We start from the raw sequence: 72,089 nt of genomic DNA, 5'->3' as shown, positions 1-72,089 counted from the left end.
TCTATGGCCCCTGGGTCCCTTCTTTATCATATTTGCCTTTGAGATCTATTTTTATTCGCTTTTATTTTCAGATCTATATTTACAAAAACCAAAAAATACCTTGCTGCACTTTATTTTATTTTGCATTTATTCGCGATCTATTTATCCAATCTATCATATTTTTATCCCGTCAACTCGACAATTTTTGGCACCGTTACCCGAAAGTGATTTTCAACCCCTTTAACACGTCAGGTTGCAAGTATTTGTTCTTTGTATGCAAGTACCATTTACGTAGTGTTACATGATTCTCCTACTGGTTCGATAACCTTGTTCTCATCACTGAGGGAAATACCTACCGTCGCTGTTCTGCATCATCACTTCCTCTTTGGGGAAATACTGACGTAGTTCTAGCCGTAATCAGCCATGGCCTGGGGTGTGGCTCTATAATGCTTTGTATAATGTAGCAATTTTTGTCACTGTAGCCATTGTAGGTACTGTAGCTACAATGGTTGGCCCGGGACCTGGCCCAACCCTGGATACGCCACTAGCTGTGACAACAAGCAAAGAGGCGACGAGAACATGCGTGAAGGAAACTTGGGTCTACAAGAAATGATTAGGGGAGGGGGGCTTCTCTAGAGTCTGGATCGCCTTGAATAGGTGAATCTGGTTGAGGGCACGGAGGCTGCAATGAATGCCTCTCCTCCACACTCGATAAATTGTCAATTTTTCCTAGTGACAAGGCAAGTAGGCAATGAGAAAAATCAACTTGTCAAAGGGTATACTAAGTCCTTTTGATCTAGAAAGTAGGCAAACATGACTCAACTAGGCATTCTAAACAAAGACAAGCACATCAATATCACTAGATATATTGTCATACCTTTACCTCTACGAATGTTGGAAATATGCCCTAGAGGCAATAATAAATTAGTTATTATCATATTTCCCGTTCATGATAAATGTTTATTACTCATGCTAGAATTGTATTGGCCGGAACTTAAATACATGTGTGAATACATAAACTACACTGTGTCCCTAGTAAGCCTCTACTAGACTAGCTCGTTGATCAAAGATGGTTAAGGTTCCTAACCATAGACAAGAGTTGCCATTTGATAACGGGATCACATCATTACGAGAATTATGTGATGGACAGACCCAACCGTAAGCATAACATCAGATCGTTTAGTTATTTACTATAGCTTTCTTCATGTCAAGTATCAGTTCCTTAGACCATGAGATCATGCCACTCCCGGACACCATAGGAATACTTTGTGTGTTATCAAATTTCACCTCGTAACTGGGTGATCATAAAGGTACTCTACATGTATCTCTGAAGGTGTCTATTGGGTTGCATGGATCGAGCCTGGGAATTGTCGCTTCTTGTGATGGAGAGATATCGCTGGGTCCTCTCGATAATACAACATCATAAGAAGCTTCATGTGAATAATAAGTTTAGTCATGGGACCTTGTATTATAGAACGAGTAAAGAGACTTACCAGTAACGAGATTGAACTAGGTATGGAGATACCGACGATCGAATCTCGGGCAAGTAACATATCGCCGGACAAAGGGAATTGCATACGGGATTGACTGGATCCTTGACATCGTGGTTCAACCGATAAATATCTTCATTGAATATGTGGGAATCAATATGGGCATCTAGGTCCCGCTATTGGTTATTGACCGGAGAGGAGTCTCGGTCATGTCTACATTATTCTCGAACCCGTAGGGTCGCACGCTTAACGTTCGGTAGCGCTAGGGTAGTATTGAGATATTGAACAGCGGAAAGTCCAAAGGTTCTTTGGAGTCCCCGATGGGATCCGGGATATCACGAGCAGCTCCGGAATAGTCCGAGGTAAAGATTTATATACAGAAAGTTGTTGTCGGGGTTCCAAGAAAAATTCCGTTTTTTCGCTATTGTACCGGGAATTCACCGGAAGGTTCCAGAAGGTTCTGGAGGGGTCCGGAAGTCCTCGAAGGGTTCCACCATGTCCCATATAGTAGCATGGGATGTAGGGGGGCGTCCTGGCCTTACTGGGCAAGGCGCACCAGTCCCTACTTGGCACATGCGCCTAGGGGAAGGGAAACCCTAAGGTGGAGGCCCTCCACTTGGCTTGGAGGGCACTCCTCCTCTCTTGGATGCCTCCCCTCCTTGGAGGAGGTTCTAGGGCTGCGCCCCAGCCCTCCCACATGCCTATGTATAGTGGGGAGGGGTGCATGGGCTGGATACTAAACTTGAGTCTCCTCTCTCTCCCGATAAGCCTCCACCTTGACCCGTCAGCGCTTGGCAAAGCCCTGTCATTGTTCCGCTGTCATTACCACCACCACACCATCATGTTAGTTCGGATCTCATCTGCCTCCTCTCCCTCGCTTGTTGGATAAAGAAGGAGAGTACTCCGCTAAGTCATATGTGTGCTAAACTCGGAGGTGAGTCCGTTCGGCACTAGATCTGATTGGATCGTGATTGCAACGCGACGAGTATGACTACATCAACCGTGTTACGACGCTAATGATTTCGATCTACAAGGCCATATAGACACACTCACCTCTTGTTGATATGCATCTCCTAGATTAGATATTGGGTGATTTGTAGGATTTTTTTTTGATTTTCATGCAAGGTTCCCCATCAGTGGCATCATGAGCTAGGTCTATGCGTAGATGTATATGCATGAGTAAAACACAAAGTTGTTGTGGGCATTTATGTTCAGATTGCTTACTTCCCTTGTCTTATTTTGATTCAGTGATATTGTGGGATGAAGCGGCTCGGACCAACCTTACATGTCCATGCACATGAAACCGGTTCCATTGTTTGACATGCAACTTGTATTGCATAAAAGTGGCTTTGTGGGTATCTGTCTCTCCTACTTTAGTTGAATCTGATTTGATGAGGGCGGTCCTTGTAGAAGATTAAAATGCAACTTGTATATCACCGTTGTGGTTTTGCGTAGAAAAGAATGGTTCTTATAGTTTGCCCTGCACTACAAAAAAAACACATCCGTAACATTTTGGGCCGAACGTAAAAAAATTCTATCATACTTTTGACACTTCTATGACGATACTTGTGACAAAACCCGGTATCATCATAGATGTGGTCGGCTCCTACTTCTATGACAAAAAATCATGACAGAAAATGGGCTTTTCGTCCTGGGCGGGCCGGAGACATAGATGCATGACATTCGTTGGGCCGTCCATGACGGAAAAAACCGTGGTAGAAGCGAGGGCGAGGAAAATATTGGGGAGTTCCCGGTTACGGTGGGTGGTAAGGGGCCGAGCGATGCACGTTTTTCTCATACGGTACGCGTGTGGGTGCGAGGCGTTGGGCTCTAACTCAACCCGAGCGAGGCGTCGCCTAACTAAACCCGAGCGATTGCACTGCAGGATACGCGTTACTGTACCCAAGCGATCGAGCGATTCCTTCGCTACTGCTGCTAACTGAAGCCGATCGATGCTGCCTCTGGATGAATAGTGAGCGTTGCTGGGGGTTTGGATGAATAGTGAGCATTGCTGGGGGGCTTGAATGAACAGTTCCCGGTGGGGGTGGATGAACAGGAGCCCGTGGTTGCCTCTGGATGAACAGGACCCCGATCGATCGAGCCGGTTGGGGCTAGATGAACAGGACCCCGTGCGAGGGCTGGATGAACAGTAGACGGTGGAGGGGTGGATGAACAGTAGCCCATGGAGGGGTGGTTGAACATGAGCCCGTGGAGAGGGTTGGTTGAACAGTAGCCGGTGGAGTAGCGCACAGTGGAGGCTAGATGAACAGGAGCCCGTGGATGAACAGTCGCAAGTGGAGGCTGGAAGAGGTCGACGGTGGATGAACAGTAGCCCGTGGAGGCTGGAGGAGGTCGACGGTGGAGATGAAGAGTATCTCGTGGAGTCCCGTTTTGTGGTACATCACACCCGTCCCGATGAATAGGACCCCCGTTTTGACCGTAGTGCTCCAACACAAGTCTGTTTCCTTCGTTTTGCGGTATGCCACACCCCTCCCGATCAACAGGACCCCGTTTCGACCGTAGGAGGTGCAACACAAGTCTGTTTCCTCCTTTTTGCGGTACGCCAGACCCCTCCCGATGAACAGTATCCCGTTTCGAACATGGCCGGTCGAACACAAGGCCGTTTTCTCTGTTGTGCGGTACGCCAGACCTCGTTTCCATCGACTGTTCCGTCCAAGCCCTCCCGATGAAGACGACGATGCATTTCGTTCCGACCCAGCCGGTTGGCTCCCCATGAACATGACGACGATGTTGTTTCTCTGTTTCGACCCAGCCATGTACATGAGCCCTGGCCGTACGTATGCGCAAGTAGGCGTTCGAGACCCCGCCCATATGTACGTACGTGGTCGTATTTACTTTCTTGCACCCTAGCTGTTGTACGTATGTGTACATGCTATGAGCGCGCCTCTAATACGACATGTGCGCGCCTCTACATCGACCAGTATGTACGTACACGTTTGCGACCAGAATGACAACACTACGTACGCTTCGACCAGGTGGGTCCCGGCTGTCAGGCACTTCCTTGCGTGCGAAGATGTAGCTGGTAGGTCCCAGCAGTCAGGGGGGCGAATCGTTTTTTTTGCCCGGACGCACTTCCTTGCATGCGAAGATGTAGCTGGTGGGTCCCAGCAGTCAGGGGGCGAATCATTTTTTGCCCGGACGCACTTCCTTGCGTGCGAAGATGTAGCTGGTGGGTCCCAGCAGTCAGAGGGGTGAATCGTTTTTTTCCCGGACGCACTTCCTTGCGTGCGAAGATGTAGCTGGTGGGTCCCAGCTGTTAGTGGGGAAACATTTTTTTTGCGAAGTACGGTGGCCCATCCGGTGGGTCCCTGTTGTCAGGTGGAGGAATAATTATTTTGCGCGTAATAAGGAGGCACTTCCTTGCGGCCGCCGTGGATCCAGCTGTCAGCCTCTCCATGTACAGTACTCTTCCGATGGAAGTCGGTCCTTGACCACGTTAACCATGCCGCGCCGAGAGCCCGAGGGCAGTGGACAACGGCGAGGCCTAGGAAGGGGACGACGCGGAGCCGGGGAAGAAGCGACAGTGGAAGCCCGTGCGGAGAGGAGTACGAGGGTTCACTGGTTTGGTTGTGGTGTGAGGCTGCCATCGTCGCAGGGCCTGGCCAGTTGTGGGAATAGTAGGGGCGGTGAGGCCTCCATGGCAGCACAGCCGGCCACGGGAGGCAGGAGCATGCGGCACGACCGGCGCTGCTTTCGGCGGCTGGAGCAAGAAGACCAGAGGTTGAAGAAGCACTATGGCCGTTGGATGGACATCGTACGGTCACTGGAGCTAGAATCGTTCATATTGACTAAGTTGACAAAGCCCTCCATCCCCATCAACTTAGTAGGCCCACAAGTCAGCCTCCCACCAAGGAGGGTCCCAGCTAGCAGGGGGAGTATCCATTTTTTGTGCGTAATAATGAGGCACTTCCGGTGGGTCCGAGCTGACAGAGGGGGGAACGTTTTTTTTTGCGAAATACGATGGCCCGTCCGGTGGGTCCCAGCAGTCAGGGGGGAAACTTTTTTTTTGCAAAATATGGTGGCCCGTCCGGTGAGTCCCTGCTGTCAGGTGGAGGAATAATTATTTTGCGCGTAATAAGGAGGCACTTCCTTGCGGCTGCCGTGGACCGAGCCTTCAGCCTCTCCACGTACAGTACTCTTCCGATGGAAGTCGGTCGTTGACCACATTGACCACGCCGTGCCGAGAGCACCACGACGATGGAGGACGGTGAGGCCTAGGAAGGGGAAGACGCAGAGCTGGGGAAGACGCGGCAGTGGATGCCCATGCGGAGAGGACTACGAGGGTTCACTGGTTCGGCTGCGGTGTGAGGCTACCATCGCCGCAGAATAACAGGGGGTGTGGGTGAGTGGAGGGATGGCCTGGCCAGTGGTGGGAGTAGTAGGGGGTGGTGAGGCCTCCTTGGCAGCACAGCCGGACACGGGAGGCAGGAGCGGGCGGCACGACCGGTGCTGCTTTGGGCAGCTGGAGCAAGAAGACTAGAGGTTGAAGAAGCACTACGGTCGTTGGATGGACATCATACAGTCACTGCAGCTAGAATCGTTTATATTGACTAAGTTGACAAAGCCCTTGGTATGCGCCAACTTAGTAGGCCCACAGGTCAGTCTCTGAAACGGTGCGCCCCAGATGTCAGGGGGAGGAATCATTTTTTGGATGGCCGAAGCTAGAATATCCGAGATTGAAGAAGAAGCATGACATCCGTTGTATAGACATCCAACGGCCACTGCAGTTAGAACCGTGTGTTGACTATAATAAGTTGACAAAGCCTTGCATACGCGTCAACTACTCTTTTTGCGGGGACGCGTCAACTTAGTAGACCCACAAGTGTGTGGCAGAGAACTTATAGCCCATTTGCGATTTGTAAGAATGTACAACCCATTTTTGAATTCTAATGGAATTTACTACAGCCCATTTACTGTTTGTTAAAAGTACAATCCATTTTCTAGCTAGGATAACGATTAATAATTTCAACCAACCATTCAAGACAGAATTCAATAAATTTTCCCACATTTTGATGGGATCCGAAATATTTTTATCCCAAAATTTCTAGTCAGATTAAATATAAATTTGTATTACATAAAAATCCAACAAAACATTGCACGCGCAATAATTAAAAATTAAGATTTTCAAACTACATAAATAGTATTTTATAAACTAATTTCGTGTTTGGTGCATTTTTTTATAGTTACTACCCAGTTTTTATAACTACATCCCATTTATTATTTTTTAAAGCCCATTTTCCTGTTAAGCCTAATGCATCCCTCCTAGGAAAGATTTGTAGCCCAGCGGCGGAGAATAACAAGTTGACCTTCCCTCGGTATTCCTCAAAAAAACGTCTAGATGGGCTAGCCATTTTCATCTTGAAGAAAATTAATATCTGGGCTGGATATCTGGCCTGGGCTAGATGGGCCACAGCTCGCCCGGTTAATACCCTGCTCTCCTCTGAACAACAACGAAAACATCGCCAAGAAAACCTCTGCAGTGCTCACGCCTCAAAAACACAAATACTGCTAGAGCTGCTTGGTCCCAGCTGTCGGCCGCACCTTGTGCAATTCTTTCATTTATATTGACTACATAGGTTGACAATGGTGTGGGACCGTGATGTCAGGAAACCAGGAGGAAGCAAAAAAATATAGTTGTACATAATAAGGAGGCACTTGCGTACGTACGGCTATGGCCCTAGTGGGTCCCTGCTATCATCCAGTCGAAATAAAGTCATCTCCTGAATCCTCATGTTCGTTGACCATGTTAACAATGCTCGACGCCTCGGCGAGCGCAACAACTTGAAGGAAAACGGAGAGGGCCTCGCGGGCCCTACGGATGGTCTGATACAGCGCCTACTGCTCATTTAGGAAGCCAGGATCATCGGACACCTATGAGCACCTTCGAGAGACTGAGAAGGCATGAAACAGTAAGGCCGCGCTTGGGAGCTCTGGTTTATTTCACACCTGTATTAAGATACAAGTGTAATTTACTCGTCAACGAAGACAACGCGTAAAATACAGGCGTAATGAAACTGAGGGCCCGAGGTCTGTAAGTAAAACCGGCGGGTTACGCGTGTAATTTGGGAGAACAGTGTATATTTTACTAGTCGAAATCGACCAACCAAGCGTTTCGCCAGAGACCATCTACTTTTATTTACACACGTCAGTTTTACAAGCGGTTTTGGTTGGAAAACGACGATCCAATCACGGCCTAATATCATGAGTTGGTCGGAAGATCATATGGTTTCACGTCTAACCTACTCGACATGTCGTATAGGCTATGAATGAAACATCAGACGATGAACTTCTTACGCACGGAAACAACAGAAGAGGATGATCTTCTTAACAAGAAAATCACTGGCATTAGATCGACATGCAAAATAATACGAAGCAATATTCTCGGGAGGCATGGTGAACAGCTCGTGATGCCGCATGCCACAACATTCCAAGCTCAACTTTGCAATCAAACACAAGGCCTGGCATTACATAGAAAATATTCAGAACAAACTCTTAACACAGGAATATCTCAGCAGAGTAACTATTTACTTCTAAACTGAACACAGGAATAGGAAAAAACACTCGACGCTGCTCACAGCAAGGGCGTCCCACTCAAAAATATCAAATGCATGTCTTCTGGCTAACATCAATGAGCAATTTTGACAAGGTTTTCCAATTCCAATATATTAAACTAATGTCTTCTTGCTAACATCAATGATTAAACTTTGACAAGCTTTTCCCGTTCAAAATATGTAATACCTATGATCGTGGAGTCCTGTCATGGCTTCTTGTACTTGTTTGGGAACTTTTTGCCCAGTGCACTCCACGTGTTGTAGAGTTGCCTATGCTCTCTACAGACTAGTCATGTCACCAGTGTCTACTAATACTCTGTAAAGCTTCTCGGTCATTCCTTCTGTAATGTAGCGCAAACAGTGACTGCTTCTTTCTGCCAAGTGGAACGACCAACTGGGCCCAGTAATGCAGCAGTTTGCCTTGGACACATTACCTCCTTTTGTGCAGTTAAACTAAAATCAAAGTCGGAATAGAACCGAGCTTTAATTTTGATATCCCTGTAAGCAACAATAGGTATAAGGGAAATAATTACTGAGAAATAACGGTTGATGACTTGTAATCCCAGAAGAAAAGCATCTACTGATCTACCTTATCTTAATGGGAAACAAAGCAGGAGAGTAGCAACTCTCCATCAGTGTGATTCATTCATATTGACTGAGACAATTATCTTAACAATGCCTTGTTTCAACATGTATAAAGAACGACAAAGCAGAAAAGTACCATTCCTAAAACAATGCGATAGATTCATTTTATCAGAGACATTATCTTAACAATACCTTGGTTAAACATGTAGAAAGAACTACAAAGAACGATAGTACCATTCCTAAAACAATGTGACTGATTCATTTTAATAGAGGCAAAAAAAGGAATTAATTACTGGCCAATAAAGGAGGATGAAACATGTGGCCACAAAAATGGTAATCCCGCCAATCCCTAACAAGTCTTGGAGTTTTGAACTAAGATTCAATAGTTAATTAATTCTGAGAGTGGCATTGCTTAATTTTACCAGCGGCATTAGATTAACAAAAAGCATAAACAGTTCCAGGGAGAGTGGGCACAACAACAGCATGTTCTTCCATCTACTTATAAAGGGGGTGATGCAGAGTTTTGTTGTAACAAAGAAACAAGCATCATGTCTCGGTTGGTACAACTTTTGCTCACTTAATGGTAAAAGACAGCAGTTCAATAGCTTCAAGTCAACATTTATCCAAAACAGTACCAATACAAGTAGCACAACATCTCAAAGCACACTGCACCATCATGTGGATGAAAGTCGGTACTGACCATTCTTGACCAAGATTTGAAACAGCTCGGGAGGACGATTTGAACAAAATCCCAACACATATATGAAAATCTGATCTCCTTTTGTGCAGTTCCACCAAAATTAAGCAAAGTCGCCGGTGTGACATTCAAGTTGAACTGCACAAAACACTCTTAAAACTTAAGTGTTTCGCGTAGCGAAGCAAAATGTCGCAATAGCAACAAGTTGAACAGATATCCCTATTTAAACATAGGCAAAAAAGGAATCAATTATTGGCTAATAAAGGAGATGAAACATGCGGCCACAAAAATGGTAATCCCGCCAATCCCTAACAAGTGTTGCAGTTTTGAAATAAGATTTAGTAGTTAATCATGAGAGTGGCATTGCTTAGTTTTACCAGCGGCATTAGATTAACGAAAAGCATAAACAGTTCCAGGGGAGAGTGGGCGCAACAACAATATGTGCTTCCATCTACTTATAAAGGGGGTGATGCAGAGTTTGTTGTAACAAAGCAACAAGCATCATCTCTGGGTTGGTCCCATTTTTGTTCACTACTTAATGGGAAAAGACAGCAATACAATAGCTTCAATTCAACATTTATTTAAAACAGTACCAATACAAGTAGCACAACATCTCAAAGCACACTTCATAATCATGTGGATGAAGGCCTGTACTGACCTTTCATGAGACGACCAAGATAAAATACGAATCTACCAACACGAATAGGAAATCCAATCTCGTTTTGTGCAGTTGCACTGAAATCAAGCAAAGTGTTTCTCGTAGCAAAGCAAAATGTCGCAATAGCAACAACTTGAATAGATACCCCTGTTTTAACAGCAGCAAAAAAGGAAACAATTACTTGCCGATAAAGGAGGATGAAACAAACAGTGAGAAAGAAGCATCTAACTTATCTTGATGGAAAACAAAGTAGGATAGAACATTTCTAAAATGGTTACATTGATTCATATTAACAGAGACATTCTCTTAAACAACATTTGTTAAAAAATGTAATTTACTTTAAACAGTGGCATTGCTTCAATTTTCTGGCGGCATTCTTAGATTAACAACAGCAAAATAGTTGTACGGGACATGCCAGCACCATGTGCGTCCACACGTATAAATGGGTGATGCAGAGTATGTAGCCAAGCAGCATATCTGTGTTGGTCCCATATTTGTTCTCTTTGAACCTTTTTCCTATGTGAGGGCAACAAATCTAGTCCTGCACAACCTACCCGACCCCCCCAGTTTCTTTCCCTTTTCAACAAAGAGATCGGTTCCTTACAGATGTGTGTACTGGGTTACCCCCTTTTTCCCTTTTCGACCAACAAAGTGGCTGGATAGCCAGTCTATACTACTTTCCGTCCCTCCTTTCCTCATTGAACCACGTCCTAGATTCATGCTCCACCCCACCGCACCCTTCTTTCCTCTTTGAGCTAAGACCTAGATTCGATTACAGATCGAAAAAGATCCACATGTAGCTAGAGCAACGACGGTTTCAAAGAAACTTATACCTTAGGGTCGTCGGGATGTGGCAAGGCGTGCAACGGGAGGCCGGATCTGCCCACACTATGTACGGCAGCGAGGAAGAAGAGGTAGGTGGCTTTCCTGCACAGGCGCTGGGTGAAAGAGAACAGCGCAGTTGGCAGTGGATTGCCTCCCTCGCCGAAGGCGATAGAGTGAACGCTGCACCTCCTCCCCTTCCCGGTGCGACGGGATCCGGACGCCTCCTTCACAAACTGTGAGGGGGGAGAGAGAGACAAGAGGCCAACACATTCTTCTTTAGATCTGGTGAATAGAGGGTGAGAGACTATGAATATAGCAAACCCTAGCAAAGGAACGCTGAGCCTCCAGCGTGTATATATATGTAGTGCGGCGAGAGTGTGGAGAGTGCAAACCCTAGCGAACAAGCGCTGAGGCTCTAGCTTATATATATATATACTGTAGTACGGATTGAGCTCCGGTGCCTTAACTGCACCTGCTTTTGGTTGTATGACAGGTGTGCCAGCCACATTTTGGGCCCACCTGTCATAAACCAAAAGGCAAGTAAACTAAAGTCAATGAAGCTGCGTCCATATAATACTCGTGTATACGACTAATATATAGTGGAGTGGTTTTCTTATTCTCTCCATAACAATTGTTTTAAATTGTGTAAGTACGAAATGGAACTCTTTATTTAACGTACCAGTGAAGAAAACTGCTACTCCCTTTGTTCGTAAATATTTGTCTTTCTAGAGATTTCAACATATGACTACATACAGAACAAAATGAGTGAATCTACACTGTAAAATATGTCTATATACATCTGTATGTGGTCCATTTCAAACCACTTCAAAGACAAAAATTTAGGAACGAAGGGAGTACTTCCGATGAACTAACGATCCACGCGTCCTGGTCGCACTTTCTGTGTCCTTCACGTGCGGTACACTACCCGCCCTTAAGTGAACAACCACACATGCGCCAAATTATGAGAAACGTGTGAGAGTGTGTACAAATAAATAATTTTAATTTCAATTATCAGAAAGGTTTGAGAGTATGTACAATTTGCCCTCTCTAATAATTATGGTTTGTTGTGTTCGGCCTAAACTTGGACAAACTTTACAAAGTTTGACTTCAGTCAAATCTAATAAGCGGAGTAAATAAATATGGAGGGCTACTACGTCCATCTGGTTTTTTATTCCACATCATTTTTTTATTCAAAGTTAATAGCTGGACAAATAAAATTACAGGGGAGCTGGAGACAAAGTTGTGAGAAGGCTTAGAAATCAATACTAAACTTATGCTCTTAGTACCAACGTCAATCCTTCTTCAAGGAAACATTTGGTTCATAACCAATTGTGTGATAAAATTGCACCAACGTGAAAGACGACTGCGTCTCCAGCGCAACCAAGGTGAACTAACGAAGGATATCATCTTTGTGGGTAACAAGCAAAGAGCACTGATGGAAGACAACTTGTTTTTCATTGAAAATCGATCAGCTTCACCAGCCGATGCAACCAGGAGGCGCAACCATGAGCATTGATAGGTCATCATCGTGATGCATCATCCATTTGGCATCAAGTTTGGGTGAGGCACCTATGAAGTTCAACAAATCCTCACTGTGGTCTGTTTCTTCTCAGTAATCAAGCTCGAGGAAGGAAGAACCACGTGGCAGAGGACAGTGAGGCGGAACAACAATGGCCATCCAATTTTGTGCAGTTCCACTAAAATTGAGGAATACATGCCCGGGTATGGAGATACGCATCACTGTTTCCAAAAATAGAGAAAAGGGATATAGTATTGTTACTTTGTTTTACAAGATTAACAATGACATCTCAATTGTCAATAAGAATTAATGAAAGGTACACCAACAAACAGAAGCATCATGATTATCTTGATGGGAACTAAACCAGGATACCCGAGAAAAAAATCATTTCTTCATTTAACCAATTATAGTATTAGATTAGCAGCAGCAATAGGAGCATATGGACAATGACCGCACAACCACCATGTACTTTTTGTCGAAACAACATGTATACCTCCACTGAGGCATAAATCAGGACAACTTTTTGAGTGGCATTTCCTCTATAATAGTAGGTGATGTTGGACCAGCCGACGAACCCTAGCTACTATACATGGGGAGCTGGGGAGTAGTCACATAGAAGAAAACCCGCATGCAGCGACCTGGGGAGCTGGACCAGTACAAGAAGTTGTACCTCAGGTGGGCGAGATGTCACTTAGGCGGGCGGGCGGGATAAGCCCACACGACGGCAGCGAACAAGGGCGTAGAGGACCTTTGTCCGCGCCAGCGCCGGCTCCGAGAGGATGGTGCGCATCGGCTTCCTCCATCGCCGACGGTAATAACGTCAACGTTGCACCTCCTCACCTCCCGCAGTGGACGGGATTCGGCCGGACCTATGACCACCGGTGAGGAGAGAGATAGTGTGGACACTGTCATCTTGTTTTGATATGGAGAGGGTGAGACAGCGAGACACGAGAAACTCTATCAAACAAGAGGCTATAATAGAGTAAAAAATGTCTCCATAGCAGTGGTTTTAAATAGAATACGCGCATTCCCGAAAAAAAGAAACGAAAACTGGCGGACAATTTTTGAACGTACCAAGAAAGAAAACTCGATCAAAAACACGCCCCCGCTTCCAGGTCGCGAGAGTCGTCGCACACACACACATAGACATTTTTATGCATATCCGTGTTTACGTAAAATTCCATTTCCATCTCCATTTCCAATCATATTTGTCCAACTGGCACATTATTTACGTTGTTAATTATATACGCAGCAATATTAACATACATCATCTCTTGTTTGCGGGCGTCCAGACCGCTGCCACGGCCGCTCCTGACCAACCCAAACCCTCTGCATCACCCGCGCGTACTTCCCGCCTGAAACGGTCAGTGCCGCATTCATGCCCGACCGGAGCGGACGCGGCCTCTCACTGGCGCCGGCATTAAAGTGGCGCGCCGGTCGAGAGAGCGTCGCCCGTGCCGCTTCCTGGTGCCCGCGACTGCTCCGCGTTCAAAGGTCGCAATAGCCGGCCACAACAGGCATGTAAAAAGTTCTTGGGAGTACGTGCTACAGCTAGCTGTCCTCCCCCAACTCGTTCTCTTCCAGTAGTGCTAGTACTCAATGGCGCGATCCATCGACAAGCAGGCGAGAAAGTTATCATATACTCGGTTTGCGGTGAGTGGCATGCCGAGCGACCGTGTGGGGTCGAGCCGTGGAGGAGGGTGAGACACGAACATGACAGACGTGATTTAAACGGTGGTTTTGCTCGATGGCGCGATCCAACGAAACGAAACATTGGTTTCTTGTTTCCATTTTTTCTCTGGAAAAATGGAAACTTTCCACTCCATTTTCATTCCTACTCCAAGGTTGCCCCGTTACAACATTCCATCAAATACAAAGGAAAACTAACACGCATGCTGATGCATCTCAATGATTCACAGATCATAGCCAATATTTACTTCACAACTAAAGACAAAACTTGTGAGAGCGTGTATGAAAGAAAAACTACTGATTGGGTCACTACGACTTAAACCCTAAACATGATTTAATTTCCTGGCCAGGTAGAACTTGTCGAAGGAAAGACGGCTGGCACCCTCGGATCATACGATGCTTTTGTGCAGTTCCACTAAAATCGAACTGAGCATCCCTGATGGCAAAGATATAGAAGAAGTGTGATTAGAATAATAGTACTAGCACTAGTTCATCAGACATAAACTCAGCACAAGTAGAAGCCGGTAGAAGTAGAGAAAGATCGACATGGAGATGGACATACGTGGGGAGCTGCGGCAGTGGAGCAAGCCGGCTCCAAAAGGAAGATAGACTACCTGGGACGTCGGGCTATAGCTAGAAGGGTGGTTGGTACGCGGGATCGGCCCATACCACGGTGACCCCCGATTGGGACGCACCGACTATGGGTTTTCTCTCTTGCCGATGTCGACTGCGTCTGCGCAGAACATTGTTCCCTTCCCCCAGCTGCAGGATCAGGCCGGATATGTGACCAGCGGTGTGGCCACCGTCGTTCTATGCTTGTGAAGAGAGCAACCCAAGCAAGCAGGCTTGTACCTTAGGCTCCTGCTAGTGTATATATAGTGCTTTTATTTTTCTCTCCATATCAACCATTTTATATTGCGTACGTGTCATGGAAGATTGAAATGATGGTTGCTTCTTCCGACTAACTTACTGTGTGATTTGGCTGCTCCTTAGTGGCCCCTACACATACTCCCCCTACATGTATGCAACAGTCACACATACACATGGATGCAAAAATGCGTGCAACACGCTAATCCATGCATGTTCGAGCACACGACGGAACACACACGGTCATGCTCAAGTGCTCAACCTGCACGTGCATGCACACACATACTCAGCCAGGGTGAGCTAGTGACCGTATAAACACCGGGAAATGTATATATTGAGCGCAATGAGCGTATTATGAAGTCCACTGACTGTATTTTTACAAATATACAGTGATAGACAGTGTATTTATCTCGTTTGAAATTAAGCCATATTAACCGGAGAGGAGGCAGTATGGACAAGCATTACTTTGTTGTCTCCCGTCAACTTGCCCAACGAGGAGAAGCTTGCAGGACGGGAGAAGCTTGCGCACGGTGGCTCGCACGACAAGGAGAAACTTTAGACTAATGCAAGCTCTCCCTTGCTCAGGCGGTGGATGTGCAACAGTTAGTTCGGTGTCAGATTGCCAGAAGCATACACTATACTAGTACTATTATTGTTCGACTTCCCGAAGAGGCGAATAGCCAAGCGCAAAGTTTACTAGTACTAGTACTACTACTAGTACTACTATAGTCTATAGAGGTATGCACTGTACTAGTACTAGGAACCAGATGGAGGAGCGTCTGCACTCTTATTATATTTTTAAAATGTGATAACGCAATCTTCAACACATTTGGTTCTCTTTGAGGGTTCTCGCATGTGATAATGGAAGTTGATTGCATGGAATACTCACCACAATTCTCGCTTAATTTTGGCGCATATCCTGTTACAAATAGGAGTGCTCGGTAATATTTCCTCTTTTTTTGTTATTCAGCATGTAAACAGGTCAGCGAACCTTGCGGCGCATCTTTGTGCGAACGGTGCTTGCTGCACTTTGAATGTGGCCGAGAGCTGGCTTGATGAAACACCTCGCTTCCTACTTCTTTTTTTCCGGGGTACCTCGCTTCCTAGTGACCAGTGTCTTGGTTGATCGTCCTAAGAATGCTTATATATGAATAAAGCTCTCTCATTTACCCACAAAAAAGATTAAGCCATATTAACCGGAAAGGAGGGAGTATGGACTAGCACTAGTTTTTGGTGTGTCCCATCAACTCGCAGAATGAGGAGAAGCTTGCAGGACAAGGTGAAGCTCGCTTACGCCTTTTGACTAATGCAACCTACCCTCGCCCAGGCGATGGACATGCATCAGTCCATTCGGTGTCAAATTGTCAGAGGCATACACTGTAGTACGCAACATGTGGAGTACCATCATTGTTCGACTTCACGAAGAGGCGAACAGCCAAGCGCAAGGTTTAGTAGTACGACTGGTACTACTACTAGAACCGCATGGTGGAGCATATGTACTCTTATTTTTTTTAATCTCTGATAAAGTACACATTATTCCGGAGAAGGGCGGAAAACGACAGCCCAACATGTAATGATGATATCGATCAACCATGCTCCAATATATCTTGGCCTCCGTACGAGCCCGTCTGTGTGTTCTTGCTCCTCGTCTCTCTCAACGAACGACGGGTTGGCCATTTTGCCGTCAATTGAGATCGGTTTGCTCACACTCCAGTCCGACATATCAGTGATATGCCAAGAGGAGGTGCGTTGACCGACTGGCCATACGCGTACTTGGTTTTGCACCTTCATACTACTCCTCCCTCCATCACAATTTACTGGGCGCGCTTCATTATGATGCATTTCTCTCAATGCATTTCCACCACCAGAGAGACTTTAGACACGTTTGGTTTAATGCTCAATTAATTAGGGCATGGTAACCGCAATCAAGTCCACACTTTTCTCTCGATGTACTACGGAGTGGGGTAAGTGCATGCATGTCTGTACCCGGGGTGGAAGCACTGCATGCATGTGTGTACGCATTATTTCCTCTAGTAATAGACGCCGTGCTATAACTACCAATGCTATTTTTAGGCCGATCGCTAATTGCCTTGGTCCCAAAGATTTCTTTTTCTTTTTCTGAAGCGCGCTCTATAAATAGTGACGGATGGAGTAGTATGAGCGGATTCAAAGAAGAGCGTATTGATGGTTGCTTCTTCCGAGCAACTTGAAGTGGGAAAGGTGGGGCTTATGATTTGACTGCTCATTACTCACTATTAATGCGGCGCAATGACTGGGCTGAGTCTCCCATGCAGTTGTGCACTACCCCCTCGGTTCTTAAATAAACTCCGGAGTATTTGTCTTTCTAGAGATTTCAACGAGTGACTACTGAAATATTTGTCTTTTTAGAGATTCAAATGGACTACTACATACGGATGTATATAGACATATTTTAGAGTGTAGATTCACTCATTTTGCTCCGTATGTAGTCACTTGTTGAAATCTCTAGAAAGACAAATATTTAGGAACGGAGGGAGTACACATACAAAGCAAAATGAGTGAATCTACACTCTAAAATATGCCCATTTGAAAATTTGTAAAAAGACAAATATTTAGGAACGAAGGAGTGTAATTTTGTGCATGGCACATGGACCCGGATGCTGAAGAGGCTTCTGGCAATGCTATCAAGCTTCCAACATTTGTTTACATAATTGACGTACTATACAAATAATTTTCCAGCGACATGAAATTGTACAATGGTGTGAGCTTTCAGCTTTTGTTTCGTGTGTCTTACCATCAATGCTCTTTCAGAAACAATAAAAACTAACTTCCTTGGCAGCAACATCCCCCCAGCTAATATTTACATCACAACTGAAGACAAAGTTGTGAGAAGGTGTTGAATTAAAACTGATCCATGCTTTCATAGGCAGCAATGTCCTCCAGCTCTACCGAAATCAACAAGGCATGTTGGGAAAAAAGTAGTTGTCTGGATCATGCAACATTCCGACCATTTCATGCAGTTCCACTAAAATAGAGCTGAGCGTCCCTGTTCCAAAGATATTAAGTGTGATTACGATAATAGAGGACTGCTGACGAAACAATAAACACATAAATAGAAGTCGGTCACCTTTGCAGTCTCTCTTAAGACTAACTAGTTGGAGAAGATTAGGCTCGGAGTTGGATGAGGAGGATATAGCAAAACCAATCTCCCTTTGTGCAGTCGCACTGAAATGTAGAGACGTTGCCCGTGTGAAATTTTAGTACAACTGCACAAAACACTCTTAAGAAAAAAGTGATTTGTGCAGTTCACCAAAAGGTCGCAATAGCAACGAGGTGAAATGGATAGCCCTGTTTGCAAAAAAGAGGTAGAAAGGAAACAATTGCTGGCCAATAACAGTTGATGACACATGCGATGACAAAAAAGAAGTATATTCCTTGTCCTAAGGGAAGATAACAACACGGTTGTGTTTGTCTAAAATGGTGTGAGGACGAGATAGCAATATGGAAAGTACGCCGGACGAGCTATGTTTTGGGTAAAGAACTATGGAAGATCCACATGCAGCGATGTGGGAAGACGGGCAGTGGAGCAAGGCCAGAGGGGATACCTGGAGGTCATCGGGATGTAACTAGGTGAGCGGTAACGGCCGGAATCTGCCCATACTGCGGCAGTGAGCAGGTGGCGTAGACCTTACCACGCCGGAGCTTGGTCAGAGAGAACGATGTGTACCGCAGATCGGGACGTGCTGCCTCGGCGGCGTCGAACAGAGAAACGATGCAATTCCTCCCTTTCCGTTAGCGGACGGGATGCAGCCGGATCAGTGACCAATGGTGAGAGAGAGAGAGAGAGAGGCCACCGCAGCCTTGTGTGAGATACTCTGAAGAGAGACAAACCAGGAGGCATGCTCCATTGTATATAGTGGAGCAGACTACCTTTTTCTCCATAAAAATTGTTTTATATTCTGTGTACGTGCCATTGAGCGATATAACTTTACTTAAAAATAACGCGCCAACGCATCAAGTCAAACTTTGTTTCGTGCACGCGTGGTACACGGCCTCCGTAGGTAAACAACCGCTACAAATATAAGTCGAACTTTGTTTCGTGTACGAGTCTCCGGACAATAGGGACCTGAAAGAAAGAAAAGGGTGAAGGTATACGGGTCCTAGGGCGGTTGAGCCGCATTGTGGGCCGCATTGTAGCCGTGCCTCTTCCTATGCCCATGGTATTTTAAGTGCATAATTATGTACGCACGGCACAAATTTCACCGCTTGACTGGGACTAGGGCGGAGGACGAGTTGCTAGGCGAGCTCTGGACGTGTTGGACGATCCTGTTACAGGGTACTCCGGACTCGCTTGATGGTGTCCGGGGTCTTTATTGCCGAATTGGAGGTCTGCCTAAGAAGGCTGCTCTGTGCTTCTGTTGCGAGGGCTGCAGTGTGCTCCTTTGTACGGAGGGAGCGCTCTATGTTTCCATTGACTGTTATAACCCCACGAGGTCCGGGCATCTTGAGCTTGAGGTAAGCATAATGTAGCACCACATTGAATCTGGCAAATGCGGTTCGTCCGAGCAGTGCATGGTAGCCACTGCGGAAGGAGACGATATCGAAGATTAACTCCTTGCTTCGGAAGTTGACCGGAGATCCAAAGACTACTTCTAGTGTAATTGAGCCCGTGCGACAGGCCTCTACACCTGGTATAACACCTTTGAAGGTGGTTTTGGTGGATTTGATCCTTGAGGGATCGATGCCCATTTTGCGCACTGTATCCTGATAGAGCAGGTTCAGGCTGCCGCCACCGTCCATGAGGACTCATGTGAGGTGGAATCCGTCAATGATAGGGTCAAGGACCAGTGCGGCCGAACCGCCATGACGGATGTTGGTTGGATGGTCCCTGTGATCAAAGGTGATCGGACAAGAAGACCATGGGTTGAACTTTGGGGCGACTGGCTCTATCGCGTAGACGTCCCTTAGTGTGCGCTTCCGTTCCCGCTTGGGGATATGGGTGGCGTATATCATGTTTACTGTTTTCACTTGGGGAGGAAATTTCTTCTATCCTCCTGTGTTCGGCGTCCGGGGCTCCTCGTCGTCATCGCTATGCAGACCCTTTCCCTTGTTTTCGGCATTCAACTTGTCGGCCTGCTTGAACACCCAACATTCTCTGTTGGTGTGGTTGGCTGGTTTATCGGGGGTACCGTGAATTTGACATGAACGATTGAGTATGCGGTCCAGACTGGACGGGCCCGGATTGTTTCTTTTGAATGGCTTTTTCCGCTGACCGGATTTGGAGCCACTGAATCCGGCATTGACGGTCATGTCTTCGGCGTTATCGCCATTATTGCGATGCTTGTGTCTGTTGCGTCGGGGCTTGTCGTTGTTGTCTCTGGCATCTGAGGTGCCAGGATTTCTTGATGTGTTGTTGCTATGAGCCAACCAGCTGTCCTCACCCGCACAAAAGTGGGTCACGAGTGTCGTGAGGGTTGCCATGGAGATCGGCTTCTCTTGGCCGAGGTGTCGGGCAAGCCACTCGTCACGGATGTTATGCTTAAAGGCTGCTAGGGCTTCGGCATCCGGGCAGTCGACAATTTGGTTCTTTTTAATCGAGTCCAGAATTTCCTGGCTGACTCTCCGGGCTGTTGGTTATGTGATTTAAGTCATCAGCATCCGGTGGTCGCGCATAAGTGCCTTGGAAGTTGTCAAGGAATGCGTCTTCCAGGTTCTCCCAACTGCCAATGGAGTTTGCAGGCAGGCTATTCAGCCAATGTCGAGCCGGTCCCTCGAGTTTTAGTGGGAGGTACTTGATGGCATGTAGATCATTGTCGTGGGCCATGTGAATGTGGAGAAGGAAATCTGCAATCCATACCGTGGGGGTCTGTTGTCCCATCATATGATTCTATGTTCACGGGTTTAAACCCTTCTGGGAACTCATGATCCATTACTTCGTCAGTGAAGCATAGGGGGTGTGCGGCGCCTCTATGTTGGGCTACATCGCAACGCAGTTCAAATGAGTCTGGTTGGTTGTATTCGGCCCAGCTGGGTTTGTATTTAGTGTATCTGGTGTGGTGACCATCGTCACGCATTGGGGCGCGCCCCCGTGATCTGTAGATCGATCTTGACTGTCCTGCTTTGTTTTCCAGCATGTGTCGCAGGTCCTGCGTGTAGCCCCAGGCCTTCGTGTTTTTGCTTGATTGGCGACGAGGTGCGGGTTGGTGTTCGGGCTGATACGCCGCCTTGTCTCGGCCACGAGGTGGCCGGTCAGCCGCATCCTGCGCTGGTAGTGTAGACTCTAGTGCCTCCTCCTCGAATTGAGGTAACAACCTGCGCTTGGGGTAACTTTTGGTTGGGTGCTCGAGTCCGTATTCCTCGGCTGCCAGGACCTCAGTCCATCTATCAGTTAGCAGATCTTGATCAGCTTGAAGCTGTTGTTGCTTTTTCATCAGGCTCTTTGCAGTGGCTATAAGCCGTCGCTTGAAGCGCTTCTGCTCGACGGGATCCTCAGGCACGGTGAATTCATCATCGCCGAGGCTCACCTCGTCTTCGGAGAGGGGCATGTAGTTGTCATCCTCTGAGTCTCCATCCATTGTCTGTTTATAAGGTCTAGCATGCCCATGCTCCCGTCCGGCTTGTTCGAAGCTTGTCTGGGCGGGATTGTTTTCGTCTTCGGCACCATCCGGAGTGCTATTGTCTCTTGTGCCGGTATCGCTGTTTTTGCTATGGCGGGGCTTAGAGCGGCGCTGCTGACGCTGGTCCTTAGATTGCTTCCCAAGGGGATTATCCTATGTTGCCTCATCGCCATTGCTTTCTTTGGGTGTGTCCACCATATATGATGAGGTGGTTGTCCAGTGCCCTGTCGGCGGTGGCTCCTGTTCTTCTCCGGCATCGTCGTCCATACCGTCGATGCCTTCGGAGTCGAAATCAAGAATGTCGGTTAAGTCATCGACAGTGGCTATCATGTGGGTGGTGGGTGGGTAGCGAATTTCTTCGTCGTCCGCTTCCCACTCAAGCCGGACATAGTTTGGCCAAGAGTCTCCTGACAGGGAGAGAGATTTCAACGAATTTAGCACGTCACCCAAGGGTGAGTGTTGGAAGATATCCGCAGAGGTAAACTCCATGATCAGTGCCCAATCAGGTTCGATAGGCACGGATGCACGCGGTTCGGAGCCTATGGCCGGAGACAAATCCAAGGGTCCGATGACGCAGACCTCATTGGAGGCGAAGTCTGTGTTCGGCTCTATCACCGCTGAGTGTGCGGCCTCCGTGGCGGGCTCCATCCACCCGTCCTCGGATGGCACGTTCCGCTCTGGATTGAGAACGGGGAAGCTGCAGGTGTGATCTCCTGAACACCGTCCGATGGCAAATCTAAGTCATGCTCATCATGACTGTTCGGCACACCTATCACGGGCTCGAATCCATCGAAGATCAAGTCTCCGCGGATTTCAGCGGTGTAGTTCAAGCTTCCAAACCTGACCTGATGGCTAGGGGGTAGCTATGGATCTGCTCCAGATGGCCAAGCGAGTTGGTCCGTAGTGCGAAGCCGACGAATACGAAAATCTGTTCGGGGAGGAAAACCTCACTCTGGATCGCATCGTTGTGGATGATTGAAGGAGCCATCAAGCCTTACCGTGATGACACGGTGGAACTCTCATTGAAAGCACCAATGTCGGTGTCAAAACCGACGGATCTCAGGTAGGGGGTCCCGAACTGTGCGTCTAAGGCTAATGGTAACAGGAGGCAGGGGACACAATGTTTACCCAGGTTCAGACCCTCCCTATGTAGGTAATACCCTACTTCCTGCTTGATTGATCTTGATGATATTAGTATTAAAAGAGTTGATCTACCGCGAGATAATAGAGGCTAAACCCTAGAAGCTAGCCTATGATTATGATTGTTGTTGTCCCACAGACTAAACCCTCCGGTTTATACAAACACCGGAGGGGGCTAGGGTTACACAGAGTCGGTTACAGAGAAGGAAATCTACATATCCGAATTGCTGAGCTTGCCTTCCACGCAAAGGAGAGTCCCACCCGGACACGGGACAAAGTCTTCAATCTTGTATCTTCATAGTCCAACAGTCCGGCACAAGTACATAGTCCGGCTGTCCGAGGACCCCCTAATCCAGGACTCCCTCAGGGAGGCCCTCCACTTGGCTTGGAGGGCACTCCTCCTCCCTTGGACGCCTCCCTCCTTGGAGGAGAGGCTCGGGCTGCGCCCCCAGCCCTCCCACATGCCTATATATAGTGGGGAGGGCGCAAGGGCTGGAGACACCAAACCCGAGCCTCCTCTCTCCCTCGATAAGCCTCCACCTCGATTCGTTAGCGCTTGGTGAAGCCCTGTCGGTGTTCCACTGGCATTACCACCACCACGCTGTCGTGTTGGTTTAGATCTCATCTACCTCCTCTCCCTCACTTGACGGATCAATAACGAGAGGACGCCGTTGAGCAAGACGTGTGCTAAACTCGGAGGTGTCATACGTTCGGCACTAGATCGGATTGGATCGTAATTGGATCGCGACGAGTACGACTATATCAACCGCGTTAGGACGCTAACGCTTTCAGTTTACAAGGGTACGTAGACACACTCACCTCTCGTTGACATGCATCTCCTAGATTAGATCTTGATGATTCGTAGGAATTTTTCAGATTTTCATGCAACATTCCGCATAAACAACATCCAACACATTTTTAGTTGTAGCCTTGATTCATTTGCAACTTTGCACAGTTTTGGCCAAATTTGCGTGTTCTTCGTTACTCCACTCTTCGCACAATAGATTGGCTTTTGATTATTTTTTTCTCCGAGGAAAAGATGAGTTGGATTACTGACCACTCACATGCTGTGACGCCCTCGATTCAATCGTACACTAATCATACACGCAAATGTGTACGATCAAGATCAAGGACTCACGGGAAGATATCACAACACAACTCTAGACACAAATTAAAATAATACAAGCTTTATATTACAAGCCAGGGGCCTCGAGGGCTCGAATACATAAGCTCGAAAACACAAGAGTCAGCGGAAGCAACAATATCTGAGTACAGACATAAGTTAAACAAGTTTGCCTTAAGAAGGCTAGCACAAAAGCAACATCGATCGAAAAGGCAAGGCCTCCTGCCTGGGAGCCTCCTAACTACTCCTAGTCATCGGCGGTCTCCGTCACGTGGTAGTAGGCACCCTCGGGGTAGTAGCAGTCGTCAAAGGTGTCATCTGGCTCCTAGACTCCGTCATCTGGTTGCGTCATCCGAGAAGAATGGAAAAGGGGAAAAAGAGGGAGCAAGGCAACCGTGAGTACTCATCCAAAGTACTCGCAAGCAAGGATCTACACTACATATGCAACATTATCAAAGGAAGGGTGTATATGTGGACTGGGCTGCAGAAATGCCAGAATAGAGAGAAGGCCTAGTCCTTTCGAAGACTAGCATCTTCTGGAAACCACCATCTTGCAGCAACAGGAGGGAAATGAGTAGCATAAAGTAAAGTAGTAGTAGTGTTATCAACCTCGGCCAGAGATCCTTTCTCGACTCCCTACGAGAAAGCAATCCCAGAGCCATACTATCCAATTGTCATCACAATCTAATTCTCATCACCATCCAATTCTCATCACAAGTATCCAGTTCTAGTTGTATCGATCGGGATACAACTCCAAGTGTCCGTTACCGTAGGACAGGCTATCGATAGATGTTTTCTTCCCTGCAAGGGTGCACCAACTTACCCACCATGCTTGATTAACTCCGGCCGGACACACTTTCCTGGGTCATGCCCAGCCTCGGCCAAACAATAGGCCGCAACCCGACCTAGGCTTAATCGAGAGGTCAGCACGCCGGACTAAACCTATGCCCCCAGGGGTCATAGGCCATCTCCCCGGGAACTCCTGCATGTTGCGTGGGCGGCCGGTGAGCAGACCTAGCTACCTCCTTCAACAAGGCAGGTGCTTACGCAGTCCAACCCGGCGCGCGCCGCTCAGTCGCCGACGTCTATTAAGCTTCGGCTGATGTATACGACACAGAACGCCCATACTATGCCCACGTGATGGTTAGTGCTAGCCGCAGGCCCCTTGGATCGAATATCCAAATCGTAGTGGATTAGGAACGCGCGGTAACAAGCAGAGAATCACGAAAGACGTGACCCCGTTGCCCCATCTCGAGGACTTGCGGCAAGGGCTAGGAATGCCCGGCCACACCTCATAATTATCTCGCGGGCACCCTCCAGGTCAACCCGTCTACACATCACTCGCGGGTACCCCTCAGGGTCGACCGCCTTTCCAAGTAACAGTTGAAAAGTCCAAGTATCCGTGTGTCCAGACGTCAAGGGGAAAACCCGAGGAATCACCCCCGGTGAATTCCACTCGATGTAATCATCAAGGTGAACCTAAGAGGAACCACCCCCGAGGTTCACACTTGAGGGGTTGCACGACAGAGTCGTATCGGAAGTGGTTAAGGTGGAATCACCCTCAATGACCACGACCGAATAACTACACTACAGGGTTAACAACAGAAGTGATGTAGAGGTCTCACCCTCGGCACTCGATAGGAACCCAGTAGTGTCGAGCAACTAAGGGGAAAGTGAGGTGCGGTGTCGGGGCCTGGTCTTCCATCCCGTTGATCGGGTCTTCGATGATGAAGCAGGGGCAACAAGGACAAGGTGTGGGGGTCACTGATGGATCACTAACCAACCTATACTAAGCAGTTTAGAATAAGCAGGTAGGTATCAATAAGCAGGTACAAAAGCAGGCTATGCATCAGAATAGGAGCAAACAATACCAGTAGCAAAATCTAATGCAAGCATGAGAGTATAGAATGGGCGTCGTCGTCGAAGGGGGGGCTTGCCTGGTTGCTCCGGCAAGGAGGGGTCGTCGTCGACGTAGTCGATCACAGGGGCAGCATCAGTCTCGGGGTCTACCCGAGAGAAGAGGGGGAAGAAATAGTAAATATAAAGCAAACATAGCATCACAAAGCAGAACATGGCAATATGTTGTGCCGGGAGTGACCTAACGTATGGCTACACGATAAAGGTGAAGGGGGGAATCAACCGGGAATGTTTTCCCGATTCCAGACCTGTGTCAGACAGATGACCGGAGGGGGAATGTCCCATGTTCAGCATGCTAGGGGCATGTGGTAGATGAACGGACCGCGTATTCGGATTCGTTGGATTTTCTGAGCAACTTTCATATAGAAAACATTTTCATCCGAGCAACGGTTTAATTCCTATGAATTTCTAAAGATTAAACCATTTTCAGAAATTACTTAAACTAACAGAAAAGGAATTATGACGTCAGCAGAGTGTCAGCATGACATCAGCAAGTCAACAGACCCGCTGACTGGTCAAACTGACCATTCAGTCCCACATGTCATAGAGAGAGGGCTAACCATGGGTTATTTTAAAAGAACAGGGGGGGTTAATTTGCAGTTGGGCCCCACATGTCAGTGACTAATTAGTCTAACAAGTTAATTTTATTTATAAAAACGTTTAGTTAGCCTAAGTAACAGACAGGGCCCACAAGTCATGTACAGTAACTGCGTTGACCAGAGTCAACATGGTCAACTGGGACGCTGGGGCCCCTAGCAGCCTCACTGGTGTGACCCCCATAGGGCCACGTCAGCGCCAGGTCAGCACGACGGCCTGAGCAACGCCAGCGACCACAGGAGACGGCGGCGACGTGCGGAATTCGCCCACAGGCCACCAAAACGAAAGCAGTCGGTCGCGTTCGAACGCGGAGACGAAGTCGCGTCGCGTGGTGTGGTCGGTTGGACGCGGGGGCGACCGGAACTGCGCCGACGACGAGCTATGGCGGCCGCGCGTACGGGACCTCGACGGAAGCTATGCTAGGAAGCACGGGGAGGCACGTGCTCAGGCTCGTTGGGCTCCTGGGAGCTTCAGGAGTTCGACGGTGGCCTCAGGCGGCAGCGACGTCGACCACAAAGACGGACACGATCTCGTCGGCGGCGAGCAGGGCACGGAGGCGGCGACAGCTAGCTACGGCGCGGGGATGAGCACGGGGAGAGAGGGAGAGGGAGGCGAAGCTCACTAGACGCCTGTAGGTGTGCAAACGTGGGCTCGGGGAGGCTCGGCAGAGCGAATCGACGGCGGCGAGCTCGGGCGTCCCGAGGAGGAAGACGGGGTGGATCCGGCGCTGCGGAGCCTTCCGGCTCCAACGGTGGGCACCGTTCGACGTGGAGGACGACGATGGACGCCTACGGCATGTTGGCGATGTGGGGCGAAGACGGTGGCCGCAGGATTGACGCGGCGACGGCGGCGAGCGCGCTCGGGTCAGAGAGAGGGGAGTGCTCGAGGGGGATCTAAAGGGGAGTGGGAGAGGCGGAGGTGAGTTGGGGTAGCTGGGGAGGAGGCCGAGGCGTCGAGGGGTGGGGCGCGGAGGCCTTATCCTCTCACGGAGGCGTCGACGGCGAGGTGGTTCGGCGGCGACGGGCGCGCTCTGCCTCGCCCGGTCGGAGGAACAGGAGGGAGGCGCGCTTCGGGGAGCTGGGCCGGCCAGGCTGGGTGAGGTGGGCCGGCCTGCTGGGATGGGCCGAAGCCCCAGGGGAGGCCAGGGGCTCTCCCACCCCTTCTTCTTTCCTTTTCTTTTTTTGTTTTTCTTTTTCCAGCAGCTTTTGCCTTTTCTTTTTAGCCAATAATGACTTTGCAAAATTATGCCACTGGCCAAAACAATTTCAAAGAATTAAAGTGCACATCCTCAAAAAGGTTGGGAGGCTTTTGGAATAGTTGCCAATTTTATAAATTAAAAAGGGCATTTAATTTATTGCTTAGGTCACTGTTTTAAGTAGTTTAGGCCACTTAAACCCTATGCAAAAATGTTGGTTCACCACCAATATCAGTTGTGGAATATTTGGCACATGATAAACATTTTTGTTTTCATGTTTGAGAAATTTTGAATTTCCCTCATAATATGAATTTGAATTTGACTTTGATTTTTCATCAAGTGATAATTAGCTCAGTAAGATGGTGACCTGGCACCATTAACAGGGGATTACTGTAGCATGACACTGAGGGTGTTACACATGCCTTGTATTGATCATTCAATATAGGATTAGCCATGTATTGCTAGTGGCAATGCTGAGGATGGCGTTTGTGATTACCAGCTTTATGACCCATCTAAACGTCTCTGTAGTCCATTGTAAAACCGCAGAGCACTCATAGTGCTTTGTACCTCACGAGGGAGCCATCGACGTTGAAGTTGTGGGTGTAGATCCACTTCCCGATGAGCACATTAGCACCTGCAGGACTAGAGACCAAGCACCAAGTATCATTCCACATTATTGCATTAAACTCCTCTAACACAGGGTTGCGCCAATTCGGGTCTTCATTCGCTACATGGTAGTAAGAGGGGATGGGGCTAATGGTGTCCTGCGAGGCATGCATGCTGAATTGTTGTTCGGGAACAGAGAAGCTAGATTTGTCCTAGGAGCATATGTGATGCATATTAGTGGGTCGATCTAGGGGAACAAGATTGGGTGGCAAGGGCTAGAAAGGTTGCGCTCATAGAGTGGGTCCTGTACATTTTTTTCAAGGGCACATGGGTGGGCCATGTTGAATAGGAAGGGACTATAGCGGGACCTAACGATGTCCGCTGCCGATGGGGGTAGGTTGGAAAAGTGACAATGCCCCGAGTGGATGGGACCGACGGAGTGCGATAGGTGGGACTGGGGACACTGCGCTCGGTTGCATCGGGAAGTTCTCGGGCTTGATGCTCCGATGCTCCTCTGGACAAGTCAGTGAGTCAGAGAAGTAGATAGGGAAAATACATGTTGACCGATGACCAAAAGTGAGGCGGAGACTCACTCGTAGTGGAGGAATTGCTCGCCCAAGCACGGAGGGCGAGATGGCGGCTCTCGGACGATTCTGAGGAGCTTGACGGTGTATTGGTCCGCGAGAGCTGGGGAAATAAAAGGGGGCTGAGGGGAATTTATAGATGAGCTCAGGAGGCACTAGGGAGCTTCATACGTGACATGCACATCATAGTGAAGTGGGGCGACAGTGGTTGCAGGCATGTCATTCATGCGCGAGGTGGCGCTGGAGCTGACGGGTGGGTCCAGGGCATCAGTGAGAGAGAGAGAGATAGGAGGGATGTGGCGGCCGTGTGATCGAGCATGGACGGCTGGGATTAGATCCCCATAACGGTTCACTCTTTTGTTTTAAATGGGTGCACACGCGGGCGGTTGGCTACCTAGTTAGGCTGGCTTGCTGGGCTGCTAGCTCGGCTATGTCTTTTATTTTTGTTCTCCTACTATGTTTTCTCTTTTTCTTTTAAACCTAGGATTTGAACTGGAGTTTAATTGTCCCAAATATATTTATTTTCAAATCCTTTGAAATCAAAAAGGTTCAGACAAATACTAGGGATTATATGGATCATAGAAAAAAATTTGCAGGCCATAAGTATATTTTGAAAATTCATTTTCATGCAAACGATTTAATATGGCTATTGGATAAATCCCTAATTGAATTTATGGTTTATAGGATAGTCAAATAAATTCCAAAAACAACCAAAATGCACTGAAAACATGGTATGTATATGCTCTCTATATTCACATCCTAATTTGAAATTTTGTGATATGGCAATGCCCTTGTCATAGATAAGCTTGGGGCTTCTTCGCTTGGCATGATGATGTTGGTAGAACCTGGTGTATCAAAAGATTACATGGTACTTTTGCATCACTATTTTTGTTACTAGACCTTCATCGAAGCCGGGTTAAGAAAGCTCGTGCAATCATATATAAACTAGTGGTTGGGGCGCCACCCTGTGGCGCCGCTTGAGAGGAAGTTGTGTACATGTTTCTATTTTTAAAAAAATACATAGAGTCCTCGTCTTCGTCTAAGAAAACATCTCAGGAAAAAAATTCTCACCTTGATCGAAAAAAGAAGTAAAAAAGAAAAAAATTACCACCACAGCCTGCGTGCAAGTATCACTTTGCATAACCCTCCATTTAAAAAATACTAGAGGTCCTCACCTCCATCTAAAAACATACATTTAAAAAATAATCACACCTTCATCTAATTTTTTTTTCAAAAGATTACTCACAGCGGCCAACCAACTTGCGTCACATGGCATAGCTGGTTGGCCGCCCTTCACGCGTAGCTTAATGGGTTTAATGGTTGCACTCAGAGTCCAAGCGCTCTTGACTTATTGCGTGCTGAACTGATTACCGTGTAAGGATCTGGTGAGTAATCTTGTGAATACCTTTTCCTTTGATGCGTAAATTTTCTGATACATTATGTCGAAGGACGGCGGGCTCAACTTTCTAATGTTAGCGCCGCGTGGCCAGTCAAATTATGCGAGGCAAAACAGCAGGTGGATATGGTGATGTACAATAAGAGGAGGACTTAAATGAGTAAAATCAAGACATTTGAACCTTTTTTCTCTGCAAACAGACCAACGGCCATATATTAGGTAGCGCAAATCCTGATAAAAACACCCTTACAGAAACTGAAAATACATCCAAATCTCTGGAATGCCAAATTCTTCTTTAACATAAAGGGGAAAAGGAAATAAAAAGTACTCCCTCCATCCCATAATGTAAGACGTTTTTTGACACTATTAATGTCAAAAAACGTCTTACATTATAAAACCGAGGAAGTAAGATACTTTGTTGATTAGTGAACAAATCGATGCATGCAACTCAATGCATTTTAGAAGTAATCACTCCTTCTCCCTCTCCTTCACTTGGTAGTAGTAGTCCGTACTCATGCATAGCCCATCCATCCAACGGATCATAATGTACGTGTACCTGTGCAAGATGGAAATGCGTCAATAAAAATGGTGGTCGATCATCATGCACGGACTACCGGCACACGCATCGAAGTGCATGGCCTCTCTGCATGGGCTTAGATCGCATTGATAGGGTATCGTACCCCGACGGAGCCGATGAGTCCATGATGTGTGTGTGATGACTAAGCACAAACTGAAAGAGGAAAACAACAAGCTGTCCGTATGTTCTTCTTTTTTTTTGAGGGAAAGCCGGGCGTACGTGCGCAGGAGATTAAATATGGAGATGGATTGCGCGTGAAAGAAAGACGAGTAATGCTACACGTACTAAAAGATACTCCCTCTGTTCCGAAATATAAGTCTGATACTCCCTCTGTTCCGAAATATAAGTCTTTCTAGTGATTCCATTAGGTGGACTACATACGGAGCAAAATGAATGAATCTATACTTAAAATGCATCTATATACATCCGTATGTAGTTCATAGTGAAATCTCTACAAAGACTTATATTTAGGAACGGAGGGAGTACAAGCTTTTGTATAAAGGTGGGTTTTGATTGAAGATTAAGGGGGAGAATGGACCCGGTCCACCCCATAAAAATCAGGGGGGAGAGGTTAGTTAGTTTGAAAAGATTCTAATCAATGTGTAAAAGCATGTACACCTTTTGTATGTTTAACATTATTAAAGAAAGACAAGAGGATATCGTCCGTGAGACGGCCGGAGCCCCATGACATACATTGAGCCCCATACTTCTGCAGCTTAAATGTAAGTTTTTGGGACGCGTCTATGTCTCGCTTCACACGCACGACAGAGCGCAGCCTCACCTGAAGGCCAGCACCAAACTGGCGGCCCAGACAAGCCGGAGACCACACGCCACAGCCTCGTTTTTTTCTGTATTTTTCACTTTTTTGTTTCTTTTTTTGCTTTTCTTTAACTTTTTTTGTACTTCCAAATATTCTAGATATATATAATTATATTAAAGCACTTTACATAAAGCATTTGAAAAATGTTATTCAAGCATTTGGGCAAGTATTTAAAAGATGTTAATCCCGCATGTGAGTAATGTTTCCTATGTATACGTTAAATGTATAAAAAAATACAATATGTATGAAAGAATGTTGATCATGCATTTAAAAAAATTACATGTGAATATAAAATGTTGATCATGTTCATTTATGAGATATGTATAAAAATGTTGATCATGTGTTAAATATTTTGTTAATGGCAATAAATATTTTTTTCCGACAAAATGTACATATTTTGTATACATCAGGTACAATGTTATAAACATGTTTAAGAATTTTTTAATACAATATTTTTTCTTCTAAAATATGTTTATGGTGTCTACTTTTATTTAATGTATGTGTATGTTTTGATCTTTTGTATACATGATAAAAAAATTATATACAAGTTTAACATTTTAAAAATACATGATCACATTTTTCATATGAACAAAAGAAAGACAAAGAAAATGATAAAAAAGAAAAAATAACAATGAACATCAAATAAAAAGAAAACAGAAAAAACAAAGAAAGCCATCGCGAAAAGAATGGAAAACAATGGAAACCGAGAATGAAACAAAAAAACGATGAAAAACAAAAGAGATACACAAAAGAAAACCGGAAAAAAGAGAAGATAAGAAGAAGAAAAATTCATTAAAAACCAACAAAAATTAAATCAAAGAAAATGAAGAAAAGAGGTAAAAGAAAGAAAAGAAAAGAAAAGAAATGATTAAGAAACAAAGAAAACATGTGAAAAACAAAACAAAGAAAATGTGAAGAAACTCATAAACCGAAAAGTGAAAAGAAAAGAAAAAAATCCAGCGAGCGCGTGTCACGAGCCAGGGAGCGAAAAAAAACAGAAAAACAGCCGGCCCTTTTGCTATGCAAGAGAGTTGTTCCTACATGTGAGAGAAGCTACCGACTCCCGTGAAACGAGAAATAACACTTGCGAAGTTTTTGGAGCCCAAATAATGGAAAACAAGTTTTATCGAAAAATCGGCCGACCCAACTAATGCAATTCGATCATAAAAATCAACATCCAGAACGGTTTTCTTCGACAAAACACACAGGGGCGAGCACACTTGGCTAGCGCAGTTAACTGTTCTTGTGGTGCTTGAGAAAAAAAAAGTTCTTGTTCGTTCTGTTTTGGGAACTTTTCCTGCCCGGCATTACCTGTTTTGAACCTTCTAGAAGGTTCTTAGAACCAATGTCTTCTCTTTTCTTTGTTCCGTTCACTTATTTTCTCTTTCTATTTTCCTATTGTGTGTTTTTACATTTTTTTTGCATATTTTTAGTTTAAAAAAGGATTTACAAAAATAATCGGATTTTTCGCAAATATATTCTGGTTTCAGAAAATTTTTAAAGAGTTCAAATTATGTTTGCAATATTCAAAATTCGTTGACATTTCCGAACGAACAAAAAAAATATAAAAATGCATTTTAAAATAACTGTTTGTGCTTTCAATTTTATTTTTGATTTTTTTAATATGCCTTTTTAAACATTTATTCGACAACTCAAAATTGAACCTGTTATCAATAAATGTAAGAGAATTTCAAATAATCTTCATGTTTTAATAAATTGTTCATAATAAAAAATCCTATTTTCTATTTTTTTCAATTTTTCAAAAAATAGCGTTACGAAAAATTGTTCATAACTAATACAAATTCAAATTATGATTCCTGTTTTCTAAGTTTGTTTAGAATTTTTCAAAAAATAGTGTTGCAAAAAAAAGTTTACAATTAAAAAAATTCATCATTTCCAAAAAGAATTAGCAAATTCAAAAGATTTTCGCTTTCAAAAGGTGGCCTCAATTTGTTTTCGGCACAGAGACGGGTCACTACAGTACAAGGTGTTGGAGAACGTAGTAATTTCAAAAAAATTCCTACGCACACGCAAGATCATGGTGATGGCATAGCAACGAGAGGGGAGAGTGTTCGTCCACGTACCCTCGTAGACCGTAAGCGGAAGCGTTATGACAACGCGGTTGATGTAGTCGTACGTCTTCACGATCCGATCGATCCAAGCACCGAACGTACGGCACCTCCGAGTTCAGCACACGTTCAGCTCGATGACGATCCCCGGGCTCCGATCCAGCAAAGCTTCGGGGATGAGTTCCGTCAGCACGACGGTGTGGTGACGATGATGATGTTCTACCGGCGCAGGGCTTCGCCTAAACTCCGCGACGATATGACCGAGGTGGAATATGGTGGAGGGGGGCACCGCACACGGCCAATGAACGATCCGTAGATCAACTTGTGTGTTATGGGGTGCCCCCCTGCCCCCGTATATAAAGGAGGGAGGGGGAGGTGCGGCCGGCCCCCTTGGGGTGCGCCTGGAGGAGTCCTACTCCCACCGGGAGTAGGACTCCCCCCTCTTGCCTTGGTGGAGAAGGAAAGGGGGGAGGGGAAAGAGGAAAGGGGGGCGCCGTCCCCCCCCCCTTCCTTGTCCTATTCGGACTAGGGGGAGGGGGGCGCGGCCTGCCCTGGCCGGCCCTCCTCTTCTCCCTCATGGCCCACTAAGACCCATTAACCCCCGGGAGGGTTTCGGTAACCCCCGGTGTTCCGGTAAAATCCCGATTTCACCCGGAACCTTTCCGATGTCCAAACATAGGCTTCCAATATATCAATCTTTATGTATCGACCATTTCGAGACTCCTCGTCATGTCCGTGATCACATCCGGGACTCCGAATAAACTTCGGTACATTAAAACTTATAAACTCATAATAAAACTGTCATCGTAACGTTAAGCGTGCGGACCCTACGGGTTCGAGAACTATGTAGACATGACCTAGAACCATTCTCGGTCAATAACAATAGCAGAACCTGGATGCCCATATTGGTTCCTACATATTCTACGAAGATCTTTATCGGTCAAACCGCATAACAACATACGTTGTTCCCTTTGTCATCGGTATGTTACTTGCCCGAGATTTGATCGTCGGTATCCAATACCTAGTTCAATCTCGTTACTGGCAAGTCTCTTTACTCGTTCTGTAACACATCATCTTATAACTAACTCATTAGTTACAATGCTTGCAAGGCTTAGGTGATGAGTATTACCGAGAGGGCCCAGAGATACCTCTCTGACAATCGGAGTGACAAAACCTAATCTCGAATTATGCCAACCCAACATGTACCTTCGGAAACACCTGTAGAGCACCTTTATAATCACCCAGTTACGTTGTGATGTTTGGTAGCACACAAAGTGTTCTTCCGGTAAACGTGAGTTGCACAATCTCATAGTTGCAGGAACTTTGTATAAGTCATGAAGAAAGCAATAGCAACATACTAAACGATCAAGTGCTAGGCTAATGGAATGGGTCATGTCAATCACATCATTCTTCTAATGATGTGATCCCATTAATCAAATGACAACACATGTCTATGGTTAGGAAACATAACCATCTTTGATTAATGAGCTAGTCAAGTAGAGGCATACTAGTGACTATATGTTTGTCTATGTATTCACACATGTATCATGTTTCCGGTTAATACAATTCTAGCATGAATAATAAACATTTATCATGATATGAGGAAATAAATAATAACTTTATTATTGCCTCTAGGGAATATTTCCTTCAGTCTCCCACTTGCACTAGAGTCAATAATCTAGATTACATTGTAATGATTCTAACACCCATGGAGTCTTGGTGTTGATCATGTTTTGCTCGTGAGAGAGGCTTAGTCAACGGGTCTGCCACATTCAGATCCGTATGTATTTTGCAAATCTCTATGTCTCCCACTTGGACTTGGTCCCGAATGGAATTGAAGCGTCTCTTGATGTGCTTGGTCCTCTTGTGAAATCTGGATTCCTTTGCCAAGGCAATTGCACTAGTATTGTCACAGAAGATCTTCATTGGTCCCAATGCACTAGGTATGACACCTAGATCGGAAATGAACTCCTTCATCCAGACTCCTTCATTTTCTGCTTCCGAAGCAGCTATGTACTCCGCTTCGCATGTAGATCCCGCTACGACGCTTTGTTTAGAACTGCACCAACTTACAGCTCCACCGTTTAATAAAAACACGTATCCGGTTTGCGATTTAGAATCGTCCGGATCAGTGTCAAAGCTTGCATCGATGTAACCGTTTACGACTAGCTCTTTGTCACCTCCATATACGAGAAACATATCCTTAGTCCTTTTCAGGTATTTCAGGATGTTCTTGACCGCTGTCCAGTGATCCACTCCTGGATTACTTTGGTACCTTCCTGCCAAGCTTATCGCTAAGCATACGTCAGGTCTGGTACACAACATTGCATACATGATAGAGCCTATGGCTGAAGCATAGGGAACATTATTCATTTTCTCTCTATCTTTTGATGTGGTCGGGCATTGAGTTTGACTCAACTTCACACCTTGTAGCACAGGCAAGAATCCTTTCTTTGCCTGATCCATTTTGAACTTTTTCAAAATTTTGTCAAGGTATGTGCTTTGTGAAAGTCCTATTAAGCGTCTTGATCTATCTCTATAGATCTTGATGCCCAATATGTAAGCAGCTTCACCGAGGTCTTTCATTGAAAAACTTTTATTCAAGTATCCTTTTATGCTATCCAGAAATTCTATATCATTTCCAATTAATAATATGTCATCTACATATAAAATTAGAAATGCTACAGAACTCCCACTCACTTTCTTGTAAATACAGGCTTCTCCAAAAGTCTGTATAAAACCATATGCTTTGATCACACTATCAAAGCATTTATTCCAACTCCGAGATGCTTGCACCAGTCCATAAATGAAACGCTGGAGCTTGCACACTTTGTCAGCACCTTTTGGATCAACAAAACCTTCCGGCTGCATCATATACAACTCTTCTTCTAGAAATCCATTCAAGAATGCAGTCTTGACATCCATTTGCCAAATTTCATAATCATGAAATGCGGCAATAGCTAACATGATTCGGACGGACTTAAGCATCGCTACGGGTGAGAAAGTCTCATCGTAGTCAACCCCTTGAACTTGTCGAAAACCTTTTGCAACAAGTCGAGCTTTATAGACACTTATATTACCATCAGCGTCAGTCTTCTTCTTAAAGATCCATTTATTCTCAATGGCTTGCCGATCATCGGGCAAGTCAATCAAAGTCCATACTTTGTTTTCATACATGGATCCCATCTCAGATTTCATGGCTTCTAGCCATTTTGCGGAATCCGGGCTCATCATTGCTTCCTCATAGTTCGTAGGTTCATCATGGTCAAGTAACATGACTTCCAGAATAGGATTACCGTACCACTCTGGCGCGGATCTTACTCTGGTAGACCTACGAGGTTCAGTAGAAACTTGATCTGAAGTTTCATGATCATTATCATTAGCTTCCTCACTAATTGGTGTAGTTGTCACAGGAACCGGTTCTTGTGATGAACTACTTTCCAATAAGGGAGTAGATACAGTTATCTCATCAAGTTCTACTTTCCTCCCACTCACTTCTTTCCAGAGAAACTCCTTCTCTAGAAAGGATCCATTCTTAGCAATGAATATCTTGCCTTCGGATCTGTGATAGAAGGTGTACCCAATAGTCTCTTTTGGGTATCCTATGAAGACACATTTCTCCGATTTAGGTTCGAGCTTATCTGGTTGAAGTTTCTTCACATAAGCATCGCAACCCCAAACTTTAAGAAACGACAACTTTGGTTTCTTGCCAAACCACAGTTCATAAGGCGTCGTCTCAATGGATTTTGATGGTGCCCTATTTAACGTGAATGCGGCCGTCTCTAAAGCATAAACCCAAAATGATAGCGGTAAATCAGTAAGAGACATCATAGATCGCACCATATCCAGTAAAGTACGATTACGACGTTCGGACACACCATTTCATTGTGGTGTTCCAGGTGGCGTGAGTTGCGAAACTATTCCACATTGTTTCAAGTGTAGGACAAACTCATAACTCAAATATTCTCCTCCACGATCAGATCATAGAAACTTTATTTTCTTGTTACGATGATTTTCCACTTCACTCTGAAATTCCTTGAACTTTTCAAATGTTTCAGACTTGTGTTTCATCAAGTAGATATACCCATATCTGCTCAAATCATCTGTGAAGGTGAGAAAATAACGATACCCGCCGCGAGCCTCGACATTCATTGGGCCACAAACATCAGTATGTATGATTTCCAACAAATCAGTTGCTCGCTCCATAGTTCCGGAGAACGGCGTTTTAGTCATCTTGCCCATAAGGCACGGTTCGCAAGTACCAAGTGATTCATAATCAAGTGATCCCAAAAGTCCATCAGTATGGAGTTTCTTCATGCGCTTTACACCGATATGACCCAAACGGCAGTGCCACAAATAAGTTGCACTATCATTATTAACTCTGCATCTTTTGGTTTCAACACTATGAATATGTGTATCACTACTATCGAGATTTAATAAAAATAGACCACTCTTCAAGGGTGCATGACCATAAAAGATATTACTCATATAAATAGAACAACCATTATTCTCTGATTTAAATGAATATCCGTCTCGCATCAAACAAGATCCAGATATAATGTTCATGCTCAACGCTGGCACCAAATAACAATTATTCAGGTCTAAACTAATCCCGAAGGTAGATGTAGAGGTAGCGTGTCGACCGCGATCACATCGACTTTGGAACCGTTTCCCACGCGCATCGTCACCTCGTCCTTGGCCAGTGCTCGCTTATTCCGTAGTCCATGTTTCGAGTTGCAAATATTAGCAACAGAACCAGTATCAAATACCCAGGTGCTACTACGAGCTCTAGTTAGGTACACATCAATAACATGTATATCACATATACCTTTGTTCACTTTGCCATCCTTCTTATCCGCCAAATACTCGGGGCAGTTCCGCTTCCAGTGACCAGTCTGCTTGCAGTAGAAGCACTCAGTTTCAGGCTTAGGTCCAGACTTGGGTTTCTTCTCTTGAGCAGCAACTTGCTTGTTGTTCTTCTTGAAGTTCCCCTTCTTCTTCCCTTTGCCCTTTTTCTTGAAACTAGTGGTCTTGTTGACCATCAACACTTGTTGCTCCTTCTTGATTTCTACCTCCGCAGCTTTTAGCATTGTGAAGAGCTCGGGAATAGTCTTGTTCATCCCTTGCATATTATAGTTCATCACAAAGCTCTTGTAGCTTGGTGACAGTGATTGGAGAATTCTGTCAATGACGCTATCATCCGGAAGATTAACTCCCAGTTGAATCAAGTGATTATTATACCCAGACATTTTGAGTATATGCTCACTAACAGAACTATTCTCCTTCATCTTGCAGCTGTAGAACTTATTGGAGACTTCATATCTCTCAATCCGGGCATTTGCTTGAAATATTAACTTCAACTCCTGAAACATCTCATATGCTCCATGACGTTCAAAACGTCGTTGAAGACCCGGTTCTAAGCCGTAAAGCATGGCACACTGAACTATAGAGTAGTCATCAGCTTTGCTCTGCCAGACGTTCTTAACGTTGTCAGTTGCATTAGCAGCAGGCCTGGCACCCAGCGGTGCTTCCAGGATGTAACTCTTCTGTGCAGCAATGAGGATAATCCTCAGGTTACGGACCCAGTCCGTGTAATTGCTACCATCATCTTTCAACTTTGCTTTCTCAAGGAACGCATTAAAATTCAACTGAACAACAGCACGAGCCATCTTTCTACAAACAAACATAGACAAGCAAAATACTATCAGGTACTAAATTCATGATAAATTTAGGTTCAATTAATCATATTACTTAAGAACTCCCACTTAGACAGACATCTCTCTAGTCATCTAAGTGATCACGTGATCCAAATCAACTAAACCATAACCGATCATCACGTGAGATGGAGTAGTTTTCAATGGTGAACATCATTATGTTGATCATATCTACTATATGATTCACGCTCGACCTTTCGGTCTCCGTGTTCCGAGGCCATATCTGCATATGCTAGGCTCGTAAAGTTTAACCTGAGTATTCCGCGTGTGCAAAACTGTCTTGCACCCGTTGTAGATGGACGTAGAGCTTATCACACCCGATCATCACGTGGCGTCTGGGCACGACAAACTTTGGCAACGGTGCATACTCAGGGAGAACACTTCTTGATAATTTTAGTGAGAGATCATCTTAAAATGCTACCGTCAATCAAAGCAAGATAAGATGCATAAAGGATAAACATCACATGCAATCAATATAAGTGATATGATATGGCCATCATCATCTTGTGCTTGTGATCTCCATCTCCGAAGCATCGTCATGATCACCATCGTCACCGGCGCGACACCTTGATCTTCATCGTAGCATCATTGTCGTCTCGCCAACTATTGCTTCTACGACTATCGCTACTGCTTAGTGATAAAGTAAAGCAATTACAGGGCGTTTGCATTTCATACAATAAAGCGACAACCATATGGCTCCTGCCAGTTACCGATAACTTCGGTTACAAAACATGATCATCTCATACAATAAAATATAGCATCACGTCTTGACCATATCACATCACAACATGCCCTGCAAAAACAAGTTAGACGTCCTCTACTTTGTTGTTGCAAGTTTTACGTGGCTGCTACGGGCTTAGCAAGAACCGTTCTTACCTACGCATCAATAACCACAACGATAGTTTGTCAAGTTGGTGCTGTTTTAACCTTCGCAAGGACCGGGCGTAGCCACACTCGATTCAGCTAAAGTGAGAGAGACAGACACCCGCCGGTCACCTTTAAGCAACGAGTGCTCGTAGCAGTGAAACCAGTCTCGCGTAAGCGTACGCGTAATGTCGGTCCGGGCCGCTTCATCTTACAATACCGCCGAACCAAAGTATGACATGCTGGTAAGCAGTATGACTTATATCGCCCACAACTCACTTGTGTTCTACTCGTGCATATGACATCTACGCATAAAACTAGGCTCGGATGCCACTGTTGGAGAACGTAGTAATTTCAAAAAAAAGCCCACGCACACACAAGATCATGGTGATGGCATAGTAACGAGAGGGGAGAGTGTTCGTCCACGTACCCTCGTAGACCATAAGAGGAAGCGTTATGACAACGCGGTTGATGTAGTCGTACGTCTTCACGATCCGATCGATCCAAGCACCGAACGTACGTCACCTCCGAGTTCAGCACACGTTCAGCTCGATGACGATCCCCGGGCTCCGATCCAGCAAAGCTTCGGGGATGAGTTCCGTCAGCACGACGGCGTGGTAACGATGATGATGTTCTACCGGCGCAGGGCTTCGCCTAAACTCCGCGACGATATGACCGAGGTGGAATATGGTGGAGGGGGGCACCACACACGGCCAAGGAACGATCCGTAGATCAACTTGTGTGTTATGGGGTTCCCCCCTGCCCCCGTATATAAAGGAGGGAGGGGGAGGTGCGGCCGGCCCCCTTGGGGTGCGCCTGGAGGAGTCCTACTCCCACCGGGAGTAGGACTCCCCCCTCTTGCCTTGGTGGAGAAGGAAAGGGGGGAGGGGAAAGAGGAAAGGGGGGCGCCGCCCCCCCCCCCCTTCCTTGTCCTATTCGGACTAGGGGGGAAGGGGCGCGCGGCCTGCCCTGGCCGGCCCTCCTCTTTTCCCTCACGGCCCACTAAGGCCCATTAACCCCCGGGAGGGTTCCGGTAACCCCCCGGTGTTCCGGTAAAATCTCGATTTCACCTGGAACCTTTTCGATGTCCAAACATAGGCTTCCAATATATCAATCTTTATGTCTCGACCATTTCGAGACTCCTCGTCATGTCCGTGATCACATCCGGGACTCCGAATAAACTTCGGTACATCAAAACTTATAAACTCATAATAAAACTGTCATCGTAACGTTAAGCGTGCGGACCCTACAGGTTCGAGAACTATGTAGACATGACCTAGAACCATTCTCGGTCAATAACCAATAGCGGAACCTGGATGCCCATATTGGTTCCTACATATTCTACGAAGATCTTTATCGGTCAAATCGCATAACAACATACGTTGTTCCCTTTGTCATCGGTATGTTACTTGCCCGAGATTTGATTGTCGGTATCCAATACCTAGTTCAATCTCGTTACTGGCAAGTCTCTTTACTCATTCTGTAACACATCATCTTATAACTAACTCATTAGTTACAATGCTTGCAAGGCTTAGGTGATGAGTATTACCGAGAGGGCCCAGAGATACCTCTCCGACAATCGGAGTGAAAAAACCTAATCTCGAATTATGCCAACCCAACATGTACCTTCGGAAACACCTGTAGAGCACCTTTATAATCACCCAGTTACGTTGTGACGTTTGGTAGCACACAAAGTGTTCTTCCGGTAAACGTGAGTTGCACAATCTCATAGTTGCAGGAACTTTGTATAAGTCATGAAGAAAGCAATAGCAACATACTAAACGATCAAGTGCTAGGCTAACGGAATGGGTCATGTCAATCACATCATTCTTCTAATGATGTGATCTCATTAATTAAATGACAACACATGTCTATGGTTAGGAAACATAACCATCTTTGATTAATGAGCTAGTCAAATAGAGGCATACTAGTGACTATATGTTTGTCTATGTATTCACACATGTATCATGTTTCCGGTTAATACAATTCTAGCATGAATAATAAACATTTATCATGATATGAGAAAATAAATAATGACTTTATTATTGCCTCTAGGGCATATTTCCTTCACAAGGTTGCCACATTTCTATTTCTCTACATCACATTTGTTACGTTGGAGTGCTTGGGTCTCTCGCCGCAAATGATAAGTATCGCTTGTAGCGAGTGCACGAGCAAATAGTTTACTGTAGTGCGAGCGTTAGGCCGGACCAGTTGCACTTGCTTCGGGGGGCTTCGTGCAGGCTTTGTTCTCGAGAGATTTTGTGCAGGCTTTGTTTTCGCCACAGAGACGGGTCGCTAGTATAGTACTCCCTCCATCCCAAAACTCTTGTCTTAGATTTGTCTATATACGGAAGGAGTATAAGGTTGCCACATTTCTATTTCACTACAACACATTTGTTTTTGTTTTTTTTGCGGGTGAACTACAACACATTTGTTACACTAGAGTGCTTGGGTCTCTCGCCGCAAATGATAAGTATCGCTTGTTGCGGGTGCACGGGCAAATAGTTTACTGTAGTGTGAGCGTGGGCCAGCCCTGTTGCACTCGCTTCGGGGGGTTTCAAGCAGTCTATCTTAGGGTTTGGATTTTCCGGTTATCTGGTTTTCTTTTACCTTTTCCTTTCCATTCTGTGTTTCTGTATGGTTTCTTTGGTTTTTCCTATTTAAAATTTTGTGTTTATGTGTTTTTATTTCAATTTCAATTTATGAGTTTTTTTATTTCACTAAACAATTCGCAAACATTTTCAATATTCTGAATATTTTTCAAATTTGTCAGCACTTTTTTGAATTCTTGATTTTTTTTAACCTGAGGGCATTTTTTGAATCTGTGAACATGTTTTCGAGTTTGCATGATTTGTTTGTCCAATTAGCAAACATATTTCAAATTAATGAATAGTTTGAAATCCCAATCATTTTTTGAATACTTGAACATTTTTCAAGTTTGCATGATTTTTTTTTCAAATTGGGGAACATTTTTCTAATTAATGAACAATTTGAAATTCCCAATCATTTTTTGAATACAGGAACATTTTTCGCGTTCGCGTGAACTTATTACAAATTCATGACCATTTTAAAAGTTTGTGATATTTTTGAATTCACCAATGCTTTTGATCCACGAACATATTTTCGAGTCCTCATTAATTTTATTTCAAATTTGTCAACATTTTTAAAATTTATAATTTTTATTCACGAACATTTTTTGAATCTGTGAATAATTATTGAATTCTTGAACATTTTTTAAATCCGCAATTTTTTTCAAATTTGTGAACATTTGCTTGAGTTTGTGTGAATTATTTTGGAACCCACGATTTTTTATTAAAAAAAATTGCGGACATGTTTATGGTGATTTTTTTTTATTAAAACCGGTGAGTGGTTCACGTAGAAGGATACATCTCCCCAAAGGACAACATGGTGTTTCGTCTTGTTTTGCTGTATGTGCTTTACACATTTGGAAGGATAGAAACTGCCACATTTTCACTGGAGCCTAAGTAGCACTTAGAGGGGGCTTTCCCCGCCAGAACTAGGTTCTCATCTTGATGTGGGTACCGTTGTGATTTTGTACATAGCCATTACCTTTACATTGGATACGTTTATGGCGTATTCACCTTTTTGTTTTTCTTTAATCTTAAAAAGGCAGTGGTCCCCCACTCTCCTATAAAACAGGAACTTGTTTTCACCGTATACAAGTGGTGCCAAAGTGCTGAAACGTGAGATATCTAAGCCAGATACATCTAATTTTCTCTTTGTTTTTTTTTAAATTGTTTGAATTGCTTACCACATGTGTCACGTGGTTAATCTTCTCTCAGATTAGTTACTCGATAAGTATGTTTAGTGCTGAAGATATATAAGGATTTGGAAAGGCATCTTGCGTTGCATCGCACTCATGTATTGAGATTCTCTAACTTAAGTCACTGACATGACGATCCTCTAACAAAGTGGCCCACATACCAGTGGCCCGGAGTTACGTGACTGCAGAGCAAGCTGCAGTCCTCTGCTCAGTCTCTCTACTTACTCTGCAGTCTGCACACAGAATAGTACTGTCCATGTGTTCTTCCCCTCTCTTAATTGCACACCTCTCTCTTCTTCTTCTTCTTCTTCTCTCCGCACATACTTCCTTCGACTACTCTATATCTCGCTCTAAGCAGGCACGGCGGTCTCGAGTCGATCGAGCTCATCCACCTTCATCTACTCTGCATTGTTCGCTTTGATCCGATGGGCAAGAAAGGTGCCCTCACCTCCATCTTCTCCAGGTCCTCCAGCCTCGCTAGCGACTCCTCCACGGCGGCCGTGATACCCTGGCCGTGGCCATCCTGCCGGGACCCGCAGACCGACTCCTTCCGTGCCGGCGAGGAGCCCTGCGCCACGGCTGCTGATGGCAGCAGGTGCGGCCCTGTCGCCGCGAGGCACTGCAAGCTGGTGGGTGGCCCCGCCGAGATGTACAAGACGGTCAACTCGGTCTACATCGACCCCGACGACGGCGAGTCATTCTCTTGCCTCAGCGCCGAGGAGGAGGAAACGGTTGTAGTGGAGGACGACGGCTTCTTGACGCCCACTGCGTCCGAGGAGTGGTCAGAGGCTGTGATCCGCAGCCTCAGCCGGACGACCTCGTCCACCGGCCGCTTCTTCTTCGACCAGGGGCCAGCGACCAACTCCATCCTGTCTGCGGCGGCGGCCTCGACAACCGGCAGTACACCACCGGAGGAGGAGAATGACAAGTCGGCGGCGGCCTCGACAACCGGCAGTACACCACCGGAGGAGGAGAATGACAAGTCGGCGGCGCTGTCCAAGAACGAGAAGCCAGGAGATGGTGGCAAGTCGCTGGTGGTGGAGGAGAGCGTGGCGGTGCCAGTGGACTCGGCGGACCCGTACGGGGACTTCCTGTCGTCCATGGAGGAGATGGTGGTCGCGCACCAGCTGCGCGGCTGGGACGCGCTGGAGGAGCTGCTGGTATGGTACCTGCGGGTGAACGCCAAGAACCACCACCCACTCATCGTCAGCGCCTTCGTCGACCTGCTCGTCCGCCTCAGCGCCAGCGCCACGGCAAACACCTCGACGACGACAAGGACGATGACGTCGAGTAGTAGCACCAGCAGCTCGAGCAGCAGCACGAGCAGCACGAGTACTACAAGTAGCAGCACGAGTACGAGTACTGGTGGCGACGGTGTGGTTGTTAGTGCTACATCAGCAACGGGACAATGCGACGGCGGGAATGAAGCTTCTGCGTCTTGCTCGTCGTCTTCTTCGTGCGCCCCGCGTGACGACGACGAGGCCAGTCGTGGGGAAGACTAGTCACTCGACTAATCATAGATTAGACCGACAATCCGCAACTAATCTGCATGCATGTGATTTTGGCTTTTGGATTCCGGGCTAATCAAGCAAGAAGCAACTAACAAGTTTTTCTTTCTTTTGTGGCGGGGAAGCAACCGAGCTGTTAATTGATGCACTCGTGCTTGGGTTCGTATGCACTTTTCTTGATTGACGATCCCATGAGTCGCTGAGTTAATAAAAAGAACTTTAATTTGGAGCGAGCACATGCCAAACCGGTCACCGACGTGATCTTGTTTCGTCGATCTCGATGACACCAACTAGCAATGCATAATGGCTTGCGTGCACAGTGCTGAACAGTACATGGAAAGCCATGATTTCTGCGAGAAACCGACGCTAGCCAGCGACCACCATGACGAGTCACACTCGTCGTCGAGAGCGAGAGCAGGCGAGCGATGCACGCGTTCAATGCGACCAGGGAGCAGTGTTTCCCCCCTGCTCGGCTGCTCCTTCATCAATGCATGCGTGCGTGTACACAAGCTGCACGCCGCAGAACTGGACCTCAGAGCAAGTATAATAGTACAGTACTACTGAGCTCCATGAAGACCTTTATTTTTATATTGAAAATACATTTTCAACACTTCAAACAAAAGTCTGGAAAAAACATACACGGTGAGGCGGACGCCTACAACAAACACTGTATTTATCCACGGACGTGTTTACGGACAGTGATACGGAAGCCGGCCACCCAACCCTATCTGTATACATTTTAAGTGGAATTTGAGCAAACCGAACAGTTTTCATGCAAACCGGATGATTTTCATTTAAACCAGGCCGTATTCATTACATTCTTGACACATTTTGTTAAACAAAAGCAGCCAGACCCTAACATAGTCCAAATATTCGTCAGCGCCCATCCTCCAAGCCCTTGTCGTTTTCTTCCGTGTTCATGTCCGACGGCCATGAACCCCACGAAGTGAAGGTGCAGTCGCCGGCAGGTAAGTGTAGGACATAGGACATGGATTAGCCCACATGGGACACGGGGTGCGCTGTCTCCCATGCCCAACTCCTACTCGTCAGAGTTCGAGACTTGTGCGTCGTAGGTGGAGGTAAGGCCGACGATGGATGTGGACGGGCTGGCCTCGTCGAAGTACCAGCGCCAACGACGCCCAGCTGGTGGCGTTTTCGTCCGCGGCCGCCGCCTGCGCGTCCGACGATGCCGCGCGAGCACTACGCGCGGCCTCATAGAGGGCCCACTGCTCCTTGACGAAGTTCAAATTCTTCGCGGCCATGGACGTCACGGCCTCGGCGCTCGCGAACTCGCCGTATCTTTGGCCCTTGGCCAACCAGTGATGCGTGAGGATGGAGAGGTTGTACCGCTGCTCCTTCAGCGCCCCCGCGCGGGGAGTGCCAACTGCAGCACCGACTGCTCCTGCGCCATGACGGAGTCGAAGTGCGCATGGGCTTGCTCTATGGTCAAGTCGACATGGATAGGCGCGGGCACGGGTTGTGGCTCGTCGTCGGAGGCATCTTCCATCGACGGATTGTCATCGCTCACCTTCGGCACGCTCATTGGCAAGCATGCTGTAGGATCGAAAGTATGTCTAGAGGGGGGGTGATTAGACTACTTGACCAAATAAAAACTTAACCTTTTCTCAGTTTTAGTTCTTTGCAGATTTTAGCGACTTAGCACAAATCAAGCAATCTCAATACAATTCAAGCAAGCATGCAAAGAGTATATGGGCAGCGGAAAGTAAAGCATGCAACTTGCAAGAAAGTAAATGGGAGAGTTTGGAGGGAGGAAACGCAATGTCGACACGGAGATTTTTGGCGTGGTTCCGATAGGTGGTGCTATCGTACATTCACGTTGATGGAGACTTCAACCCACGGAGGGTAACGGCTGCGCGAGTCCACGGAGTGCTCCACCCACGAAGGGTCCACGAAGAAGCAACCTTGTCTATCCCATCATGGACTTGCCTCACTAGGGTAGATCTTCACGAAGTAGGCGATCTCCTTGCCCTTACAAACTTCTTGGTTCAACTCCACAATCTTGACGGAGGCTCTCAAGTAACACCTAACCAATCTAGGAGACACCACTCTCCAAAAGGTAATAGATGGTGTGTTGTTGATGAACTCCTTGCTCTTGTGCTTCAAATGATAGTCTCCCCAACACTCGACTCTCTCTCACAGATTTGGCTATGATGGAAAGATGATTTGAGTGGAAAGCAACTTGGGGAAGGCTAGATATCCAGATTCATATGGTAGGATTGGAATATCTTGGTCTCAACACATGAGTAGGTGGTTCTCTCTCAAAAAATGAGTAGTGAAAGTGTAGGTATGTTCTAATGGCTCTCCTCACAAATGAAGAGTGGGTGGAGGGGTATATATAGCCTCCACACAAAATCTAACCATTACACACAGATTCCCAAACTCGGTGGGACCGAATCAGCAAACTCGGTCAGACCGATTCAGGTGAACGTTAGAGTTTTCGCTGGGACCGATATACTCATCTCGGTGGGACCGATATGCTAGGGTTAGGGCATAACGTAATCTTGGTGCGACTGATCGCATAAACTCGGTAGGACCGATTTAACCAATAGGTACACAGAGGGGTGGTCAGGCAAACTTGGTGGGACCGACTCGCTCACTTCGGTGGGACCGAAATGTTACAAAAAGGAAACAGGGAGTTTGCAAAGCAGACTCGGTGGGACCAATTTGCTCATTTCGGTGAGACCGAAATGTTACAAAAAGGAAGGGATAATTGATATTATGCCCCTAGTTGGGTCACCCTCGACAGGTTTACCCCTACTATTCGAAAATACTCGTTCCTGCCCAAATCACTTTGCTTCTCTTGTGTTTTTGCCCTTCCGTCTCAATTCCGTCTGGTCAAAGGCGTTTGACTGTTAAAGAGACATTTTTCTGGACCATTTTGCCCCTCCTTACAACTCCAGTTAAAATTCAAAGAAAAAAACAACGTTACACTTACATGTGGGACCCAATTAAATGCAAAAGAAAAAAAGGCCTTCCTTCTCTCTTCCCTGTGGGACCCATGTTGGGGAATGTAGTACTTTCAAAAGATTTCCTACACACACGCAAGATCATGGTGATGCATAGCAACAAGAGGGGAGAGTGTTGTCCACGTACCCTTGTAGACCGAAAGAGGAAGCGTTAGAACAACGCGGTTGATGTAGTCATACGTCTTCATGGCCCGATCGATCAAGCACCGAAAGCACGGCACCTCCGAGTTCTAGCACATGTTCAGCTCGATGACGTCCCTCGAACTCCGATCCAGCTGAGTGTCGAGGGAGAGTTCCGTCAGCACGACGGCGTGGTGACGATGATGATGTTCTACCGATGCAGGGCTTCGCCTAAGCACCGCTACGATATTATCGAGGTGGAATATAGTGGAGGGGGGCACCGCACACGGCTAATAGATCTCAAGGATCAATTGTTGTTGTGTCTAGAGGTGCCCTCCTGCCCCCGTATATAAAGGAGCAAGGGGGGAGGTGCGGCCGGCCAGGAGGAGGCGCGCCAGGAGGAGTCCTACTCCCACCGGGAGTAGGACTCCCTCCCTTCCTTGTTGGATTAGGAGAAGGGGGGAAAGAGGAGGGAGAGAGGAAGCAAAGGGGGGGCGCTGCCCCCCTCTCCTTGTCCTATTCGGACTAGAGGGGGAGGGGCGCGCGGCCCTGCCCTAGCCGCCTCTCCTCTTCTCCACTAAGGCCCATTATAGCCCATTAAGCCCCCGGGGGGTTCCGGTAACCCCTCGGTACTCCGGTAAAATCCCGATTTCATCCGGAACACTTCTGATATCCAAATATAGGATTCCAATATATCAATATTTATGTCTCGACCATTTCGAGACTCCTCGTCATGTCCGTGATCACATCAGGGACTCCGAACTATCTTCGGTACATCAAAACACATGAACTCATAATATAACTGTCATCTAACTTTAAGCGTGCGGACCCTACGGGTTCGAGAACTATGTAGACATGACCAAGACACGTCTTCGGTCAATAACCAATAGCGAAACCTGGATGCTCATATTGGCTCCTACATATTCTACGAAGATCTTTATCGGTCAAACCGCATAACAACATATGTTGTTCCCTTTGTCATCGGTATGTTACTTGCCCGAGATTCGATCGTCGGTATCTCAAGACCTAGTTCAATCTCGTTACCGGCAAGTCTCTTTACTCATTATGTAATGCATCATTCCCTAACTAACTCATTAGCTACATTGCTTGCAAGGCTTATAGTGATGTGCATTACCGAGAGGGCCCAGAGATACCTCTCCGGCAATCGGAGTGAGAAAACCTAATCTCAAAATACGCCACTTAACATGTACCTTTGGAGACACCTGTAGAGCTCCTTTATAATCACCCAGTTGCGTTGTGACGTTTGGTAGCACACAAAGTGTTCCTCCGGTAAACGGGATTTGCATAATCTCATAGTTGTAGGAACATGTATAAGTCATGAAGAAAGCAATAGCAATATACTAAATGATCAAGTGCTAAGCTAACGGAATGGGTCAAGTCAATCACATCATTCTCCTAATGATGTGATACCGTTAATCAAATAAAAACTCATGTTCATGGTCAGGAAACATAACCATCTTTGATCAACGAGCTAGTCAAGTAGAGGCATACTAGTGACACTATGTTTGTCTATGTATTCACACATGTATTATGTTTCCGGTTAATACAATTCTAGCATGAATAATAAACATTTATCATGATATAAGGAAATAAATAATAACTTTATTATTGCCTATAGGGCATATTTCCTTCAGTCTCCCACTTGCACTAGAGTCAATAATCTAGATTACATAGTAATGATTCTAACACCCATGGAGCCTTGGTGTCGGTGTCAAAACCGGCGGATCTCGGGTAGGGGGTCCCGAACTGTGCATCTAGGCGGATGGTAACAGGAGACAAGGGACACGATGTTTTACCCAGGTTCGGGCCCTCTTGATGGAGGTAAAACCCTACGTCCTTCTTGATTAATATTGATGATGTGTGTTACAAGAGTGGATCTACCACGAGATCAAGGAGGCTAAACCCTAGAAGCTAGCCTATGGTATGATTGTTGTTCGTCCTATGGACTAAAGCCATCCGGTTTATATAGACACCGGAGAGGGCTAGGGTTACACAGAGTCGGTTACAATGGTAGGAGATCTACATATCCGTATCGCCAAGCTTGCTTTCCACGCCAAGGAAAGTCCCATCCGGACACATGACGAAGTCTTCAATCTTGTATCTTCATAGTCTTGGAGTCCGGCCGATGATGATAGTTCGGCTATCCGGACACCCCCTAGTCCAGGACTTCCTCAGTAGCCCCTGAACCAGGCTTCAATGACGACGAGTCCAGCGTGCATATTGTCTTCGGCATTGCAAGGCGGGTTCCTCCTCCGAATAATTTATAGAAGATTGTGAACACCAGGATAGTGTCCGGCTCTGCAAAAATAAATTCCACGTACCACCGTAGGGAGAATAATATTACACCAGTTTAATCAGCTGACGCGTTTTGTGGCGTGACATCACACCACTACCAAGCCTTTACTTGAATTGGTTTTATTGCACCACCTCAGCGCGTTTAGCGAAGCGGTTTCCTCGGCACGTCTTGTCGAAGCAGAGATCGTGTTCCCCTTATTCTGGGATTCCCATCAATACGGACGTGGGTAACCCAACCGCGCCCGTTGCCACGCCCCCTCCATCGAAGGCGGGTCCCAAACGGCCACGGGGACGGCTCTTGGTATTCTTCCTCTTTATAATGAGACCAAGGCCCGTTCTTTTCCTTCAATCCTCTATCGAATCCGCCCCTCGCCCCGAGTTCCAACACCCAGGGCTCCAGATTTGGGTACCTTCGATCTTCGACAATGTACGGCCCTGACCTACGAGGCCGGTGGATGCCCTCCTCCATCACGGAAGAGGACGTGCTAAAGCTGAGAGACGCCAGGTACTTAACCTACGAGATTTCGCATAGGCTGCCTGCCCGAGGGCAAGTTATTCCGACTCCCGAGCTTGGCGAGAGCGTCGTGTTCGTGTCTCACCTCCGTCGGGGTTTAGGCTTCCCGACGGATTGCTTCGTGAGGGGGCTCATGTTTTACTATGGGCTGGAATTCCACGACTTGGCTCCGGAGTCCATCCTCCACATCCCATCATTCATTGTCGTCTGCGAAGCCTTCCTCCGCACTACCCTCACTTCGGCTTGTGGCTCAAAACCTTCAACGTGGAGCCGAAGATGATTGAGGGGCGTCAGGCAGAGTGCGGCGGGGCGGTTATAAGCAAGAGGGCCGATGCTCCATGGCCCGAGGGCTCTTTTCAGGAGGAGCTCGACTTCTGGCAACAGGAGTGGTTCTATATCACCGCTCCCAGCGACAGCAGGCAGAGGCCGCCGCCCGTCTTCCGCTCGGGCCCTCCACAACAGCTGACGTCATGGGTCAACAAGGGGCGTGACTGGGGGCCGTCCAAAGACGTACCCCTGTTGCGGGACCGGATTCGAGGCCTCCAAGAAAGGGAGATCAATCTGGTCGCAGTGGTACAAGTTATGTTGATCCGACGCCTACTGCCCTGCAAACGTCGCCCCCTCCACCTGTGGGAATTTAATCCGGAGGGGCCACGAGCTCTTCAAAACTTCATGGGGTTGACACCCGCGGAGATGTACAAACTGTTCTTCGGATCGCAAGAGATGCGTCCGGAATTGACCGAGGATGCTGGCCTAAGCTGCAATCCCCCGGATACCCAAGTAAGTAGCCCCGTGTCCGGACACATCGTCCATTTATTTATCGTGGGTTTGCCTTTTAACCAGCTATCCCTTGGACAGGAGTGGATAGCGCAAGCAAAACTGATACGGTGTCTGGCCCCCCTCCCTGAGACCACGCAGGATCCCGTGTTAATAAAAATGTTGGAGGTTGCACCTTCGGAGGAGGGCGAAGGGGGGCACAGGGGAACTACCACCTCCGCCAAGGAGGCTTTCAGTAAGGGAGGAATCGGGAGTCCCTCCTTCCAGGAGGAGAAGAGGACCACTTCCGAAGACCCGGAGGCCAATGTTGGGGAACGTAGCAGAAATTCAAAAATTTTCTTACGTATCACCAAGATCTATCTATGGAGAGACCAGCAACGAGTAGAAAGGAGAGGAGAGTTTGCATCTACATACCCTTGTAGATCGCTAAGCGGAAGCGTTCAAGTGAACGGGGTTGATGGAGTCGTACTCGTCGTGATTCAAATCACCGATGACCAAGTGCCGAACGGACGGCACCTCCGCGTTCAACACACGTACAGCCCGGTGACGTCTCCCACGCCTTGATCCAGCAAGGAGAGAGGGAGAGGTTGAGGAAGACTCCATCCAGCAGCAGCACAACGGCGTGGTGGTGATGGAGGAGCGTGGCAATCCTGCAGGGCTTCACCGAGCACCTACGGGAGAGGAGATGTGTCACGGGAGGGAGAGGGAGGCAACCAAAGGCCTTAGGTGTGATTGCTCCTCCTTTTCCCCACTATATATAGGGCCAAGGGAGAGGGGGGAGGCGCAGCCTTGCCCCCTCCTCCAAGGAAGGGGTGCGGCTAAGGATGGGGAGGAGTCCATCCTCCCCAAGGCACCTCGGAGGTGCCTTCCCCCTTTAGGACTCTTCCCTTTTTCCTTTATCTTGGCGCATGGGCCTCTAGGGGCTGGTGCCCTTGGCCCATGTAGGCCAAGGCGCACCCCCTACAGCCCATGTGGCCCCCCGGGGCAGGTGGCCCCACCCGGTGGGCCCCCGGGACCCTTCCGGTGGTCCCGGTACAATACCGATGACCCCGAAACTTGTTCCGATGGCCGAAACAGGACTTCCTATATATAAATCTTTACCTCCGGACCATTCCGGAACTCCTCGTGACGTCCGGGATCTCATCCGGGACTCCGAACAACATTTGGTTACCACATACAAGCTTCCTTTATAACCCTAGCGTCATCGAACCTTAAGTGTGTAGACCCTACGGGTTCGGGAGACATGTAGACATGACCGAGACGTTCTCCGGTCAATAACCAACAGCGGGATCTGGATACCCATGTTGGCTCCCACATGTTCCACGATGATCTCATCGGATGAACCACGATGTCAAGGACTCAATCGATCCCGTATACAATTCCCTTTGTCTAACGGTATTGTACTTGCCCGAGATTCGATCGTCGGTATACCGATACCTTGTTCAATCTCGTTACCGGCAAGTCTCTTTACTCGTTCCGTAACACATCATCCCGTGATCAACTCCTTGGTCACATTGCGCATATGATGATGTCCTACCGAGTGGGCCCAGAGATACCTCTCCGTTTACATGGAGTGACAAATCCCAGTCTCGATCCGCATAAAACAATAGATACTTTCGGAGATACATGTAGTGCACCTTTATAGTCACCCAGTTACGTTGTGACGTTTGATACACCCAAAGCACTCCTACGGTATCCAGGAGTTACACGATCTCATGGTCAAAGGAAGAGATACTTGACATTGGCAAAGCTCTAGCAAACGAACTACACGATCTTTGTGCCATGCTTAGGATTGGGTCTTGTCCATCACATCATTCTCCTAATGATGTGATCCCGTTATCAACGACATCCAATGTCCATAGCCAGGAAACCATGACTATCTGTTGATCACAACGAGCTAGTCAACTAGAGGCTCACTAGGGACATATTGTGGTCTATGTATTCACACGTGTATTACGATTTCCGGATAATACAGTTATAGCATGAATAAAAGACATTTATCATGAACATTGAAATATAATAATACTTTTATTATTGCCTCTAGGGCATATTTCCAACAGTCTCCCACTTGCACTAGAGTCAATAATCTAGTTCACATCGCCATGTGATTAACACTCACAGATCACATCGCCATGTGACTAATACCCAAGAGTTTACTAGAGTCAGTAGTCCAGTTCACATCACTATGTGATTAACACTCAATGAGTTTTATGTTTGATCATGTTGCTTGTGAGAGAGGTTTTAGTCAACGGGTCTGAACCTTTCAGATCCGTGTGTGCTTTACAGATCTCTATGTCATCTCCTAGATGCAGCTACCACGCTCTATTTGGAGCTATTCCAAATAACTGTTCTACTTTGAGCTATTCTAAAATATTGCTCCATTATATGTATCCGGTCTCTCTACTCAGAGCTATCCGGATAGGTGTTAAGCTTGCATCGACGTAACCTTTACGACGAACTCTTTTACCACCTCCATAATCGAGAAAATTCCTTAGTCCACTAGTTACTAAGGATAACTTTGACCGCTGTCCTGTGAGCCATTCTTGGATCACTCTTGTACCCCTTGACTGACTCATGGCAAGGCACACTTCAGGTGCGGTACACAGCATAGCATACTGAAGAGCCTACGTCTTAAGCATAGGGGACGACCTTCGTCCTTTCTCTCTATTCTGCCGTGGTCGAGCTTTAAGTCTTAACTTCGTACCTTACAACTCAGGCAAGAACTCCTTCTTTGACTGGTCCATCTTGAACACCTTCAAGATCATGTCAAGGTATGTGCTCATTTGAAAGTATTATTAAGCATTTTGATCTATCCTTATAGATCTTGATGCTCAATGTTCAAGTAGCTTAATCCAGGTTTTCTATTGAAAAACACCTTTCAAATAACCCTATATGCTTTCTAGAAATTCTACATCATCTCTGATCATCAATATGTCAACAACATATACTCATCAGAAATTCTATAGTGCTCCCACTCACTTCTTTGGAAATACAAGTTTCTCATAAACTTTGTATAAATCCAAAATCTTTGATCATCTCATCAAAGCGTACATTCCAACTCCGAGATGCTTACTCCAGTCCTTAGAAGGATCGCTGGAGCTAGCATACCTTTTAGCATCCTTAGGATCGACAAAACTTTTCTGATTATATTGCATACAACCTTTCCTTACGAAAACTAGTAAGAAAACTTGTCTTGACATCCATCTGCCAGATTTCATAAATGCAGCTAATGCTAACATGATTCCGACGGACTTTAAGCATCGCTACGAGTGAGAAAATCTCATCGTAGTCAACTCCTTGAACTTGTCGGAAAACACTTCGCCACAAGTCGAGCTTCATAGATGGTGACATTTCCATCCACGTCCGTCTTCTTCTTAAAGGATCCATTTATCTCAATGGATTGCCGATCATCGGGCAAGTCCATCAAAGTCCATGCTTTGTTCTGATATATGGATACTATCTCGGATTTCATGGCTTCTAACCATTTGTCGGAATTCGGGCCCACCATCGCTTCTCCATAGCTCGTAGGTTCATTGTTGTCTAGCAACATGACCTTCAAGACAGGATCACCTTACCACTCCGAAGTAGTACGTGTCCTTGTCGTCCTACGAGGTTTGGTAGTGACTTGATCCGAAGTTTCATGATCAATATCATAAGCTTCCACTTCAATTGGTGTAGGTTCCACAGGAACAACTTCCTGTGCCCTGCCACACACTAGTTGAAGAGACGGTTCAATAACCTCATCAAGTCTCCACCATCCTCCCACTCAACTCTTTCGAGAGAAACTTTTCCTCGAGAAAGGACCCGATTCTAGAAACAATCTGTATTGCTTTCGGATCTGAATTAGGAGGTATACCCAACTGTTTTGGGTTTCCTATGAAGATGCATTTTATCCGCTTTGGGTTCGAGCTTATCAACCTGAAACTTTTTCATATAAGCGTCGCAGCCCCAAACTTTCAAGAAACGACAACTTAGGTTTCTCTAAACCATAATTCATACGGTGTCATCTCATCGGAATTACGTGGTGCCCTATTTAAAGTGAATGTGGTTGTCTCTAATGCCTAACCCATGAACGATAGTGGTAATTCGATAAGAGACATCATGGTACGCACCATATCCAATAGGGTGCAACTATGATGTTCGGACACACCATCATACTTATGGTGTTCCAGGCTGTTTTAGTTGTGAAACAATTTCCACAATGTCTTAATTGTGTGCCAAAACTCGTAACTCAGATATTCATCTCTATGATCATATCATAGACATTTTATCCTCTTGTCACAATGATCTTCTACTTCACTCTGAAATTACTTGAACCATTCAATAATTCAGAGTTGTGTTTCGTCAAGTAAATATTCTCAACATCTACTCGAATCATCTGTGAAGTAAGAACATAACGATATTCACTGCATGCCTCAGCATTTATTGGACTGCACACATCAAAATGTGTTACTTCCAACAAGTTGCTATCTTGTTCCATTTTACTGAAACCGAGGCTTTTCAGTCATCTTGCCTATGTGGTATGATTTGCATATCTCAAGTGATTCAAAATCAAGTGAGTCCAAATGATCCATCTGCATGGAGTTTCTTCATGCGTATATACCAATAGACATGGTTCGCATGTCTCAAACTTTTCAAAAAAAACGAGTGAGTCCAAAGATCCATCAACATGGAGCTTCTTCATGCGTTTTACACCAATATGACTTACATGGCAGTGCCACAAGTAAGTGGTACTATCATTACTATCTTATATCTTTTGGCATGAAAATGTGTATCACTACGATCGAGATTCAATAAACCAATCAGGTTTAATACTAATCTTGATGGTAGAGGGAGCGTGCGATGTTTGATCACATCAAACTTGGAAACACTTCCAACACATATCGTCAGCTCACCTTTAGCTAGTCTCCGTTTATTCCGTAGCTTTTATTTCAAGTTACTAACACTTAGCAATCGAACCGGTATCTAATACCCTGGTGCTACTAGGAGTATTAGTAAAGTACACATTAACATAATGGATATCCAATATACTTCTATCGACCTTGCCAGCCTTCTCATCTACCAAGTATCTAGGGTAATGCTGCTCCAGTGGTTGTTCCCCTTATTACAGAAGCACTTAGTCTCGGGTTTGGGTTCAACCTTGGGTTTCTTCACTAGAGCAGTAGCTGAATTGCCGTTTCATGAAGTATCCCTTTGTTCCCTTGCCCTTCTTGAAACTAGTGGTTTCACCAACCATCAACAATTGATGCTCCTTCTTGATTTCTACTTTCGTGGTGTCAAACATCACGAATATCTCAAGGATCATCATATCTCTATCCTTGATATATTATAGTTCATCACGAAGCTCTAGCAGCTTGGTGGCAATGTCTTTGGAGAAACATCACTATCTCATCTGGAAGATCAACTCCCACTTGATTCAAGTGATTGTTGTACTCAGACAATCTGAGCACAAGCTCAACGATTGAGCTTTTCTCCCTTAGTTTGCAGGCTAAGAAGATCGTCGGAGGTCTCATAGCTCTTGACGTGGGCACGAGCCTGAAATCCCAATTTCAGCCCTCAAAACATCTCATATGTTCCGCGACGTTTCGAAAACGTCTTTGGTGCCTCTACTTAAACCATTTAACTGAACTATCACGTAGTTATCAAAACGTGTATGTTCGATGTTCGAAACATCCACAAACGATGTTTGGAGTTCAGCACACTAAGCAGTGCATTAAGGACATAAGCTTTCTACTGTCCGCATAATCGCTACTTTCAACTTTCAACTATATTTTCTCTAGGAACATATCTAAAACAGTAGAACTAAAGCGCGAGCTACGACATAATTTGCAAAAGGTCTTTTGACTATGTTCAGGATAATTAAGTTCATCTTATGAACTCCCACTCAGATAGACATCCCTCTGGTCATCTAAGTGATCACATGATCCGAGTCAACTAGGCCGTGTCCGATCATCACGTGAGACGGACTAGTTAACGTCGGTGAACATCTTCATGTTGATCGTATCTACTATACGACTCATGCTCGACCTTTCGGTCTCCGTGTTCCGAGGCCATGTCTGCACATGCTAGGCTCGTCAAGTTAACCCTAAGTGTTTTCGCTGTGTAAAACTGTCTTACACCCGTTGTATGTGAACGTAAGAATCCATCACACCCGATCATCACGTGGTGTTTAGAAGCGACGAACTGTAGCAACGGTGCACAGTTAGGGGAGAACACTTCTTAAAATTTTGTAAGGGATCATCTTATTTACTACCGTCGTCCTAAGTAAACAAGATGCATAAACATGATAAACATCACATGCAATCAAATAGAGTAGTGACATGATATGGCCAATATCATATAGCTCCTTTGATCTTCATCTTCGGGGCTCCATGATCATCTTGTCACCGGCTTGACACCATGATCTCCATCATCATGATCTCCATCATCGTGTCTTCATGAAGTTGTCACGCCAACGACTACTTCTACTTCTATGACTAACGCGTTTAGCAATAAAGTAAAGTAGTTTACATGGCGTTCTTCAATGACACGCAGGTCATACAAAAAATAAAGACAACTCCTATGGCTCCTGCCGGTTGTCATACTCATCGACATGCAAGTCGTGAATCCTATTACAAGAACATGATCAATCTCATACATTACATATATCATTCATCACATCCTTTTGGCCATATCACATCACATAGCATACCCTGCAAAAACAAGTTAGACGTCCTCTAATTGTTGTTTGCATGTTTTACGTGGCTGCTATGGGTTTCTAGCAAGAACGTTTCTTACCTACGCAAAGACCACAACGTGATATGCCAATTGCTATTTACCCTTCATAAGGACCCTTTTCATCGAATCCGTTCCGACTAAAGTGGGAGAGACTGGCACCCGCTAGCCACCTTATGCACCAAGTGCATGTCAATCGGTGGAACCTGTCTCACGTAAGAGTACGTGTAAGGTCGGTCCGGGCCGCTTCATCCCACAATACCGTCGAAACAAGATTGGACTAGTAACGGTAAGCATATTGAACAACATCAACGCCCACAACTACTTTATGTTCTACTCGTGCAAAGAATCTACGCAATAGACCTAGCTCATGATGCCACTGTTGGGGAACGTAGCAGAAATTCAAAAAATTTCTTACGTATCACCAAGATCTATCTATGGAGAGACCAGCAACGAGTAGAAAGGAGAGGAGAGTTTGCATCTACATACCCTTGTAGATCGCTAAGCGGAAGCGTTCAAGTGAACGGGGTTGATGGAGTCGTACTCGTCGTGATTCAAATCACCGATGACCAAGTGCCGAACGGACGGCACCTCCGCGTTCAACACACGTACAGCCCGGTGACGTCTCCCACGCCTTGATCCAGCAAGGAGAGAGGGAGAGGTTGAGGAAGACTCCATCCAGCAGCAGCACAACGGCGTGGTGGTGATGGAGGAGCGTGGCAATCCTGCAGGGCTTCACCGAGCACCTACGGGAGAGGAGATGTGTCACGGGAGGGAGAGGGAGGCAACCAAAGGCCTTAGGTGTGATTGCTCCTCCTTTTCCCCACTATATATAGGGCCAAGGGAGAGGGGGGAGGCGCAGCCTTGCCCCCTCCTCCAAGGAAGGGGTGCGGCTAAGGATGGGGAGGAGTCCATCCTCCCCAAGGCACCTCGGAGGTGCCTTCCCCCTTTAGGACTCTTCCCTTTTTCCTTTATCTTGGCGCATGGGCCTCTAGGGGCTGGTGCCCTTGGCCCATGTAGGCCAAGGCGCACCCCCTACAGCCCATGTGGCCCCCCGGGGCAGGTGGCCCCACCCGGTGGGCCCCCGGGACCCTTCCGGTGGTCCCGGTACAATACCGATGACCCCGAAACTTGTCCCGATGGCCGAAACAGGACTTCATATATATAAATCTTTACCTCCGGACCATTCCGGAACTCCTCGTGACGTCCGGGATCTCATCCAGGACTCCGAACAACATTTGGTTACCACATACAAGCTTCCTTTATAACCCTAGCGTCATCGAACCTTAAGTGTGTAGACCCGACGGGTTCGGGAGACATGTAGACATGACCGAGACGTTCTCCGGTCAATAACCAACAGCGGGATCTGGATACCCATGTTGGCTCCCACATGTTCCACGATGATCTCATCGGATGAACCACGATGTCAAGGACTCAATCGATCCCGTATACAATTCCCTTTGTCTAACGGTATTGTACTTGCCCGAGATTCGATCGTCGGTATACCGATACCTTGTTCAATCTCGTTACCGGCAAGTCTCTTTACTCGTTCCGTAACACATCATCCCGTGATCAACTCCTTGGTCACATTGCGCATATGATGATGTCCTACCGAGTGGGCCCAGAGATACCTCTCCGTTTACACGGAGTGACAAATCCCAGTCTCGATCCGCATAAAACAATAGATACTTTCGGAGATACATGTAGTGCACCTTTATAGTCACCCAGTTACGTTGTGACGTTTGATACACCCAAAGCACTCCTACGGTATCCAGGAGTTACACGATCTCATGGTCAAAGGAAGAGATACTTGACATTGGCAAAGCTCTAGCAAACGAACTACACGATCTTTGTGCCATGCTTAGGATTGGGTCTTGTCCATCACATCATTCTCCTAATGATGTGATCCCGTTATCAACGACATCCAATGTCCATAGCCAGGAAACCATGACTATCTGTTGATCACAACGAGCTAGTCAACTAGAGGCTCACTAGGGACATATTGTGGTCTATGTATTCACACGTGTATTACGATTTCCGGATAATACAGTTATAGCATGAATAAAAGACATTTATCATGAACATTGAAATATAATAATACTTTTATTATTGCCTCTAGGGCATATTTCCAACAGCCAAGGCCTCAAAGCGGGGAAAGAAATCTGTACCGGAAGGTCCTGTGCCGGGAAGAGCCCCGGCCGTACTGGCTCCTTGGAGGAATCAACCCTCTAGTGAGCCGTAAGTAAAAAGGGGGGATTTTGTAATAGTGGACACCCCTGCTTAATTTCTAAGGGTAACCGAAGTTTTCACCTTGTAGTTCGGATCTCAGCCCATCTCAGCACAGCTCGTCTTCGGGAGACCTTCGTCCGGAGATGATGGAGAGTGAAACGCCTCCATCTGCCGCCCCATCGTGCGGGGCGGGCGACCCTGAGGTGTCGTCACGGAGGGTCTCCCCGAGTCCGGCGGGGCCAGAGAGTTTGGCACCCATTGGAGTATGGCCGGTGGAGCTGCAAGATTTGCTCAAGAGGGCGTCTATCTCAGAAGATCACCGCACATTAATGAGTAGGGTGATTGAGAGGATCTCGTCTGCCGAAAGCGGGTTGTGTGAGGCCGTCGGAAGTTTGCTGACGGGGTTTGAGGTACACAAAAAATGACATACCTTTTGACAGTTTTGCACATGAAGTGCGCCCTGTATAGATAGTAGCCCCTGAGACTTGGTATGCTGTCGAAAGCGACAGTGTGCCGAGGATCATAATCTCAGTTATAGATCGTCACCTTTCCTATGCAGGTGGCAGAACGTTCGGTGGCCAGCCGGACTGATGGATTTGCCAAGCTGAAGAGGCAACTCGACGTTGCGGATGCGGACATCTCGCTGGTCAATAAACGACTTGATGAGTCACAAGGTATGTGGTTGCTCCGCGGTCGCCTAGTAAGGGAGCTGACGCCCATTCCTTACAATTTGTATGCTTGATGCAGATGGTGCTGCTGCTGTGGAAAACCTTCGAGCAGAACTTGCTCGGGCCAAGGAGCAAGCCAGAAAAAGCGAGGCGGCTGCCTCGAAGGCAGCGGAAGAGCTAGAAGCCGAGAAGGCTGCTCACTGCCGAAGCAGGGAGGAGATGGCCGGAATGGCCGCGAAATTAAAAGTTGCTACCGACCGCCAGGAGGTTCTTGAAAGAGAATGCCGAGCGGAGCAAGAGGACCTGAAGAAGGCCGACGCCGAAGCCAAGGATGCCCGTAGTGCGATGCGGGCTATGAAGGAGGAATTGCATCAGGTCGGAGACATTGTGGCTGGAAAGCCCTTTATGTTGCGTAGGAAGTTCACGGATCCGAAGTATGCTTAGCTGGGCCGATTGTACGGTGCGGAGGATCCTTATCTGGACTTGGCAGCGAGTGCGGCGGACGCAGTCATGCACTTCCGAAGCCAGAAGGATCACGAAACGGAAGAGCTTTTCTGGTCTCAATTCCATAGTCCGGAGTGTCCACTTCTGTTGAGTGATCGGCTGGTTGAGTGGGCTGAACTGAATAGATTGTCCGGACTTGCCATGACGGATGTGGTCGCTCATCTGTGGCCGGGAAGGCCCAAGCCGAAGAGTTATTTTGGCTTGTTGTAGCAATTCCTTGGGGCGGTGCCGCGTATTGGGGCGATGAAGCGGTCGGCGTGCATAGAAGGTGCACGGATGGCTCTCGCCCGTGGTAAGACATACTGGGCGGAGATGGATGCCACCGCTGTTGCATCCCGGGGTTCGGACAAAAGCCGATTCCCCACCGAGCACTATTTTGAGGAAGTCCTGCAGGGCGCTCGTTTAATAGAGTCGCAGTGCTCGAAAGATGTTATGTTTGAATGACATGTATGATTTCTGAGATCATGTTTATAATGCAATAGCTTTTTATACTTGTGTGTTCAAGTATTGAACTATCTCCTGTGTGGCCATACATGTATGTATAATCTGAAAGATGGCAGTCTTTGGCTTCAGCCCCCACGCACATGGTGCAGGGGTGTTTGCAAAAAAGAAAAGCGTTTTTTCACACTTAATCCAACGTCTTGGTCCTTTTAAGGAGGTGATAGCGTAGCAAACTAGGCAACCGGACTATAACGCTTTATCACTTTCACTTAGCCATAGGAGCTCGAATGTGGGGCTACTATATAGCCCCTGGCGGCACCGCTCTTCTCTAAACTCGGGGCGCGTATGTGCCTTACCGGGAAGCGGTCCTTCGTCAAAGCGGAGGAATTCTAAACATTCCAATGGTCGATCGAGTGGTTGACCAATCTCTCGCTATATCATGACAGTCAGTTTTCGGCTTTCTCTACTGAGGTGCTCGCCCGGCCGAACCGGGGCACAATCGCAGTAGTTCTCCTGGTGCCGCGTTAGCCGATGATACGGAACGTAAGGCAGCAAAACACAGGAGCCAGGCAAACCCAACATTTGACCAAAGACATGATTCGGAGCTGATGCATATAAGGCCTAACTCGAGACGCCGAACACTCCCTGAGGTGTTCGGTCTTTATGATACCGGGCAGAACAATGCCCTAAGCCCCTAGTGTCCAGGTACAGGCAGGAACTTCTGACGCGGCCGATGCCAAAACGCCAGCCTCCTCCTCGGCTATGGTAGGAAACCGGGGGATGTGTATGAACAAGAGACAGTAAGAAAGGTTTACGCAGGGTCTTAATCTGAAAAGAATCCTTGCAACGGGTCCCTACTGCACGTCTGCGCCTGTGTCTCCGTTGTGCTGTATCCTGGACGGGTGTAGCACGTGCTTCATCTGTAAAAGAGAAGGACTTAGTTTCTAAGAAATATCGTGCAAAGGTTGTATTAAAATAAAGTATAATTTTGAAGATGAAGAAAGTTGAGCGTTATTGGCTCTCATCATTTATACGCGCGGCCCCTTATAAAGGGGGTATGCGGCTGGGAAGCCCCTTGTTTATTTACGCCGAACTCGCCTAACCGTGTCCGGGGTCTGAATGACCTGTTTTTAGGGGCCTTGACCTGCAAGGTCGGAGTGGTTGTCAAGGCAGCCCCACGCTCTCCGTGGTTGAGGAACACTCGGAGTTACTTTTTAATGAGATTATGCCGCGTGGACCGGGCATTGTAAGTATAAGAGACGTGTAATTGCGTTAAAGCGGGCGAAAGCTTTGCGTCCCAGTAGTGCTCGATGGCCATTGTAAAATGGGGCGATATGGAGAGTGAGCTTTTCGCGACGAAGGTTGTCGGATGAACCGAACACAACCTCTGGTGGTACAGAGCCCGTATGATTGGCTTGAAGGCCTGGCGTCACTCCTTTGAAGGAAGTGCTGTTATGGCGAATTTTGGTAGGGTCTATCCCCATTCTGCGAACGGTGTCCTGGTATGGCAGGTGCCGCGCTGTGTTTTCGTGTTATCACATGAAGTGAGTTCACTGTTTTGACTTCTAGTGGGAAAGTCTTCTGTTTTCCGGAGTGCTTCTTTTGGGGTTCGTCACTTTCGCTCTGTGTGTCGAGCCCCTTGTGTTCGGTATTAAGTCGGCCGGACTGCTTGAAGACCCAACAATCTCTGTGGGTATGGTTTGCAGGCTTCCCGGAGGTACCATGTATTTGACATAGCCTATCCAGAATCTTGTTTAGGTTGGATAGCTCATCACTATTGTCCTTGAGGGGCAGTGTTTTGTTGTTCGGCCGAGAGCTTTTGAATCCGGCGTTGACCGTCGTACTGTTTGGGACATTTTCCTTATTCCGGCGCTGATCTTTTCTGCGTCGTGATTTCCCATTTCCATCCCTGACTTCGGATGTACTCGGGTCGCTGGTGCTGCATCTAGCCAGCCAACTGTCTTCCCCTGCGCAAAAGCGGGTCATGAGGCTTGTTAGTGTGGCCATTGTTCTTGGTTTTTCCTGGCCGAGGTGTCTGGCGAGCCATTCGTCTCGGATGTTGTGTTTAAAGGCTGCTAAGGCTTCAGCGTCCGGACAGTCGACTATTTGGTTCTTTTTAGTGAGGAACCTGTTCCAGAATTTGCGTGCTGACTCTCCGGGCTGTTGAGTTATGTGACTTAAATCGTCTGCATCCGGAGGGCGGACATAAGTCCCCTGAAAATTTGCTCGAAACGCGTCCTCAAGCTCTTCCCAACTTCCAATGGTATTTTCTGGGAGGCTTTTAATCCAATGCCGAGTTGGCCCTTTGAGCTCGAGGGGTAGGTATTTTATGGCATGGAGATCGTCTCCTCTGGCCATATGTATGTGTAGGATATAATCCTCAATCCAGACTCCGGGGTATGTTGTTCCGTCATATGCCTCTATGTTTACGGGTTTGAATCCCGCTGGAAATCCATGATCCAGTACCTCGTCGGTGAAACATAGTGGGTGTGCGGAGCCCCTGTATTTGGGTGTGCCATTGTCTTCAAATGCTCGGCGGTTTATGTTGCTTCCTGGAGTCTTCTTTTTTGGCCCGTAGATAGACCTGGCTGGGTCATCCTTTTTCCGAGGATCTTTATGCTGATCGTGTGCCGGCTTGTGTGCGGCGCCCCTTGTTGCTCTTGGCCTGTCATCTGGTCGTCTATCCGGCCATGCGGCTTCTTTCTTTTTTGACTGCGGGGGCTCTAAGGCCTCCTCGTCAAATTCGGGCAACAACTTGCGCTTCAGGTAGCTCTTTGTCTGGTGACTAGCGCCATATTTATCTGCGGTGTTGAGTACTTTGCTCCATCTCATTCTGAGTGCGTCCTCCGCTGTTTTGAGCTTCCGCTTTTGCTTCTTCAAACTTCTTGTAGTGGCGACGAGCCTTTTATGAAGGTTCGTGTGCTCTGGTGATGTGAGATCGTCTTCGCCGGGGATGGGTTGCTTGTCCAGTTCATCATGTTCGGATGGCTGCTTGGTGGCATGTGCGTCGTCCACTGCTTCGCCCTGCTCTAGGGCCGGGTCCGTATGGGTGCCGTTTTTATCGAGGCCGGTCTTCGGGCGGCGCTTGCGTCGCCGTTTTGGTTGTTTGTTGGGGGAGTTGTCCTTCGCCACGTCCCGTTTTTCCTCATTGTCGCTTCCTTTTGGTGTATCCACCATGTATACGTCCTTGGGGTGGCTTTCCAGTTCCCGTTAGGCGCTGGTTCTTGGTCGTCTCCGGCGTCGTCGTCCATACCGTCGATGTCTTCGGAGTCATAATCTAGCATGTCGGTTAGATCGTCGACAATGGCTACCAAGTGGGTGGTGGGTGGGCTTTGAATTTCTTCGTCGTCCGCATCCCAACCGTCCTGGCCGCAGTCCGGCCAGGGCTCTCCTAATAACGAGAGATACTTTAGCGAACTCAAGATGTCGCCAAAAGGTGAGTGTTGAAAGATGTCCGCTGCGGTGAACTCCATGATCGGCGCCCAATCGGATTTGATCGGAGGGGGCGCGGGAGGTTCGGAGTCCGACAAGGAGTCCGACACCTCAGAGTCACGAGCTTCATGAGGGACAAGGTTAGTGTTCGGCTCTATCGCCGTAGAGGTTGCAGCCACCGAGGCGGTGTCTAGCCATCCGTCCTCGACCTGCGCAGCCGGCTCCGAGTTGAAGATCAGAGCGGGTTCGAGTGCGGCCTCCAGGGTACTGTCTGGCTGCAGGGCTAAATCATGCTCGCCTCGACAGTGCGGCACGCTCGGCTGTGGCTCGAATCCATCGAGGATCAAGTCCCCGCGGATGTCAGCTGTGAAGTTCAAACTTCCAAATCTGACCTGACGGCCAGGGGCGTAGCTTTCGATCTGCTCCAGATGGCCAAGCGAATTGGCCCGCAGTGCAAAGCCGCCGAATACAAAGATCTGTCCGGGGAGGAAGGTCTCACCCTGGACTGCGTCGTTGATGATGATCGAAGAAGCCATCGAGCCTATCGGTAACGGCACAGAGGAACTCTCAATGAAAGCACCAATGTCGGTGTAAAAACCGGCGGATCTCGGGTAGGGAGTCCCGAACTGTGCGTCTAGGCGGATGGTAACAGGAGACAAGGGACACTATGTTTTACCCAGGTTCGGGCCCTCTTGATGGAGGTAAAACCCTACGTCCTGCTTGATTAAAATTGATGATGTGTGTTACAAGAGTGGATCTACCACGAGATCAAGGAGGCTAAACCCTAGAAGCTAGCCTATGGTATGATTGTTGTTCGTCCTATGGACTAAAGCCATCCGGTTTATATAGACACCGGAGAGGGCTAGGGTTACACAGAGTCGGTTACAATGGTAGGAGATCTACATATCCGTATCGCCAAGATTGCCTTCCACGCCAAGGAAAGTCCCATCCGAACAAGGGACGAAGTCTTCAATCTTGTATCTTCATAGTCTTGGAGTCCGGCCGATGATGATAGTTCGGCTATCCGGACACCCCCTAGTCCAGGACTCCCTCACTTGGTGTTGATCATGTTTTGCTCATGGAAGAGGCTTAGTCAACGGGTCTGCAACATTCAGATCCGTATGTATCTTGCAAATCTCTATGTCTCCCACTTGGACTTGGTCCCGGATGGAATTGAAGTGTCTCTTGATGTGCTTGGTCCTCTTGTGAAATCTGGATTCCTTTGCCAAGGCAATTGCACCAGTATTGCCACAGAAGATCTTCATTGGTCCGATGCACTAGGTATGACACCTAGATCGGATATGAACTCCTTCATCCAGACTCCTTCATTTGCTGCTTCCGAAGCAGCTATGTACTCCGCTTCGCATGTAGATCCCGCCACGACGCTTTGTTTAGAACTGCGCCAACTGACAGCTCCACCGTTCAATATAAACATGTATCCGGTTTGCGATTTAGAATCGTCCGAATCAGTGTCAAAACTTGCATCAACGTAACCATTTACAACTAGCTCTTTGTCACCTCCATAAACGAGAAACATATCCTTAGTCCTTTTCAGGTATTTCAGGATATTCTTGACCGATGTCCAGTGATCCACTCCTGGATTACTTTGGTACCTCCCTGCTAAACTTATTGCTAAGCATACATCAGGTCTGGTACACAACATTGCATACATGATAGAGCCTATGGCTGAAGCATAGGGAACATCTTTCATTTTCTCTCTATCTTCTGCTGTGGTCGGGCATTGAGTCTGACTCAACTTCACACCTTGTAATACAGGCAAGAACCCTTTCTTTGCTTGATACATTTTGAACTTTTTCGAAACATTATCAAGGTATGTGCTTTGTGAAAGTCCAATTAAGTGTCTTGATCTATCTCTATAGATCTTGATGCCTAATATGTAAACAACTTCACCGAGGTCTTTCATTGAAAAACTTTTATTCAGGTATCCTTTTATGCTACCCAGAAATTCTGTATCATTTCCAATCAATAATATGTCATCTACATACAATATCAGAAATGCTACAGAGCTCCCACTCACTTTCTTGTAAATACAGGCTTCTTCAAAAGTCTGTATAAAACCATATGCTTTGATCACACTATCAAAGCGTTTATTCCAACTCCGAGAGGCTTGCACCAGTCCATAAATGGATCGCTGGAGCTTGCACACTTTGTTAGCACCTTTTGGATTGACAAAACCTTCTGGTTGCATCATATACAACTCTTCTTCTAGAAATCCATTCAGGAATGCAGTTTTGACATCCATTTGCCATATTTCATAATCATAAAATGCGGCAATTGCTAACATGATTCGGACGGACTTAAGCATCGCTACGGGTGAGAAAGTCTCATCGTAGTCAACTCCTTGAACTTGTCGAAAACCTTTCGCAACAAGTTGAGCTTTGTTGACAGTAACATTACCAGCAACATCAGTCTTCTTCTTGAAGATCCATTTATTCTCGATGGCTTGCTGATCATCGGGCAAGTCAACCAAAGTCCATACTTTGTTCTCATACATGGATCCCATCTCAGATTTCATGGCCTCGAGCCATTTTGCGGAATCTGGGCTCATCATCGCTTCCTCATAGTTCGTAGGTTCGCCATGGTCAAGTAACATGACTTCTAGAATAGGATTACCGTACCACTCTGGTGCGAATCTTACTGTGGTTGACTTACGAGGTTCGGTAGTAACTTGATCTGAAGTTTCATGATCAATATCATTAGCTTCCTCACTGATTGGTGTATTCGTCACATGAACCGGTTTCTGTGATGAACTACTTTCCAATAAGGAGCAGGTATAGTTACCTCATCAAGTTGTACTTTCCTCCCACTCACTTCTTTCGAGAGAAACTCCTTCTCTAGAAAGGATCCAAATTTAGCAACAAAAGTCTTGACTTCGGATCTGTGATAGAAGGTGTACCCAATAGTCTCTTTTGGGTATCCTATGAAGATACATTTCTCCGATTTGGGTTCGAGCTTATCTGGTTGAAGTTTCTTCACATAAGCATCGCAGCCCCAAACTTTAAGAAACGACAACTTTGGTTTCTTGCCAAAACACAGTTCATAAGGCATCGTCTCAACGGATTTTGATGGTGCCCTATTTAATGTGAATGCAGCCGTCTCCAAAGAATAACCCCAAAAACGATAGCGGTAAATCAGTAAGAGACATCATATATCGCACCATATCTAGTAAAGTACGATTACGAAGTTCGGACACACCATTACGTTGTGGTGTTCCGGGTGGCGTGAGTTGCGAAACTATTCCGCATTGTTTCAAATGTAAACCAAACTCGTAAATCAAATATTCTCCTCCACGATCGGATCGTAGAAACTTTATTTTCTTGTTACGATGATTTTCCACTTCACTCTGAAATTCTTTGAACTTTTCAAAAGTTTCAAACTTGTGTTTCATTAAGTAGATATACCCATATCTGCTTAAATCATCTGTGAAGGTGAGAAAGTAACAATACCAGCCGCGAGCCTCAATGTTCATTGGATCACATACATCAGTATGTATGATTTCCAACAAATCTGTTGCTCGCTCCATAGTTCCGGAGAACGGCGTTTTAGTCATCTTGCCCATGAGGCACGGTTCGCAAGTACCAAGTGATTCATAATCAAGTGATTCCAGAAGTCCATCAGTATGGAGTTTCTTCATGGGTTTTACACAAATATGACCCAAACGGCAGTGCCACAAATAAGTTGCACTATCATTATCAACTCTACATCTCTAGGCTTCAACATTATGAATATGTGTATCACTACTATTGAGAGTTAATAAAAATAGACCACTCTTCAAGGGTGTATGACCATAAAAGATATTACTCATATAAATAGAACAACCATTATTCTCTGATTTAAATGAATAACCGTATCGCATCAAACAAGATCCAGATATAATGTTCATGCTCAACGCTGGCACCAAATAACAATTATTCAGGTCTAAAACTAATCCCGAAGGTAGATGTAGAGGTAGCGTGCCGACCACGATCACATCGATTTTGGAACCATTTTCCACGCGCATTGTTACCTCGTCCTTAGCCAATCTTCGCTTAATCCATAGTCCCTGTTTTGAGTTGCAAATATTAGCAACAGAACTAGTATCAAATACCCAGGTGCTACTGCGAGCATTAGTAAGGTACACATCAATAACATGTATATCACATATACCTTTGTTCACCTTGCCATCCTTCTTATCCGCCAAATACTTGGGGCAGTTCCGCTTCCAATGACCAGTCTGCTTGTAGTAGAAGCACTCAGTCTCAGGCTTAGGTCCATATTTGGGTTTCTTCTCTTGAGCAGCAACTTGTTTGCCGTTCTTCTTGAAGTTCCCCTTCTTCTTCCCTTTACCCTTTTTCTTGAAACGGGTGGTCTTATTGACCATCAACACTTGATGCTCCTTCTTGATTTCTACCTCCGCAGGTTTTAGCATTGCGAAGAGCTCGGGAATAGTCTTGTCCATCCCTTGCATATTATATTTCATCATGAAGCTCTTGTAGCTTGGTGCCAGTGATTGAAGAATTCTGTCAATGACACTATCATCAGGAAGATTAACTCCCAGTTGAATCAAGTGATTATTATACCCAGACATTTTGCATATATGTTCACTGAAGGAACTATTCTCTTCCATCTTGCAGCTATAGAACTTATTGGAGACTTCATATCTCTCAATTCGGGCATTTGCTTGAAATATTAACTTCAACTCCTGGAACATCTCATATGCTCCATGATGTTCAAAACGTCGTTGAAGTCCCGGTTCTAAGCCGTAAAGCATGGCACACTGAACTATCGAGCAGTCATCAGCTTTGCTATGCCCGACATTATTAACGTTGTTAGTTGCATCTGCAGCAGGCCTGGCACCCAGTGGTGCTTCCAGGACGTAATTCTTCTGTGCAGCAATGAGGATAATCCTCAAGTTACGGACCCAGTCCGTGTAATTGCTACCATCATCTTTCAACTTAGCTTTCTCAAGGAATGCATTAAATTTCAACGGAACAACAGCACGAGCCATCTATCTACAACAAACATAGACAAGCAAAATACTATCAGGTACTAAGTTCATGGTAAATTTAAGTTCAATTAATCATATTACTTAAGAATTCCCACTTAGATAGACATCCATCTAATCATCTAAGTGATCACGTGATCGAAATCAACTAAACCATGTCCGGTCATCACGTGAGATGGAGTAGTTTTCAATGGTGAACATCACTATGTTGATCATATCTGCTATATGATTCACGCTCGACCTTTCAGTCTCAGTGTTCCGAGGCCATATCTGTATATGCTAGGCTCGTCAAGTTTAACCTGAGTATTCCGCGTGTGCAACTGTTTTGCACCCGTTGTATTTGAACGTAGAGCCTATCACACCCGATCATCACATGGTGTCTCAACACGAAGAACTTTCACAACGGTGCATACTTAGGGAGAACACTTTTACCTTGAAATTTAGTGAGAGATCATCTTATAATGCTGCCGTCAATCAAAGCAAAATAAGATGCATAAAGGATAAACATCACATGCAATCAATTTAAGTGATATGATATGGCCATCATCATCTTGTGCTTGTGATCACCATCTCCGAAGCATCGTCATGATCACCATCGTCACCGGCGCGACACCTTGATCTTCATCATAGCATCGTTGTCGTCTCGCCACCTATTGCTTCTACGACTATCGCTACTTCTTAGTGATAAAGTAAAGCAATTACAGGGCGATTGCGTTGCATACAATAAAGCGACAACCATATGGCTCCTGCCAGTTGCCGATAACTCGGTTACAAAACATGATCATCTCATACAATAAAATATAGCATCACGTCTTGACCATATCACATCACAACATGCCCTGCAAAAACAAGTTAGACGTCCTCTACTTTGTTGTTGCAAGTTTTACGTGGCTGCTACGGGCTGAGCAAGAACCGTTAGCCACACTCGGTTCAACTAAAGTTGGAGAAACTGACACCCGCCAGCCACCTGTGTGCAAAGCACGTCGGTAGAACCAGTCTCGCGTAAGCGTA

General features: G+C 46.4%; 1 protein-coding gene across 1 annotated transcript; it reads left to right on the top strand.

Annotated features, from left to right (window-relative positions):
* The first annotated feature begins 44,132 nt into the window (after positions 1-44,132).
* On the top strand, positions 44,133-45,594 carry LOC119305361 (transcription repressor OFP13-like). Its single transcript, XM_037581893.1, has one exon. It carries the CDS (start codon positions 44,289-44,291, stop codon positions 45,363-45,365), a length of 1,077 nt encoding a protein of 358 aa, XP_037437790.1. The 5' UTR covers positions 44,133-44,288; the 3' UTR covers positions 45,366-45,594.
* Positions 45,595-72,089: the final 26,495 nt, after the last annotated feature.

This window comes from Triticum dicoccoides, chromosome 5B (genome assembly GCF_002162155.2).
Source record: "Triticum dicoccoides isolate Atlit2015 ecotype Zavitan chromosome 5B, WEW_v2.0, whole genome shotgun sequence".
NCBI lineage: Eukaryota > Viridiplantae > Streptophyta > Magnoliopsida > Poales > Poaceae > Triticum > Triticum dicoccoides.
Note: the sequence above shows the minus strand (reverse complement) of the source record. Positions and strands in the feature narration are given on the sequence as shown.

Bases quoted from the DNA above. Each gene is read 5' to 3' on its own strand.
- LOC119305361 (XM_037581893.1), top strand. From the start codon at position 44,289: ATGGGCAAGAAAGGTGCCCTCACCTCCATCTTCTCCAGGTCCTCCAGC.